The following is a 63597-nucleotide window of genomic DNA, read 5'->3' as shown; positions in this document are numbered from 1 at the left end:
ATTTTTTACATCACAGAAACCTGACATTTTTGACAGGGGTGTGTAGACGTTTTATATCCACTGTATATGTCAATAGTAACCACACACACTATATTCCACATATAAATATTCACATTATCCTAATTGTGTTGCGCTGCTCACAGATACAAAGTGCATGTGCATAAAAATAAACAATAAATACTTAAATGTATAGACATATAAAAGTTAATATATGTGCTCATAAAGTGCCAAATCTGCAGTCCATAGCCAGAAGAGAAATCATGTACAAAAGTGGCAGCCCAAATAGTCCCACAGATAGACAGAGTCTTCACCGCTTTTGTATACTAACAGTCACAAACTGCTTTCCAGATCCTCAGACCTCATCTTGCACTTCTCATCTGGCCATGAACTGCGGATTTAGCACTTTATGAGCACAAATATGAACTTTTAGATGTTTATGCATTTGAGTCATTTATTTAATTATTGTCTATTTTTATGAATTTTGTATCTGTGAGCAGCACAACAAAATTAGGATAATTTGCAAATTTATATTTGTGCATAGACCTTTGCTTCCCAAAACCATAAACCATTCAAGTAACCAGCAGACACCAAAAAGAGGGAGAGAAAGGAAAAAAAATGTGTGGGGGTGGGGGGTGGACTTTCTGTCCCAGCTCCCCATGTTCTAATATGGTAGAAAGCTAAATCACAGGTAGTCTCAAAATGTTTGAGGTTTAGAAATCCGTCCAAGCTTCCCATTTAGTTATAATTTTAGGCTATTTCTTCTATAAACTTGCTGTCAGTTCCTCCATATGCATAATATAAATGAATTCAGACACCCATTCTTTAATACTAGGTGTAAGGAAATATATCTTTTTAACTGGCATCCATTTTGTATAATGCCTCCATTTCTAGATGTGTAAACAGTTAGTTTCGGTTTAGAGTTTTGTTTGTTATGTAGAATATTGTTTTACTGAAACAGTAACAGAATAGGGTTATTACAGTGTGTGCTTTTAAGTGTTAAACATCTGAACTGTTAAGAGGTTTTGTCGGTATTACAGCCTCTCTGGTTCAGAGAATAAGTGCTGATACTGTAATAATTAGTGCTTACTTAACAGCTGGCTTGCCTCAAGATGGGTATAGTCCACGGTAAGGGACCTCTGCCCAACATTCCTAAGCCTCAACGTAAAGTGTTAAGTGATATTGCTAAGAGAAAAAAAAAAAAAGATAAAAAATCCTGAATTTTCTAGGCTGACTTGTAAAGAATATGTGATCAGGGTATAGTTATGGGATGATTATTATGTGGTTTCCTTTCATAGAGAATATTGCCAAGTAGTCCCTGGGTATGAAAGCAGTAGTCCTTTTCCTAGACATGGGTCTAATGATAAGTTTCATATGGACATGAAAAGGGGACTGTGTTTGGGAGATAAGGAAGATTTCCCGTGTTTTTCAGGAGACTCTAAATGGGATAAAGTCCAGATCCCAGAAAAAATCCAACTGCCTGCATAAATTATGAGCCACACAAGGCAGACATTGCTCACAGCAGGACATGAAATTAATAATTGACGGAATTTTGGGATATGACATGGACTCAGGGTTTGACTCAGACAAATGTGTGGGAGGAGGTGACAGCTGAGATGGAGCGAATATAGAAGAGTAGAAAATCTTTAGCAACTGCTGTATCTTGTAAGAAAGGAACAAAAGATAGAGTGAGAGAGCATGTGAAAAGATTTAGAAAAGTCTGGAAGGAAGAGGCTGGGATGGATATGGCTAGTGCAGAAATGTGCACTATATATATTCAGACCTGAAATTTTGCTGTTAATAAGACAGCTTATTTCAAACTGGACAGAGATGGATACAGGTACGTTTGAAAAATAAGTGATGGAGAAAGACACCACTGGATGTTTTGAGGTCTCCAAATCTACCAACAAAGCACATTTTCAGGGGTTACGGCATAGTAACAATCCTAGAGAAAGAGATAGCAACAGAAATTGTGGAAGAGGAGGATAGCACCCATTGTTTCAGATGTGCCCTCATTGATTACCTCCTTTTCACACAATACACAGTGTTATACTGTGATCGATTTAAGTAATGCTTTTTGCTCTTTTCCCGTCCCAGTTGACAAAGAGACACAACTACTGTTAAGTTTGACTCTGGCCAACAAACAGTTAACCTGGGCCAGATTGCCCTAAGACTATGTGGATTCTCCGGCTGTATATTCCATGGTCCTCTGAGAATCCTTAAAGGGTTGCGCACCTCACTATGGTTCCACGTTGTTCCAGTACGTGGATAACTTATTACTTTGTTCACCCAACAGGGAGGCTTGTAGGCAGGACAGTATATCTGTTAGATTTTTTAGGACCAGCATTTACCTCCATGGTCACACAACAGGTAAGCAAACTGATGAGCATTGACTGGAAGTTCCACATACCCTACCACCCTCAGAGTTCTGCTCAGGTAGAACAGGCAAATAGGTGGGACATTTAAGGGATGAGAGGTGTACCTGCCAGCTGTTCTGGCTGAGATGAGGATGACACCTAATAAAGTCAACACATTTTTACCTTTTGAATTTTTTATGGGCAGGCCATTCCCCACCCCCTGGACAAGAGGCCCTTTGGTAGTTATGCCAGGTGATTTAGAATGAATCCAAGAAAGATATGTCCAGGTATTGACTAGGGTGTCGAATGGTGTACACAGTGATGTCTCTCTCTAAGTTCCCTTTTCCACAGATGATCCAACCCACCCATACAAGCCAGGAGATCGGGTAGTGGTTAAGGAGCTTCATAGACACAAGACCATAGATCGACCATATGGGGAACCCACCATAGTGATGGCTGTGACGAGAACTGCTATTCTGACTGCTGATTCCAACATCTGGATACATGCTTCTAAAGAGGAAGAGTAAAGATGGTCCCCGAACCACCAAGGAACCAGGAGCAACAGATAGAACAAAAAAAGGAGACAGACCTATCAACACCCTCCAATTTTCAGGATGCTGTTTCATCCAGAGATGGCCTGGAAGAAATTCCTTTTGATTGGTTGTCTCTCAGTGATAACTTTTTTAGTGGCTTACTGAGCTAGCCACTGCTACTATCGCCCAGAAGAATGGCCACCAATTTGTGGCCACAACAGTGAGACTGTGAATGACACTGAACTAATAAAAAAGAGCAGAAAAGATCATTGACTAAAAGTATGTCACTGTTGAAATTTAAGTACAGGTATGCCAAGCTGTCAATATTCGAGAGCTGATGGGTTGGCTCCACCCTTAAACCATGCACGTTTCTTTGTATGCTGCACCAGAAAATGTGACATCAATGTGACATCAATGTTTACTGGTAATCTGAGTATTATCCTTACAAATGTTACTACAAGGCCTAAATTTGAAGTGAATGGTGTTTTCATTTAGGCAACAAATCAAAGGAAGGAAAAAACTTAATGTTACTGGGAAGGTGCCTGAGGATGGTAATTTTGTACAAGTAAATATCACTAAGAATAGATGAAAAAAAAATTCATAGAAAACATAACTGGAGGTGATTTTTTGAATGTTGAATTTGAATGTTTTTTGAATATTGCATTGAGGAAACAGGAGTTTATCAAAATAGAACAAATAGGTTCAGCATTGACCGGGCTGTGTGAGATTACTATGAAGTCAATGAGAATCACAGAGCCCAGGTAAATGCTTTACAAGCTCAATTCATAGCCAAGGATGGCTGGAACACTTTTAAAGGGTTGGGAAGTTTTGGATGGTTTAAGAAAGTAGGCAAGCTGATTTTATGTCTTTTACTAATATTTGTGTTCTATGTTGTTGCTAAACTTTGCATTTGTAAGTTTTTAACTGGATGCATATTGGAAACAACAACTGTGAAATTTGGTGTGTTGTCACTTTGTGACAAAAGAGAGGAACGGTAATGAAATATCTCTTTTTAACTGGCATCCATTTTGTATAATTCCTCCATTTCTAGATGTGTAAACAGTTAGTTTCAGTTTAGCATTTTATTATGTAACTTCTCTCGTTTCCTAAGAGAATAGTTTCTATTTCACCGATTCACCTTATATGGTAGCCCAAGGGGCTGACTGACCATTTGGGAACTCGGGCACTGTCTGAGGTCAGTACGGGGCCCCATGAGATGCCCCTGGTACTTTTCATAGGCTTTTTTGGGTGTGGTTTGAGTGTGGGCGAGGACACGGGGGCCCCATGATCCCCTAATGCCCAGGGGCAACATGAGTTGTCAGTCTGTCCCTGGGTATCCCTCAATCATTTGTAGTTTATGTCCTTCATGTAACTATACTGATAAGAGTGGAATGTTTAATTGGTTATCCTGAATTAAGCAATGCCTATTGAGTTCTGTAAAACAGTTCTTGTTTTGCATTAAACTTGCAGAGATACAGCCTTTACACTTCGGTGGCTGGAGCTTTTTTTCTCCTGGATCCAGAGGTTAAGATAATTGAGGACAAGTTTGGGCTACAGACAGAAATTGATCCTATCACTAGGTATGACATTAGAGTTCCAAAGTCTGGGTATATTAGCCCTGGCTGCAGCTAAAATAGAACAAGTTAATCCTTTTTTGGCCATCTGTGGTGATTCTGGAAAAATAGAAAATAAGACCAATTCCAGTAGTTCAGGTAATCTGTTGCCTGTAATATGCTCAGTTAGTTGAAATATATCCTTCCAGAATGATCTCAAATATGAACATGACCACCAGCATTGTCCCAAGTTCTTTGTTGCAGGACCAACAATTAGAAAGGTAATTAGGTAGCATATTTTGTATTTTGTCAGGGCATCAATATTTATTTATTACAGGTACTTATATAGTGCCGTTCATTTACGCAACGCTTTACATATATATTGTACATTCACATCAGTCCCTAACCCTCAAGGGGCGTACAATCTATGATCCCTAACTTACATTCCTACATACACATACTAGGGCCAATTTTAGACAGGATCCAATTAACCTACCAGCATGTCTTTGGAGTGTGGGAGGAAACCCACGCAGTCACAGGGGGAACATGCAAACTCCAGGCAGGTGGTGCTGTGGCTGGGATTTGAACCAATGACCCTAGTACTGCCAGGCGGAAGTGCTAACCATTTAGCCACTGTGCTGCCCAATATCATCTTGATAAGATTTTGTGATTCCTCTCTTGTATCTGAACTGAGAGGCTTGATTTACAGGGTGCGGCAACATAACTTCCTTTTTTCAAAACACAATAAAACCCATTTTATGAATCAGAATTGTTTTTATTGTCTTTAATAATGTAGGTACATATCTAAAGTTCTGTTTTACACAGTTTTGAAAATCATATCAGGTAGGCGACGCCCCCCATTGTCCATACACTGAATAAGCCGATTTCTGGCGTTTTTCATGACCCTTACCAGCATAGCAGTGGGTATGTTGGCAATTTCTGCGTGGATGTTGGCCTTCAGGTCTTGTAGGGTCCTTGGACGGTTTACATAAACGCGGGATTTCAAAAAACCCCACAAAAAAAAGTTGCAAGTGGCCAAATTGGGGGAGCGGTCTGGCCACTCCAAATCGCCCCTTATTGAGATGAGGCGCTCCGGGAAGTGTTCCCTTAAAACAGTCATTGATGCTCTTGAAGTGTGAGCCGTTGCTCCGTCCTGTTGGAACCAAATGTCTAAGTCCAATTCATGAAGTCGTGGAAAAACAAATTCCTCCAACATGTTCACATACCGGTCTGAATTCACTGTCACTGTGACCTCATTTTCTTCAAAGAACCAGGGACCAATAATCCCAGCTGAGGCAATTGCACACCACACTGACTTTAGATGAATGCAAAGGCCTTTGATGCAATTCTCGCGGATTGGTGTCGGCCCAGTAGCGCATGTTCTGTTTGTTGACGCATCCAGTCAAGTGAAAATGGGCTTCAAAACTGTAAAAAACAATTGCGTCCTCAGGGACGATTTTGAGTACTGCCTCACATGCGTTCCTCCGAGAATTGAAGTCGTGTTCGGAGAGTTCCTGCACAATCGCCAACTTGTACGGATGGTAATGAAGGTCATCGTGAAGAATTTGCCTCACTGAACGATCTGAAAGTCCAAGGGCAGACGCATGTTTACGCGCAGAACGCTGCGGGGATCGCAAGATTGAAGCTCTCACTGCTTCGATGTTCTCAGGTGATCTGATGGGTCGAGGGACTCCAGCTCTTCGTCTTGTCGTACTCGTGGTTTGTCTGAACATAGTGACCCATGTAACAATTGATTTCCAGTCCGGAAAACTTTAGAACTACGCCTGTCGCCTGAGACCACTCCCGCCCCGCTATGGCCGCTACAGCCTGAATGGCACGCATTTCAAAAAAGGAAGTTATGTTGCTGCACCCTGTATATGTTAAAAAAAAATGACTCCTCCCAGTCTTCTAATAAAAGTGGGTGGCCTAACTCTCGCTTCCAATTCCAGATAAACAATGGATTATGAGAGAAGACATGTTGAAGATGTATGTCATAAATAGTAGATATTGTTCATGGACAGTCATTTTTCAGGAGGCACAAAACCTCTACAGGAGTCTCTTTGTATTACTTACTCATGCCCCCTGTGCACTCTGTGTTACTTACTCCTAAGACCTGGGTTCTGTGCATTACTTATTGGGTTCCGGTGCAGTTTTGATGCAGTTTGCTACATTCCAGTACGGTTCTGTGCAGAAAAAAATGTAGCATGTTCTATTTTTTTTTTTCTGCACCAGAAACTGACTACACTGGCGTGAACACTGCCATTAGAATACATGGAAAACATTGTGCATGCATTTTTGAAGCAGACAAAAATGCAATGGACTGCATCTGGTGTGAACTAGCCCTTAAACTTACAAAGATAGGGTCTTATATCTCCCTGATATTCTCTCCTCTCTCCCTCAGCAGCCTCTGAACTTCAGCACTCTGAAGTTTCTGTCAGCCTTCCTCTCTATAAATAAGCCAAGACATGCAGCCAAGGCTGGAAATGTACAGATTTGAAGAAAGTGACATAGTTCTTGAGAGTAAGGAGAGGGGGAGAGTTTCTAATAAGAAAGTGAATACTCTAGCCTTCAACACAATGGCAGCCTCCAGCAAGAAAACACAGGAACAATGCTGGAGGTAATTTACAGCGCACACTAATTTTGGTAGTATAATTACTCATGTGGAATGTATATGCGTTTGTTAAAGAACATTAATTGTTAGCAAACTGTTATGAGTAATATTCTGCTTTAAGTCCTGTAAACTGTAAGGTCGGGCTTCCATGGATCAAATTTATTTTTTCTAGCACATCCCACAGATGCTTGATTGGATTGAGATCTGGAGAATTTGGAGGCCAAGTCAATACCTTGAACTTGATGTTGTGTTCTTCAGCTCATTCTTGAATTCATCAGACCAAAACACTAACCCTGGCACTGACCTAGATCGAACCTTGATCTAGGTATTTTTATTATTATGTTTATTTATTGTATTTATGTATCTCTCTCCATCATTCCGAGAGAGAAAACAGGGAGGGGGGCGGTCAAAGTGACTGATTACTATGGTATCCAATCAGAGTCTTTCACAATGATCATGTGACCCAGAATCGGGAGTTCCGGATCCTGATTGTTAGAATGGGACCTGGGGTTTTCACTGACACCCCGCACGGCTTGCTCCCAGCACAAAGACCCCACAGAAAAAAGCCAGTGGGGCCACTAATTTGCATCCACTCACTGTGAAGGGGTTACTTGAACAAGCTGTAGTTAGACGCTGATTGGCTACCATGCACAACTGCACCAGATTTTGAGTGCTCCAGTTTTAGTAAATCCCCCCATTGTGTGTTCTGACATCTTTCTATCAGAACCAGCATGAACTTTGTCGGCAATGTGAGCTCCATTAGCTCTTCTATTGGCTCAGACAACACAGGGCACCCTCCACCCCATGTATATCATTGAGCCTTACCCGTCCATGACCCTGTCACGGGTTCTCCTCCCTTGGACCACGTTTGGTCAGTCCTGACCACTGCAGATGGGAACATCCCGCAACAGCTGTAGTTTGTGTTGCCCTTGAGCTGGAGGGAAGGAGAGGAGGGGAAACTGCAGGAAAGGGGAAGGTGCTGTGGCAGGAGAGGGCACATACCCTGAGGCTCCCCTGCAGTAGTTGAAGCCAGAGAGAGGGGGAGGAGGAGTGCTCTGCAGGGAAAGGGTGCTGGGGATTGGTGGGGGAGGGTCCAGTGAGAAGGGGGGGGGGGTCTTTTTGGGACATTCATTCCATCTGCAGCACAGGAAACTAACAGGCTCACATCCTTACACTTGCCTGCTTTCCATCCATCAACTTCAGGGACAACATGTTCACTTGTTGTGTAATAGATCCCACCCACTTTCCGATGTCACTGTAACAAGATAACCAGTGTTACTCCTTTCCCTGTCAGGGGTCATAATGTTATGGCTGTATGTCTACATTTCCACTCCCAGGTGGCGGCCGCTCCCAGCACCACACCTCGCCCAGCCACACCACCCTCCCGATTTCCAGCCTGACGGGTTTCCTTCACACACCCAGCTCCGCCCCCTGTATTCTCCTCCGGATGACGTCAGCAGCTGGGCGGCTCCCTCTTTTCTTCCGGGCTGGAGTAGTCGTCTTCGCGTCCTCCACAGGGAATAGTTGTTGTCGGCTCCATCTTGACAACAGCAGCGGCGGAGGTAGAAGAAGTAGAAGTAGCGGCTCCCCTCTGTCTCTTCAGGATTGCCGTGCGGCCGCCAGTGTCTGTGACTTGCTGTGAGGTGAGGCCTGCTGGGGGGAAGTATCCCAGTCCCGGGAAAGTTTGTGAGTCGGTGGGGGAGGTGTCAGCCCTGCCTTGTGTACAGGGGGCTGGCTGTCCCCGCAGTGTGCGGAGGGAGGATGGTGCAGGGTGTGTCGGTGGAGTCGGTGTTCCCCGTACACTCCTCACGTCACCTCACCCCACCCAGCGCCAGCACTCGGCCTGTGAGCCCCTTGTCTGTGTGACCTCTTCTCCTCCCTGACCCCCATGTATGCACCCCCCTCCCCCCATCTTGACCCCCATCTATGTACCGTGTGTAGGTCCCCGTTCTGACCCCCATCTATGTACCCTGTGTGCGCCCCCCGTCCTGACCCCCATCTATGTACTGTGTACACCCCCCGACCCCCCTCTATGTACCGTGTGTAGGTCCCCCTGTCCTGACCCCCTCTATGTACCGTGTGTAGGTCCCCCTGTCCTGACCCCCATCTATGTACTGTGTGTACGCCCCCCCGTCCTGACCCCCATCTATGTACTGTGTGTACGCCCCCCCCGTCCTGACCCCCATCTATGTACTGTGTGTACGCCCCCCCCGTCCTGACCCCCATCTATGTACTGTGTGTACGCCCCCCCCCGTCTTGACCCCCATCTATGTACTGTGTGTACGCCCCCCCCCGTCCTGACCCCCATCTACGTACTGTGTGTACGCCCCTCCCATCCTGACCCCCATCTACGTACTGTGTGTACGCCCCTCCCCCCCCGTCCTGACCCCCATCTACGTACTGTGTGTACGCCCCTCCCCCCCGTCCTGACCCCCATCTACGTACTGTGTGTACGCCCCTCCCCCCCGTCCTGACCCCCATCTACGCACTGTGTGTACGCCCCCCCCCCCCCCCCGTCCTGACCCCCATCCACGTACTGTGTGTACGCCCCCCCCCCCCGTCCTGACCCCCATCTACGTACTGTGTGTACGCCCCCCCCGTCCTGACCCCCATCTATTTACTGTGTGTACGCCCCCCCCCCGTCCTGATCCCCATCTATGTACTGTGTGTACGCACCCCCCCCCCCCGATCCCCATCTATGTACGGTGTGTACGCACCCCCCCCCATCCTGACCTCCATCTCTGTGCCGTGTATATTATTATTATACAGTATTTATAAAGCGCCAATAGTTCACTCAGCGCTGTACATTACAAAGGGGGACAGAACATGTGACAGAACAATACCAATACAATGCAAAACATGAGGGGATCGAGGGCCCTGCTCTTTCGAGCTTACAATCTAGGAGGGAGGGGATGGTGGCACAGGAGGAAATAGCTGTGGGGGATGGAGTGGTAGGAAGAGTGGAGGAGGTCGGCAAGTTAGCAGGGGGTGGGGTAGGCTTCCCTGAAGAGATGGGTTTTCAGGGTGCGCCTAAAGGAGAGGAGAGTAGGTGATAATCTGATGGGTTGGGGCAGGGAGTTCCAGAGGATGGGTGACACCCTGGAGAAGTCCTGGAGGCGGGCATGGGAGGAGGAGACCAGGGAACTAGAGAGAAGGAGGTCTTGTGTGGAGTGTGTGTGCTGGGCGGTACTTGGATATTAGGTCAGTGATGTAGTTCGGGGCAGTATGGTGGACGGCTTTGTACGTCAGTGTTAGGATTTTGAATTTGATCCGTTGCGCAATCGGAAGCCAGTGGAGGGATTGGCAGAGGGGGGTGGCGGAAACGGAGCGGTTGGAAAGGTGAATGAGTCTGGCTGCCGTATTCAGGATTGACTGAAGCGGGGATAGCCTGTGGCTGGGCAGACGAGTGAGGAGGGAGTTGCAGTAGTCGAGTCGTGATATGATGAGGGAGTGGATGAGCTGTTTAGTGGTTTCTGGGGTTAGGAACATGCGGATTTTGTATACACTCCTCCTCTTCCTGGCCCCCATCTGTGTGTCATGTATACACTCCTCGTCCTTGCCTCTCTCTATACCCCCAATCTATGTACCATGTATATACTCCTCGCCCTGACCCTCATCTATGTACCATGTATACCTCCTCATCCTGACCTCTCTTGCCCAGACCCCCCCCCCCCCCCCCCCCCATCTGCGTGCCATGTATACACTCTTCCTTGTCCTGACCCCCATCTGCGTGCCATGTATACACTCTTCCTCGTCCTGACCCCCATCTGCGTGCCATGTATACGCTCTTCCTCGTCCTGACCCCCATCTGCGTGCCATGTATACGCTCTTCCTCGTCCTGACCCCCATCTGCGTGCCATGTATACGCTCTTCGTCGTCCTGACCCCCATCTGCGTGCCATGTATACGCTCTTCGTCGTCCTGACCCCCATCTGCGTGCCATGTATACGCTCTTCCTCTTCCTGACCCCCATCTGCGTGCCATGTATACGCTCTTCCTCGTCCTGACCCCCATCTGCGTGCCATGTATACGCTCTTCCTCGTCCTGACCCCATCTGCGTGCCATGTATACGCTCTTCCTCATCCTGACCCCATCTGCGTGCCATGTATACGCTCCTCCTCGTCCTGACCCCCATCTGCGTGCCATGTATACGCTCTTCCTCGTCCTGACCCCCATCTGCGTGCCATGTATACGCTCCTCCTCGTCCTGACCCCCATCTGCGTGCCATGTATACGCTCTTCCTTGTCCTGGCCCCCATCTGCGTGCCATGTATACTCTCTTCCTCGTCCTGACCCCCATCTGCGTGCCATGTATACGCTCCTCCTCGTCCTGACCCCCATCTGCGTGCCATGTCCCTTCTATGTACTGTGTGTATGCCCCCCTTATCCCCATCTATGTACTGTGTGTACGCAGGGGGGATTTTGGTCTACTCTTCTTTACAGGTGTCTTGGCTATCGCTTGGCAACTCTAAGTTTCAGCTCCCTCCATACATTTTCAATAGGATTAAAGTCTGGAAATTGGCTAGGCCACTCCATGACCTTCATGTGCTTCTTCTTGAGCCACTCCTTTGTTGCCTTGGTGGTATGTTTTTTTGGTCATTCTCATGCTGGAACACCCATCCACGACCCATCTTCAGTGGTCTGGCTGAGGGAAGAAGGTTCTCATCCAAGATTTTACAATGTGGCAAAGTACTCGGCCTGTACCTTTAACAGAGGAACAGCCCCACGTGCTTGACTGTAGGCATGGTGTTCTTGGGGTCATAGCATTTTTCTTTGTCCAAACACAGCGAGTCGACTTAATGTCAAAGAGCTGAATTTTGGTCTCATCTGACCACAGCACTTTCTCCCAATCCTTCTCTGAATCATTTAGATGTTCATTGGCAAACTTCAGATGGGCCTGTATACAGTGGGGTAAAAAAAATATTTAGTCAACCACTAATTGTGCAAGTTCTCCCACTTAAAAAGATGAGAGGTCTGTAATTGGCATCATAGGTAGACCTCAACTATGAGAGACAAAATGAGAAAAAAAATCCAGACAATCACATTGGCTGATTTGGAAAGAATTTATTTGCAAATTATGGTGGAAAATAAGTATTTGGTCAATATGAAAAGTTCATCTCAATACTTTGTTATATATCCTTTGTTGGCAATGACAGAGGTCAAACGTTTCCTGTAAGTCTTCACAAGGTTGGCACACACTGTTGATGGTATGTTGGCCCATTCCTCCATGCAGATCTCCTCTAGAGCAGTGATGTTTTGGGGCTGTCGCTGGGCAACACGGACTTTCAACTCCCTCCAAAGGTTTTCTATGGGGTTGAGATCTGGAGACTGGCTAGGCCACTCCAGGACCTTGAAATGCTTCTTACGAAGCCACTCCTTCGTTGCCCGGGTGGTATGTTTGGGATCATTGTCATGTTGGAAGACCCAGCCACGTTTCATCCTCAATGCCCTTGCTGATGCAAGGAGGTTTGCACTCAAAATCTCACGATACATGGCCCCATTCATTGTGTCCTGTACATGAATCAGTCGTTCTGGTCCCTTTGCGGAGAAACAGCCACAAAGCATGATGTTGCCACCCCCATGCTTCACAGTAGGTATGGTGTTCTTTGGATGCAACTCAGCATTCTCTCTCCTCCAAACACGACGAGTTGTGTTTCTACCAAACAGTTCTGTTTTGGTTTCATGTGACCATATGACATTCTCCCAATCCTCTTCTGGATCATCCAAATGCTCTCTAGCAAACTTCAGACGGGCCCGGACATGTACTGGCTTAAGCAGGGGGACACGTCTGGCACTGCAGGATCTGAGTCCCTGGCGGCGTAGTGTGTTACTGATGATAGCCTTTGTTACGTTGGTCCCAGCTCTCTGCAGGTCATTCACTAGGTCCCCCCGTGTGATCATTTTGACCCCACGGGGTGAGATCTTGCGTGGAGCCCCAGATCGAGGGAGATTATCAGAGGTCTTGTATGTCTTCCATTTTCTAATTATTGCTCCCACAGTTGATTTGTTCACACCAAGCTGCTTGCCTATTGCAGATTCAGTCTTCCCAGCCTGGTGCAGATCTACAATTTTGTTTCTGGTGTCCTTCGACAGCTCTTTGGTCTTCACCATAGTGGAGTTTGGAGTGTGACTGAAGTTGTGGACAGGTGTCTTTTATACTGATAAGTTCAAACAGGTGCAATACAGGTAATGAGTGCAGGACAGAGGAGCCTCTTAAAGAAGAAGGTACAGGTCTGTGAGAGCCAGAAATCTTGCTTGTTTGTAGGTGACCAAATACTTATTTTCCACCATAATTTGCAAATAAATTCTTTCCAAATCAGCCAATGCGATTGTCTGGATTTGTTTTCTCATTTTGTCTCTCATAGTTGAGGTCTACCTATGATGCCAATTACAGGCCTCTCTCATCTTTTTAAGTGGGAGAACTAGCACAATTGGTGGCTGACTAAATACTTTTCTGCCCCACTGTATATGGTTTCTTCAGGAGGGGGGGACATTGCAGATGCTGAAGGATTTCAATCCATGGCAGCGTATTGTGTTACCTATGGTTTGTTTGGTGACTGTGGTCCCAACTGCCTTGAGATCATTCACAAGCTCCTCTGTAGTTCTGGGCTGATCTCTCTTTTCTCATGATTATCTTTACCTCATCAGGCGAAAACTTGTATGGAGCTCCAGACCGAGGGCTATTGATGGTTATTTTGTATTTCTTTTATTTGCAAATAATCACTCCATCTCTCCTTCTCAGCAAGCTTCTTGCTGATGGTCTTGTAGCCAATTCCAGCCTTGTGCAGGACTACAGTCTTGTCCCCGACATCCTTTTGACAGCTCTTTTGGTCTTGCCCATGGTGGTGAAGTTGAATGGATGAAAGAGATTCTGTGGACAGGTGTCATTTATACACGAGTTGTCAGTAGGAGCACCTTGTTAAATTGACAGAACTAATCTGTGTACCACATGAGCACATAGCCAGTCTGTGGGAGCCAGAATTATTGTTGGTTGGTAGAAGAACAAATACTTATTTTACTCACTGAACTGCAACTCATTTTACAACATTTTTTTCATGTATACCTCCTCATTCTGACCTCTCCTCCCCGGACCCTCCATCTATGTACTATGTATACACACCTCGTCCTGACCTCCACCCACCTTCCATCTATGTACCATGGATATCTGTATACTATGTATCCATGTATATACTCCTCGTCCTGATATCTCCTTCCCGGACCACCCGCCCCTTCATCTATGTAACATGGATACACTCCTTGTTCTGACCTATCCTCCCTGGACCCCCATTTGTGTACCATGTATATACCCCTTGTCCTGACCTTTCCTCCCCGGACCACCCCCCTTTATCTATGTGCCATGGATACACCTTGTCCTGACCTCTCCTCCCCGGACCCCCCCCCCCATCTATGTACCATGGATCCACTCCTTGTACTGACCTCTCCTCCCCGGACCCCCCCATCTATGTACCATGTATATTGCTGAGTGTCTGTGGAAGGGGCAGCAGGTTTTGTGAACGTTGTGGGAAAGCCTGCATTCCCGCCACACACTGGTGGGAATGAAGCCTTAAAGTGGTATTAAATCCTGAAACCAAAAATGTAATAGTGCAGCTTACAATCAGATGTGGCTGCATTCAATATTTAATTTATTTTTTTAGCTTTTTCCCCTCTGTTTTCATCTGGTGATCTGGCCAGTAACACACCACTGGTATTAGTGAGACACCACTTTGGATGAGGGAGCACAGGATGCACCTTTGGACAGCAGCATTGTCAGTCTGGGGGGAGATTAGTGTTAGATTGACTAGCAGATTCTGATATTCCAGCTCACACTTTAGGATAAAGATTTTACATGAATAAAAGCTGATCATTGTTTGCACCCCTGTCAATGGTAAATAGTCTGTCTCATCTCTGTAACTGCATCATCTGCAGAAACGTTTGTTCTGTTGAAAATCAACAGATATACTGACCAGATCATCAGGTTAAAAATAAAGGAAAGAAAGCATAAAAAGAAAACAAATGGCAGCCATCACGTCTAAGAAATGGCTGCATTTAATATTTGTTTGTGGGATTAATAATGCTTTATGGCTAGGTTCACATTTTGTGTGGTACAGGAACAAGAGAAAAATTGTATAGCCATTTTGCAGGCACACAACGATGACATAATTTATTTTTATTTCATTATAAAGGGATTCATTGCATCCAGTACACAGTACATGAACAGAATCTACAAAGGAATGTCAGAGTGACAATAACAGTTTGTCATTGTCAGTGGTGTCATGTCACAATAATTTGACGACACAGTCGATACCTTTTCAGGTGCACAGAATCTGTGCTGAGGTTTTACACAACACATAGAAAACAATAATTGTGTACCGAGTGATGTTGCCCTGATTTTGTGTTAAGTGAAGTATGGGGTTCTTAAATATATAAAATAACATACATATATTCACCTAGGTGGATGCAGCATTGGTCCCCTAAGAACTGTGTGATCAAAGACTGCTGATCACTTGGTTTTCAATATTCATTGAGCAGAGAGCGGTGACTGTCAGTCTCTGGTTCTGTGTTCTGCCCCTCCAGCACTCGTTGGAATGCTGGGCCGTGGTTTACTGAGAGGCTGAGCCGGCTGCAGGTTCAGGCATCTGGGTGGATCCTGACTGTAAGGTAGGGATTGAACTAGAGCCTGGACCAGCTGAAAGTCCGTCAACGGTGGGTTTCAGTCTGCTGTCTGTTGAAAGTGGGCCACAGCAGTGCAGAACTAACTGCACTTCTGTGATTCATAGGAGAAGCATAGCCAAAAAAGCTTTGGTTTCTCGATTAAGTTCATAAATAGAAAATCTCAGACTTTCTGGGGGGATAACCTGGGACTAGGAAAAGGAAAGCTGGGAAACGAATAGGATAGGAAGTAAAGGAACTTAACTCGGGGGGGGGGGGGGGGTGTACAGCCAGTGGGATATGTGAAATGGGGGGAGAAGGGATATGGGGGCCTGGGAAGGAGTACAATCCATCCCCAAATCTTCGTAGTCAAGCAGCCAGCAGGCTGAAATGCACTTCAGCTGTACGCACATTAACGCTGGTACTCCGGTACATGGCTGTATACCTACAGGGGACGTATTCCCCCTAACGCGGGGTTTCTGCATTCACGGCATACACCCCTGTACACATGTAATGTTCAGATGTCTGTACAGCCAAGTGTATTTTAGCTTGTCATTGATTTTCATGATCATGTATTTGTTTTAAATTTGAATCCATAAATGCTGCACCACCATGTTGCAATCGCTTGCATCACTTGAATGGGTCATGTTTGGCAGAACCACTGCCTGCTGAATGCAACAGGCAGGACTGCACGGTTGCAGCGTGTGTACACCCCTGTCTGCTGTCTTTGCAGCTTATGGTGGGAGGGTGGTTGGGGGTGCAGTAAAATTGAGGCTCAACTGCAATTATAAATATGCAAAGGCAGATTTAGGGCTCCTTTATATGTACAGTAATGTTCTAAACCCCCATCCCCCCCTGCCATCCATGTGTCCTGGGCTTACCTGTCCCTCCTAGGTGCCCCAAACCTGCACGGTGGGTGTTAGGGTGTAGAGTGGCGGTAAATCGGCAAATATTCATCTATCAAACTACCATGTGAAGAATGATGTGTGGGTTTTTTGTTATTCAATTTTGAAGGGTTTATTTTAAATTTCTGTAGTGGCTTCTCTGTGTTTTAAAGTGTCAGCAGTCTGCACCTGATTGTGTGTTTAAATGAACACAGGTTAATTGGGGTGAGCGAAAGAATACCTTTTTAGTGAGGAATGTAGGCCTGACCTGAATGGTTTTGTGTATTGTTTTGGTACTAGAAAAATACATATGGTAAATTACCTTTTTATACTGTCGCTTAAATGCAAATGTCACCTTTTGCAAATAAATGCATATCCTTTTTTTTTTTTTTTTTTTTTTTTCTTTCTTTTTACATTGCGGCCTGCAAAGCATTGCACTTGCATTCAGCTGATCACGGGTGCAATGCTAGGATCTTGCAGACTTTACTGAATGGCAGGAAAAACCAATGAACTACGAGAGTGCTCACCAGCTCTTTTGCAGCTCAATGAGAAGTACAAGCCATTGGCTGATGAGGCCAGCGGTAGTTGTAGTTCATTCACAGAACTCTATGAATGACACGGCCTTGTGGACGGAGCCACACATGGCCACGCTGTATTTGAATTGTGACAGCAGGTGCAGGGAGAAGATTCCTGCCCACTGTCACAGGGAGTGGGGGATCAGGAGAAGAGCAGGCAGGAGCTGTTACATGTTCCACCTGTTTTTTAGGGTTTAGTAACATGTTTCAAAGGTGAACTTATCCTTTAATGTCAAATCAAAACGCAAAAATGGTTTTAGTCACTAATGTGTGAGTTGTTACTGTGCAGTCACTGCCCACACCCTCCAAACTCACTGCAACTTCTGATTCCATTGTGTTTACATAGCCCGGGGCTTGGGCTTTACATAGATTACATGTTTCTAAAAGCTTAAAACAGCCTGTATGTATCTGACAAGGTCTGTTCAAACTCTGCCATGGCAAAGAAAAGCATTGTACATTATAAAACTAAATTCCAAGACACTGCATATTTTGTTTTATTTTTTCATTTGTACATCTGATTTACCCAGTCAATTTATTTACTTTGCTTGTTGAGCAACGTTTTACCTTTGTAAATGCAAATCATTTGCTGAGTCTTGCTTTTAATTTGTTTGCCAGTTGGACAGGCAGTTAGTGGCAGAAATGCTTTTCAAACAGAAGTTCCCAAGATCAAATATTTTCTTGAAATGTGTTCTATCTTATGGCTGTAGTTCAAGATGGGTCTCTGTCACATTAACTCCCAACAAAATTTTTTTTTTTTTTTTTTTTTTTGTAGTGTGCTACAGATTTGACAGCTTTAGTAGCTACACATGCAGTTGCTTCTGCACACTAGTGATTGTAGCTGAATAGAAAAGAATTTTAGCCAGGTCCAGCTGCTTTCTTTTTACTGGAGAACATAAGGAAACCCAATGGGTGGTAGTGTGACGTGGCCCTAAAAGTCAGGCAAGGGAGGCCTGTCCTGTACAAAGTATGGTGGCTGCCATGTTCCCTGCTCCTGTTTTGCCTCCAAGCTTCTCGAGCACCTTGTTCACAACCTTATGAACTGCTACCTCACCGACAACAACCTTCTTGATCCCCGACAGTCTGGCTTCCGCCCCCAACATTCCACTGAAACTGTCCTACTAGAACTCACTAACGACCTACTAACACCAATGGCCATTACTCCATACTCATACTCATTGACCTTTCCGCTGCCTTTGACACAGTCGACCACCCGCTCCTCCTCAGTAAACTCCACTCCATCGGCCTCCGTGACTCTGCTCTCTCCTGGTTCTCCTCTTACCATTCTCAGCGCACTTTCAGTGTCACATACTACTCCTCCTCCGCTCCTCTCCCTCTTTCTGTTGGGGTACCCCAAGGTTCTGTCCTTGAACCTCTCCTTTTCTCTCTCTACACCTCCTCCCTGGGCCAACTGATTACCTCCCTTGGCTTCCAATACTACCTCTATGCTGATGACACCCAGATCTATCTCTCCACTCCCCAGCTCACCCACTCAATCTCCTCACGTATCTCAATCTACTAATCGACATATCAGCATGGATGTCCCACCACTACCTTAAACTCAATCTTTCCAAAACTGCGCTTGTAATATTCCCCCCCCGATCCCCCACTCACAACTTTACTATTTAGATCAACAGCACAACCATTGGTCCTTCCCCTCATGCCAGGGTGCTAGGTGTAATCCTAGACTCTGACCTCTCCTTTGGGCCCTACATCCAATCACTGGCTAAATCCTGCCACCTCAACCTCCGGAACATTTCCAAAATCCGCCCCTTTCTGACCAATGACACCACAAAACAACTTATCCATGCCCTGGTTTTATCCCGTCTTGATTACTGCAACTCCCTCCTCACTGGTCTACCGTTACACAGGCTATCCCCCTTCAGTCTATTATGAGTGCTGCTGCTAGATTCATACACCTTACCAACCAATCAGTGAATGCTGCCCCTCTCTGCCAGTCCCTTCACTGGCTTCCACTAACCCAACGTATAAAATTCAAAATACTAACCACAGCTTACAAAGCCATTCACAACACTGCCCCTAGCTATATCACCAACCTCATCCACAGATACCGCCCACTCCGCTCCTCCCAAGACATCTTCCTCTCTAGCTCCCTCATCACCACCTCCCACGCTCGCCTCCAGGACTTCTCCATTGCCTCTCTCATCCTCTGGAACTACCTACCATAGTATGTCAGGTCAGCCCCCACCCTGTCTGCCTTTAGGTGATCTTTGAAAACTCACTTATTCAGGGAAGCCTACCCCACCTAAGAATTGTACTTGAATCGCCTCCACCAGATCATCCCCTGCAGCTATCGCCTTTTGTATCACCTCCCCCTTCCTTTAGATTGTAAGCTCCACGAGCAGGGCCCTCTTATTCCTTCTGTACTGAAGTGTATTGTAATTGTACTGTCCCCTTATATTGTAAAGCACTGCGCAAACTGGCGCTATATAAATCCTGTATAATAATAATATTGAAGCCAGAGTGTTTCAGAGCACAATCTTAGAAAAAGTAAACTACCAGCAACTTCAAAGCTCCTTATCTGAATGCCTGCTGTGATATTGAGGGTAAATTGAGCGCCAGAACATTGGCGATTCCAGATTGATTAGCAGTGGATTTTTGTATTTCCCTCACATGAGGTCTCCTCCTTTTTTAGATCAGTTACACCATTACTGGAACTACAGATGCAATTGATCTATTTACATCTACCTCAACTTTTTAGGAAAATAAAAATTGATAGACTACAAAAAAAATGGCTAAGAGTAATATTTTTGTATATTACCACCCAGATGTACAAAAGTCATGACTATTACAGAATACATGTCATATCAGAGATATGTATAGGAGTATATATATGAATGCTATGTACTGTATAGCTCAACCTGCAATGGAATAAAAATTCTATTCTGCCTTCAGTGAGAAGGAAGGTCAAGAATTGGCTTGGTTGACTCCTATAGAAACTCCTCACCAACTCTAGGATTGCCAGGCTCTACATTGCACAACCATTGTGACCAAAGTGAACAGCTTAGGATGACATAAATGAGTACACCCCAACAGATTTGTCAGAAAACCTTTACTTTTCTTTCAGAATCAACATTTTCTGTGGGACGCTATACTACAAAATACTGCCACAAATGCGGGTCATTGATTGCAAACAAGATTTGTTAATTTACACACACACACTATTTTTCCTATTTGTAGCAGCATGCATTTGACACAATCTGTATTGGGTTAAGGGTGCACACATGGATGGCTTCCTTTCATGCTATCCATTGTATACAATTGTGTTGTTAGCTGTGATTGGTCACAGCGATCACATGGTACAGGCAGGGCCAATCGCAGCCCATCTGTACCATGTGATGAGCTTTGGCCAATCACAGCTAATCACAACAAAAGACTCTGAATCTGTTTCATTAAGTAAAAATGGTTTCTTACATCAGTGAAATTCATTGGTTATAAGCTGTGTGTGTGTGTACAAAAAAAAAAAAAAATTCCTACTCTCTTCCACAGAGTAGTACAGTGTTACTATGGTCAGTGTGTTTAAAAACAAATATATATATTTTATTTACATACTGTCACCAGTCAGTGTCCCTGATCACCGCCGCACCAGTTATATGATAACACCATACTGGACTGGTGACCATATGTGGGGGAAAAAATTTGGCAATTTCTTCAGTTTCCAAAAAATTGCAACAAATTACAACTTCATAAAACTCGCCATGCCTCTTACTAAGTACTTTGGATTGTCTATTTTCCAAAAAGTGGTTATCTTGGGGATACTTCTACTATTTTGGTGTTTTTGGGGCCTTAAGAAATGAGAGGTAATCAGTATAGCAGGATTGATTTTTTTTTTTTCTTCAGATAGAGGTGTGTGTGTGTGTGTCCCCTAGTTTGTGAACTCTATATTTTTCCTACAGACTAAATAATATACAGTGATTTGGGTTATTTTCACCAAACAAATGTAGAATAGTTTGACCTTGCTGACATTTTGCTTATGCAAATCCTTCAGGTGAAGGAGTCTATGGCAGGTATAGCTTCTCTTACACAATGCAAAGATGTAGCACCTCCTATATCACAGACATTCCCTGTCTCCCTGGAAACATCTTATTTTGTACCAGATTTTTAGAGCAGCATTTCCCAACCTTCTCAAGTGCATGAAGTGCTCCTTATCAGCCATTGATGTCATTGATTGTTAGGATGCTGGAGATTGGCCCTCATGGCGCCAAAGCTGTAATCCTGCACAATAAAAACCTGTGGCTTTGTCTAACACAGACTGTTTTTGATTTATATTCTGGCTTGTTAACAATTTTTGGGCAATTTTTAGGTATTTTGCCATGGCACCCTGACCTGAAAAAAGGCTTTTCTCGAGAAATAATTCAGTCAAGTAATTTGTATAAAAGGTCGGAGATTCTGCAGCCACTGTAAGGCCTCGTGTATACAGGTATCTGGCTTTTTGTCTTTCAGCCTGTAGAAGCAACTCTGTCACCCCATGTGTACATGCACAGTTGGGTGTTTACAGGCATATTAGAAAAGGAACGTTTACAGGACCAAAAAAAAACCTCAAGCATTTTTAGAGGAGCTTTTGGGCAGCGTAAATGCTTAATGCACATAAACATGTCAGTTAAGCACGTTTTGTTGTTTTCAATTGTAAATTGATTATAGTGAAAAATTAGCAGAAATGCATGTGCAGTATGCTCCATTATGTGCTTTTTTTTTTTTTTCTCTGCCAGAGGTTCTGGCATTCAGGTACCTAGTAAGCGTGAGGCCTTATAGTGAGAAACAATGCAGTTTTTTTTTTTTTTTTTTTTTTTTTTTTTTTTTTCGGGGGGGGGGGGGGGGTGCTTTATTGTATAGTAAATCTTTCACTAAGATTTAGACATTTGTCATTGATACCGTACAACCAAAATAACAATACCCAGTAACAACTTGCGCTAGGATCAATGTAAATGTTAAAATAGCAGCTGACAAGAATGTAGGCAACAAACAAATGTATAACAAGATGCAGTGCTAATTTCCATACAAAAATATACCACAAGACAACCTCTTACTGGAAAGCAACAACCACAGATCAAGTGGTCAAACAGCACATGTGAAATATATTGATGGTTGGGGATCCCAACAGATCTCTTCACTGGATTTTTTCCACTGCAACTTCCTCTGTGGTATAAATATAGTATTAAGCCAAGAGGATAATCAAATACTCCCAGATAAATATATGAAAAGAAAAGCAGAACCACTTCATTGTGTAGTAATTAATAAAATCAGGAATTTAATGAAAGTAGCACACTTACAGTGAATGAAGTTCAGCATATAAAATCAGATGTTTCCAACCAGCAAGATGGCCACGTCATACGCCATAGCTCTATCCAATGCGTTTCATCATAGACATTGTCAGGGGCGTGGTCAACAACATTCATTGCGCATTAAATACCCAGCGGGCGGAAGAGCAATCTCGCTGAAACCATTGTGCTCCAGTGACCAGAAACCGAGTACTCTATGCTAAACCGGATGTAAAGACACCCCTAAGCAGAACCAATATGTATCAGAAGCTAGAAACCATAAATTGGAGAAACAAACCGGGCAAAAAGAATAGCTCCAGCCATCAAAAGAAATATAATATAAACAATTGGAAAACACCTTTTAGAATAAAAGTATTGATATCACAATAAAAAGGTATATGAAATTTATATGAATAAAAGAGGTTATATAAATAAAAAAAAGATTAAAACATATTACATCAAATGTAATATAACACATTCCATAGAAAAAATAAGTGTGTGTGTGTGTGTGTGTGTGTGTGTATATGTATATATATATATATCTCGAAAAATTAGAATATCGTGCAAAAGTTCATTTATTTCAGTAATGCAACTTTAAAGGTGAAACTAATATATGAGATAGACTCATTACATGCAAAGCATGATGGTTCAAGCCGTGATTTGTCATAATTGTGATGATTATGGCTTACAGCTCATGAATACCCCAAATCCACAATCTCAGAAAATTAGAATATTACATGCAATCAATAAAACAAGGATTGTACATAGAAAAATATCGGACCTCTGAAAAGTATAAGCATGCATATGTACTCAGTACTTGGTTTGGGCCCCTTTTGCAGCAATTACTGCCTCAATGCGGCGTGGCATGGAAGCTATCAGCCTGTGGCACTGCTGAGGTGTTATGGAAGACCAGGATGCTTCAATAGCGGCCTTCATCTCTTCTGCATTGTTCTGTCTCATGTCTCTCATCTTTCTCTTGGCAATGCCCCATAGATTCTCTATGGGGTTCAGGTCAGGCGAGTTTGCTGGCCAATCAAGCACAGTAATCCCACGGTCATTGAACCAGGTTTTGGTGCTTTTGGCAGTGTGGGCAGGTGCCAAGTCCTGCTGGAAAATGAAGTCAGCATCCCCATAAAGCTCATCTGTGGAAGGAAGCATGAAGTGCTCCAAAATCTCCTGGTAGACGGCTGCCTTGACCCTGGACTTAATGAAGCACAACCAACACCAGCAGATGACATGGCTCACCAAATCAACACATACTGTGGAAACTTCACACTGGATTTCGAGCATCTTGCAGTGTGTGCCTCTCCATTCTTCCTCCATACTCTGGGTCCTTGGTTTCCAAATGAGATGGAAAAGAGGACTTTGGACCACTGAGCAACAGACTAGGTCTGTTTTTCTTTAGCCTAGGTAAGACGCTTCTGACATTGTTTGTTGTTCAGGAGGAATACGACATTTGAAGCCCATGTCCAGGATCCGTCTGTGTGTGGTGGCTCTTGATGCACTGACTCAAGCCTCAATCCACTCTTTGTGAAAGTCCCCAACACTTTTGAATGGCCTTTTCCTGACAATCCTCTCCAGGCTGTGATCATCCCTGCTGCTTGTGCACCTTTTTCTTCCACACTTTTCCCTTCCACATAACTTTCTATTAATGTACTTTGATACAGCACTTTGGGAACTTCCAGCGTCTTTTGCAATTACCTTCTGAGGCTTTCCCTCCTTATGGAGGGTGTCAATGATGGTTTTCTGCACAACTGTCAGGTCAGCAGTCTTTCCCATGATTGTGATTCTTACTGAACCAGACTGAAACAATTTAAAGGCTCAGGAACCCTTTGCAGGTGTTATGGCTTAATTAGCTGATTAGAGTGGGACACTTTGAGCCGAGAATATTGCACCTTTTCACAATATTCTAATTTTCTGAGATTGTGGATTTGGGGTTTTCATGAGCTGTAAGCCATAATCATCACAATTATGACAAATCACGGCTTGAACTATCTTGCTTTGCATGTAATGAATCTATCTCATATATTCGTTTCACCTTTTAAGTTGCATTACTGAAATAAATGAACTTTTGCACGATATTCAAATTTTACGAGTTTCGTGTGTGTATGTATATATGTGTGTATGTGTGTGTATATATATATATATACGTGTGTGTATATATATATGTGTGTGTGTGTGTATATATATATATATATATATATATATATATATATATATATATATATATTCATTCATGACTTTCCTAATTAAACTTAATTGTTGACAATAGAATAGCATTAACATCTACTACTAAAATGTTCCAACTTTTACTAATATAAAAGCACCTGGTGATTGACAGCTGAGGCTGCGAATAGTGGCGTGAGTAGGACGCACGCACACCCCCTACCCAGAGATGCAAAATCACGTGTATTTATGTGATTTTGCGCACCCCTGTAGCAGTATTTCTGCTATAGGGCAGCCAGAAAGCGGTTAATTATGTTATTATTAAAAAGGTTATACATGAACGTCATGGTTGAAAAACACATTACATCAAATCCAAATATAATAAAACACATTCCATAGATTCGTGTATTTATAACTTTCATGTATTAAAGCAGAGCTCCAGTCCCCAGAAGAAATTTTTTTATTTTTTTTATTTTTAAAAAGCAGACCCAGGATTGCCTTTTAATTAACATTAACAATTGGATACAGTTATTACTGTAGTTATAGCCTTGTAGTTTCTTTTAAATATGTTAAACTTTACCTGGATCTCAGAAGCAGGCAGGCGCCATGATGGCTGTGGGCATCTGAAGCCCGCAAGTCTTCCTGGAGTTGGTGGTGCTGCCTATTCCAGCATGCACCACTCGATCTCGCGCCTGCACATTACTGACACTGCTCGGTGCTATACTACAGGTTGCCATAACAATAGCGGGGACAGCGGAAGTTCCCCACACGGAACTCCGGTAAAATGGTGCCAAACTCCTCCCAATCGCGGCATATCCTGTTTTTCGAAGTATAGTCAGTCACTAGGAACCCAAAGGACTCCTGGGATACAGGACCCGATATCCCAGGACACTTTGCGATTCGCCTTAACACGTCATCGCTTAGGGGACCGGAACTGCAGTCCTGAAACTTGATTCAAAGGTATTTCTAGTACGAAAAAAAAAAGTTTATCTAAATTGTGCTTTACAACACAGGTACAATGTAAATAGAGGCACTTTAAAAAATGGGTGGAACTCCACTTTAACCTTTTTAATAACATTATTAAACTTACTCGTAGACAGTAAAATAGCACTGACAGCTGCCAATAAAACGTTCAACTGCTGCTAATAAAAGCATTTACATTCCATTCAATGTTTAAACCAAAAGGGCATATGTTTTTAAAGTATAAATTCACCGCATCTCTAACTTGGAAATTTCTTTCCCAAAGCACCAATTCGGGCCTACATCCCCCATAGATGACATCCTCCTCCCACTTGGCCATAAACAAATTGGCCATACTGGGCCTGAATTTTCGCAAAATCCTGATGGCACACATATGACTATAGATCGGTTTACTCCCAATTGGCGTGATAGCCATACCAGATGGGAAATTTCCAAGGTAGAGACCCAGTGAATTTATGCTTTAAAAACATGTGCCCTTTTGGTTTAAACATTGAATGGAATGCTTTTATTAGTAGCAGTTGAACATTTTATTGGCAGCTGTCCGTGCTATTCTATTGTCTCCAGTTAAGTTTAATATTAAAAAGGTTAATGCATGAAAGTCATGAATACATGTATCTGGAATGTTTTATATTCTATTGTTTTTCAACCACAAGATGGCACTAATTTCTATATTTATAACCTCCTTTATTCATATAAATTTCATAGACCTTTAATTGTGATATCATTACTTTTATTCTTGTGTTTTCCAATCATTTATATTTGTTTTGATGGCTGGCGTTTTTCTCCTCTTTTGCCCTTTTTTTTGTTTCTCCAATTTATGGTTATAGCTTCTGATACATAGTATCAGAAGATACTAGATTGTAAGCTCCAAGGATCAGGCCCTCCTTTCCCTCTTGTATTGAACTGTATTGTTGCTGTATTGTCTCCCGTTATATTGTAAAGCGCTGAACCAATTGTTGGTGCTATATAAATCCTGTATAATAGTGGTTCCCGCTTCGGGGTGTTGTTTCTACATCCGGTTTAGCACAGAGTATTTGGTTTCCGGTCATTGGAGCACGGGTGGTTTCAGTGCGATTGTGCTTCCGCCTGGCGGGTATTTAATGTGCGATGAACATCGTTGGCCATGCCCCTGACCAGTTTTTTTTTTTTTTACTAAACGCGTTGGAGGGAGCTACGGCATATGACATCATCGCATCACGGATCGCAGCCATCTTCTTGGTTGGAAACCTCTTCTGATTTTATATGCTGAACTTCATTCACTGTTTGTACGTGTGCTACTTTCACTAAATTCCTGACTTCATTAATTACACAATGAAGTGGTTCTGCTTTTCTTTATGGGAGTATTTGATCATCCTCTTGCCTTAATACTATATACCGTGGAGCAAGTTGCAGTGTAAAAGAATCCAGTGAAGAGATCTTTTGGGATCCCCAGCCATCAATATATTTTTCATGTTCTGTTTTGGCTGTTTGACCGTTTCATCTGTGGTCATTGCTTTCCGGTAAGAGGCTGTGTGTGCTGACGGTGGAGGATTCCCTTTTTCTTCTGTGGTACTTTTGTCTCTTTGGACACAGGTTTCATATGATTTCCAGCTGCACTTTATGGACTTATCTTGACAACTGCACCTTCTATTATTTGCACTTTATATTTTAGATTTGTGGTATATTTTTTGTATGGTAATTAGCACTGCATCTTGTTATCATACAACCAAAATGCCAGTATGATTTGTTACCTATACTGAAGTGCTTTTGCATCATAGTTGCGCTCTGTGTTTGTTTTCTGAACAAGTTGGCCACTACCACCACTACTACTTCTAGAGCGTGTTGTTCGTAAACCGAATCACTGCTCTGCATTTGGTCTGAAGAACTGGCCTGTTGACTAAGGCCTCATGTATGCAAGAACTCCCCTAGATGTTAAGCTCTGCTGGCAGCAGAAAAATGCTAAATGCAGCAAAAATGCGTGGAAACTCGATACTGTGTTTTAGCTGCATTTAGCGCTTGGTCTTCTATTCATTTGATTGGCCAGAGTATTTTCCATTGACATGGATAAACGCCCAAGCGTTTTACATGCTTTTTTTTTGACCAAAACGTTTCTGTGCTAAACACAATTCTTCTGCGTTCAGGAGGGGAATGTTTACCTGCCCCTAAACTCTGTTGAAAGCCTGTGTGTAAACATTTTAAAATTCTATTGCCTTTGTGTCTTTTAGTTATTTTATATTACATGAAAGTATTTATACTGTGTTTTTTAACAGTAGTAACATACAATAGGGATTTGTGTTTTGGGTTTTTTTTTTAATAACTTTATTATTTTGTAGGTACATACTAAGTGCAGACAGAACATACAGCACTTTTCATAGGTCATTAAGTGACTGTTGTGACTAACAGCTGTAGATTTGGTTGTAATTTCCCTTTGCAAAGAAAGGGTTAGTCACAAAAAAAAGACATTTTTGCTTGCACATGATTGGATGATGGAAGTCAGCAGAGCTCCAATTCATTGAAGCTCTGGGGAAAATGTAGTATTCATGACTGAAAAAACCCCAAAAAGAACAGATAAATTAAATATATAACAGCTGGTTTCCGACTCTTCCAGGAACTGGAAGGCTGTGCACAGGAGGTTGGTAAACAATGGCAATTATTAGATGGCTGTTGGAAACTAGATCTACTACATGTACTTAAAGACAGAAAGTGAGAGGGAGGAGTGAGAACACAAGAGGTAAGACAGGTGTGAGAGGAGGTACTCCACCAACCAGGCCTGGTGCCAAGTTTAGAGGTGTGTTTAATTGTAAGCCATCATAGAAAAATGATATTTCAGACGGGTGATAGGCAGGTTTCATGAACGGCAAAGATATTTAGGAAAGGGTTTTTTTTTCTGTTCTCATGACATTGTCATGGGGACTGAAATCTTGATAAAATTCAAAACTTTTTATTGGCACAATAAGAGGAATTGAATAGAATAAAATGTTTGTTTTTATTAAGTAATGTTTTTTTAAGCATTTTTCAAACCATAAATACAAAATAAAGAAATAGAACACAATGGGGTTTGTTTACTGAAGCATGCAAAATTAGGTGCACTTCTGCACAGAAACCAATCCGCTTCCAGGTTTTATTGCCAAAGCTTAATTGAACAAGCTGAGGTTAGAAGCTGATTGGCTGCCATGCACAGGTGCACCAGATTCTGAGGGAACCAGTTTTAGTAAATTGACACCAATCTGTTCCTCATACAAGGCAGTAATAATCCCCACTGTCAACCACGTGCAGTAACATAATTCAGGTTATATAAATCTCAATCTACAACTGATATACCATATTGAGCAGAGTTTTTAGGATGGAAAATGCATTTTTCCACTTGACATGTCCACAGTACATATTAGTTTTGGTAAATTAATAACACCATCAATGAGACGGGCTTGAAAGTATGGAAGTGACTGAAGCTATTGCAGTGGCAGACAACCATGGGGACCACTTTTTTTTTTTTTTTTTTTTTTTTTTTTTTTATATATCTTTGGACAACCACTGTTTTGATAAGTTAGTTTTTCTCTTAGATGGCATTAACAGCATTGTGAGATTTTAAAAAGGAAGAAGGGTTATGTGACAGCCTTCCTTGTGCAATTAACTTGTGAGCAGGAAACAATAACTATATCTGTAATAATATGGACATTGGAGGTTCCCCATCCTTGGGGGTGATGCTCGAGAGATATATTTTCAGATCAAAAGATAGCTAAACTAAAAAATGACTGACTTGAGACACATCCATGCCTTGATGTCCCCTCTAGGGAAAGAAAGTGGAAGTGCTAATGATTTTAGTAACTTCTGGTTTCAGATCCTCCATTTCCTAGTTGGGGGAACATCTAACCGAACAGATCTGTGCTCGGTTAGATACTGTAAAGGGCAGGGGAGACATTGGGGTCTGTTAGGCCCCTTATGTCTCCATAAAGAGTAAATGTCATCTCCCCAATGCTATCACATGGGTGTTTTGTTAATCATTTGTGATAGCATAAATAAATAAATAAGTTAACCACTTGACCTCTCAAAGGTTTTACCCCTTCATGACCAAGCTATTTTTTGCAATTCAGCACTGTGCTACTTTAACTGGCATTTGTGTGGTCATGCAACACTATGATCAAATTTTTATATAATTTCCTTTTCACACAAATATAGCTTTCTTTTGGTGTTGTTTGATTACCATTGGATTTTTATTTATTTTTTGTGTGCTATAAACTAAAAAAGGCACATTATGAAAATAAATATGTTCTACTTTCACTGATTACACCTATGCAATAAAATCAATGTCTTCATAAATTTAGGCCAAAATGTATTCTTCTGCATGTCCAATAAGTGATTATTTGGTTTGTGTGAAAGTTGTAGGGTCTACAAACTATGGTATATGTACTGTATTTGAAAATGTAACATGTCTAATGTACCAATGGCTGATCTCATTTCTTGAGCCAGGACATGAGGTATTTATAAGTGTAATGGTGAGTTTTTTGAAGTTGTAGGTTTTTTTTTGTCACAATTATTTGGAAAATGAAGTACTATTTCTTTTATTTTATTTATTTTTTTCATTTTACATACTGTCATCAGTGCAGTACAGCATCATCTTATGACTGGTATAGTGAGGATCTTTTTTCTTAATTACATTTTTAAAAACCTTTTTTCCTAAACTATTTTTTGTTTTTATATTTTTAACATACTTTCATCAGGGTGAGTCAGTGTCACCATAGTGACACTGCTATGCTGAGGGGGGGGGGGGGGGTGATTTTGTCAATATTGGGACACTATTACATTTTAAAAAGGAACTGCCTTTTTGGAGCAGTTCTATTTGCTGGATTCCACGTCAGAACTTAACAAAACCTCCTAAAGCCTTGTGCACATGAGCCAAACCAGCCAACTTTCACTCTGTGCGTACAGCTGTCTGTTCTACAGAAGAAAAAAAAACAAACAAAATTGATGCATAAAACAAAGTCCAAAATAAATTCCAAAAATATGTGCAAAATCACTCTTGAATGGTGGTCAGGTTTGTTTACAAAGAAGACCCTCAGCAACCCCGGAGGGCAAATGCTTACCTTCTAGGTTGCCTCTGCTCTACAATGGTCAAATAAGCAGATGTCAAGCACCAGTACCCAGAGGCTACAAGGTCCAAATAAACCAGATTCAGCTCATATACTAGACAAAGCCCAGCTCAACCTCTGCCTCAATCCGTTTTTTCTTTTCTGTTTTTATATATATATATATATATATATATATATATATATTTTTTTATTAATAAGCAGGTTTATACTTGCCTCCTCTTCTCTGGTTCCCTGCTGGTGCTCCTTGCTTCTCCTGTTTTTGGAGAGCCACTATAGGAAGCCACTTCCTATCTTGGCACAACTGCATGCTCGATCCTGAGCCATGCCACAGACAGCAAAGCTTGGCTCCAAGCCCCCCCCCCTTTTTCTCCTGCTTCCTCGTCACAGAATTTGACAGCAGCAGGAGCCAATGGCTATTGCTGCTCTTAGCAAAGCCTGTTAGAGTGGGAGAAGGGGAGAGCTGCTGCAGATGGGCACAGCACTGGATTAAGGGCTTACGTATAATGGGGGAACTACTACATAAGCATTTTTACCATAATGCAAGGAATGCAATGAAGTAAAATGTTTAGGCTTTACAACCACTCTAGGTCTCCATGGATGATATCAAAATGAAAAGTGAACACTGCGCTTAGGCTAAACCAATATAAAGGCAGCCACCACAAACAGTTCTGATACCACAGATGAAAATATTATATAAATAAAGTGCAGAGCTGGATACGTAATCGGGAGGGCTAAAAGAAGAAATGACAGACCTTAGTGCTCACTGTAAACACTAAAACACTTTTATTAAAAAAACAATGTACTCACACATACACGTCAAATAAAAGCACCTTCCGAGATCTTCAAAGTGTTGCCGAAAGGCAGTGCTGTCTGGGATGAGAAAGCTTATAGTGGTAGTAAAGTGAAATTCTCAAAAACCGCTGACAGGCAGGGTTTTTATGACAGAAGAGACCCTAGAGGTCTCTTCTGTCATAAATGTCCCCCTCTGCCTGTCAGCGGATAATGTGATCTGAGCCACACATGCACAGCTCAGACCACGTTTATGGCCTGCTCTGAATACCGTGGCAATGTGACTCCTGTGCACCTCAGCCCGGCCAATCAAGCGTCCAAGAATTTGAAACCCAGAAGGAAGACCAGGTGAAGATGGAAGCCGCTGGGGACCAAGGAGAGTCATATCAGTGCAGTGCTAGAGGGCTCCGTTTGTAGGCAAGTCTGTCGTAATGTACCAGTATGCAGTGCATATTGGTACATTATGACTTCAACCTACTGCTGGACCTATTTTTTTTTTTTTTTTTTCCCTTTGTTACATAAACTTTAATATCGCAGTAGTAAACTCAAACCCCTCTTGCTCAGTTTGTCTATTCAGGAATGCTGTAACTCTGTACAGTGTCCCTGATGTATGCATTTTTGGATTTTTTAGTTTTTGATTGTGTTCTGTATATAAATTATTATTTTTGTCTTTTTTTTTTTTTTTTTTTTTTGTGTGTGGTTCACTGCAATATATTTGTATAGCTACAAATTTATGATATCAATAGTTTATATTGAGCACCGCACAATTTTGGATGATATCACATTTTTATTAGCACATACATTTGGATCGTAGGTGGATAATGCAGCACGTTTATTATCAATTTATATATTTTTGGCGCATGCAGCTTATATCTTTTATTAGGGCTGTTGCACAACTTGTACAATTTTTTTTTTTTCTGCCCCATGGGTTCATGCTGTTTTGTAGTCTGATTTTTGGTGTACTAGGTAAGTGGTGATAGGGGAACACTTTTTATAGCTTAGAGAAGGCTGAAGGTGTCTTTAGTTGTAACAGAAACCTTTGGTGCATAGAAAATGCCGGATAAACATGTTGAGTGATGTGTATATTTTGCATTATACACACTGTAGATCATTAAAACAGCTGTGTATGGCAATTAAATGAACTTGCTGATATTTAGTTTCTCTATGTACAAATGTACCATATTTATATATATATTTTTTTTCTTATTTGTACTACAGAATGGCATACCCATATCAGCAGCCATCCGGGTTCCCTGGTTACCCAGGCTATCCAGTAAGTCTTTTCAAAATGTGTTTGCTATTACTTCTAGTGCTGTAAACTGCATAATTTTTACTTACACTTTAGTTATTGCATCACTTGAAATTTCAACATAAACGTCACCTCTGTCTTCTGACATGTAACTAGCATACAAGTGTGTGCATATATGGAAGCATGTACTGTGTAACATTTCTACTAGTGACAAGGAATAGATGTGTCCTTAGGCTGAGTGTATCAAAGTATTACCTATTCTAAACGTATGGAGAAAATGGTTTAACTGTATATGAAGCAATAAGAAAAGATCAAGCTATGCAACAAACTGTTTTGTAGAATATAGTCTCCTGTGTGAGCATAAGACTGGAAAATATGTCACACTGTAAGACAGTGGTTCACTAAAGGCAAATAGTCTGGGCACTTGCAAGTGCAGTTGCTCTAGATCCCAAGTGGATCATGCAATGTAAATTAAAAAAAACAGCATTTTTGCTTGCTCATGTTTGGATGATAGAAATCAGCATAGCTTTCCCTCATTTCAGCCACTTACCTGTCCCTCGGTCCCACGGTGTGTCCCCTACAGCCCATTTCACTGGCCGTCCTGTATTCCAGGAGGCCGGCATCTTCAGTGTGGGCACTCGGCTGTGATAGCTTGCGGCTTCACAGCCGGGTACCCACTGCGCATGCGCGAGTAGCTGTCACATGTCCCAAAAGACTACAGGGAGGGAGGACACCTTCTGTTTGCGATCGCCTAGGTGATCAGACTGGAAGTGGGTACCTGTCAAATTCGGGTGACCCGCTCCCCCCCGCCCCCCAAAGGTGCCAATCCTTTAAGGACTGCTCCCCATTTAAGCGGAACTTCCCCTTTTGGGTGGAGCTCCTCTTTAAAGGCTAAAAGTTATATACTCACAAACAATAAAAGCATTAAGACCATAGCAAGTTTCCAACAGAACGACCAGCACTGATAACGCCGCTCCTGAAAGACCAAGCGTTTCAAGGGTGTCCCTTTTTCATCAGAGCCAAAAGTCTGCTAGACACTATGTTTTATATATTAACTGGGTATCAAAGGTTAAGCCCATGGCCCCGCCTTCAACTAGTGAAGGGGCTGGGTTGTGGCCAATAATAATTCTAAGCCAACATAGTATGGCATGATATCGTTTGAGCCATCGGCTGCCTGGGTCTCTGCCTCCTCATTGACTGAGACAGCAAACGGGAGCCATTGGCTCCTGCTGATGTCAATCACAGCTAGTCAGTCAATGAGGAGAGAGGAAGGGCGGGACCAAGCTGCCGCTCCATGTGTGAATGGACACATGGAGCAGCGGGTGCCCCCATAGCAAGCTGCTTGTTGTGGGGGCATCTGACAGAAAGGAGGAGCCAAGAGAGCCTGTGGGGGACCAGAGAAGAGGAGGATCCACACTGCTCTGTGCAAAACCACTGCACACAGCAGGTAAGTATAGACATGTTTGTTGTTTTATGGAAAAAAAGATGAACCTTTTAGAGTCACTTTAAATAGTGTCTCGGTTAATGCACAAGGCTGGTGCGTGCCCTCTCTTGTTCTTTCGTGCAGTGTTCATGGATTCCCCAGTCCGGTAACAAGAGGGCAGCAAGGCCAAGTGGTTTCAGAAAACCTTGACCTGGGTTATGTGCTGGAGATGCCTAGAGAAATTTTTCCCAAAAGGATTGGTGCCATACCTTAGCGCAGAAGCATTATTGTATTAAGCTTGTGTTTTATATGCTTTTGGAGGGCATTTCTGAACTGTAATGGTCTTGCAGACACATGTGAATCCTTCCACTGGAATACATTGGATTCCTGGCTCAGCTGAAGTTAAAATGCTGTGTGAATCATGTTCTGAGCAAATATGATAAAGAGTTCCTCATGCATTAAGCTTTATTTCCTTACTATACTCCCACAATGATTGCCAAATCAGCCCCACTCCCTCCCTCATGTACAAATAAGTGGACAGCTAACCTCAGTGTCACCCTTGAGAAAGAGGATTGGGACAAAATCTGGGCCACAACAAAGTCTTGCTCATTAAATGTTGCAGCCATTGAAACAAACAAAAAAGTTCTGTCTTGTTATACCCGGTCCTGGCTAGGAGAAAAAAACGTTTGTCCTCAGATACCCATCCTCCTGGGAAAACACCTTCCCGTCTAGTGGACCTGCCATTTGGGCTGAAGTCTCACATGATGTCCAGTCTCCTTGGCTTCAGTATACAGACTGACCCATCTGTGGCACTCCTAAAAATTAAAACCCAAAAAACAACCTGTGTGATATCCCTAACTTTTATTTCTCGTTACAATACAATGCCACTTACAACTCTTTACAGCTGCAAAACAGACAATAACCAAGGCCTGGAGAACCCTTAAGCTGGCCATAGATGGATTGAGATTTGGCCGGTCCTGCAGGGATCAGACAAATTTTAATCCATCTATGGCTGTTCCTATTCAACTGCAGCACTGATCAGTGTATTCCAATAGTGGAGGAGTCTGAATACAATACCACAGCAGCGCCCACTGGTTGCTTGAAAAAAAAAAAACTGATCTATGTATGCCCAGCTTAAGTTTCTTCTTTCCTTCTTTAAAAAAAAAAATGGTGTGGGGGTCCACCCCCCAAAATCCATACCAGATCCTTATCCAAGCATGCAACCCGGCAGGTCAGGAGAGGGGGGGGGGGGGGGATGAGTGAGCACCACCATGTTGATGAGGGACAAGGGCCTCTTCCCCACAATCCTGGCCGGTGGTTGTGAGGGGCTGCAGGCAGGGGGCTTATCGGAATCTGGAAGCCCCCTTTAACAAGGGGGCCCCCAGACCCGGCTTCCCCCTATGTGAATGAGTATGGGGTACATGGTCCCACTACTGATTCACGAAAAGCGTAGTGTGAAAAAATACAGGACACTGTCTTTAACAAGTCCTTTATTAAAAGAATGTCCCCCGCAGTAGAACCAACGTCAATCACGATGCCCACCACCGCCCCGAAAAAAGAATTAAAAAAAAAAAAAAGAAAAGTTCCGACGATGGCTCCCTCCGTCTGCCTGCTCCGGTGGTTTGACAGTTCTTAACTATGTAAGGAGCGGGGCCACCTGGGGACATTACCCATGTGATCCCACCCCATGTGACATCAATGTCCTGTCTCTTTTTACACTACACTTTTTTTTGTGAATCAGTAGCGGGACCATGTACCCTATACTCATATACATGGGGGGGGGGGGTCTGGGGAGTTCCCCTCAAAATCCGTACCAGACTCGAAGGGCTTAGTATGGATGGGAGGGGGGACCCCACACCGTTTTATTTATTTTTTTTTAATTGCCAGCAATTCTTTTACTTTAAACTGTCAGTGGGGAACCCCACTGACGGCTGAAACATTAGCACATGGTTGTCACTATGAAAACACCGCATGACTTGATAAAATAAGTCATGCGGTATTTTTGTAGCGTTTACTTTTTTCTGACCTCCGGAACGGATTAATTGGTTTTCAATGCATTCCTGTGGGAAACTGCGTTTCGGTTTATGAATTTTTCGCGATACGAAAAGTATATTAAATTTGTGAACAGAGGTATGCCTGTACGTGTTTCTTCTATGGAGTTTGGTATCAAAAGCAGAACTACTACTCTCTTTACTGATGAAACTACACTCAGTAACAATAATACAATGAACAAGAAAATGCTGTGTGTAGCTCATAGCTGACTTGAGAGACTTGCTTCTGAGACCATGGCCTCTTGTCCCCCACTTCCGTTTTTCCCATTATTGTTACATTGTATTGTTGACGTTAAATCAGTATTAAATCCAAAAGCAAACCTTTATTATATTGCAGCTTACCAGTTATTAGATATGGTGGCTGTATTGGTTTTCTTTTTTCTGTTTTCATCTGGTGATCCAGCCAGTAAATCCTGTTATTTTTCAAAAGAACAATCTCTTGCAGATTTATTGGTTATAGGGATGAGGCAAACCATTTAACACTGGCAGGGATGTTTACAATGATCAGCCTTTATTTACAGTACTGTTCAAAATTTTGAGGCTCATTCACATCTGGCGATTTGGATCACGGGCTGAATTGCTGAGATTCCGCCACGATTCCAATTTGCGTTGCAATAGTGGCAAACCAGTATACAGCTTGAGTCAATGTCTCCTTCCATCACAAGATGATTGCACAAATGCTTTCAAACTTTGTGGGTAACTGAATTACTAAAGCCACTGTTCTATAATCTGTACATTGTGCCCTTATGGTTCCAACTCTGAGTCATCTGCATGTCAGACATTTCTTACTGATGTCTGATATGAAACTTGTGAAAGGGCTGGACATCTGTTGTCAGCACAGAACCTGTATAACAATGGAGAGAAGTGGGTAATATTTTCATGTTCTACAGAATTTAGACACCAGGCTGTCCTTTATCTACTCAAGTTTGTTGCTGAACTACCAATTTTGTTTAAACCAAATAGTTAATTCCTGGGATAGTTGTGTGATATATACTGTGATGTGTTGTTTTCAACTTGATTCCGGTTGATAATTTGCTGTATGATCTAGCTTCTAGTAAGACTCGTGTGATCTGTTTTGTAGACTGCTGACCCTGCATATGCTCCTGGTGGCCAGCAAGGATTTCCTGGTGGGCAATATCCACCAGCTGGTGGAGGCGCATACCCACCAGCAGCTGGAGGTGGATACCCACAGCCTGGTGGATACCCTGCTGCTGGTGGCTATCCTGGTGGGATGCCTTCCTATCCTCCTCAAGGTATATTTGTTATATATACTGTATATGGGTTTGTGGTTAAAAAACAAAAATGTATTCTATGTAATTATTATTTTTTTTTCCCCATTTCACTTGCTTCTGCTCTACTGCAAGTGAACCTATTGCAAGTCTGGGCTATCTGGCCATGTTGAATTGTGCATAAGATATGCAGAGTTTAGCCTCAACAACTGCATGATCAAATGGATCAGTAGACCTAGATATCTAGGCAGCCTAAATTATTCAAGTTTTCTACTACCCCTTCTGCCACCTGGCTGTTTAATACTTGTTCCTCGGCCAAATCATTGACCAGTATGGATACTTGGGAGGCAGGAGAGAATTTTGGCTGCCTGTTTTTTGGAATTGCTTTCTGGCATGTGGTTTTCACTGAAGGCAACCACATTTGTGTGATTCTTTTTTTTCATGTGCCCAGCTTAACTTGCCCTGGTTTGTGATCTGTTAATTGCAATGGGTTTTCTAGTAATTGTGTCCTATTCTTTTTGTGGTATGTATGCATATGCTTAGTACGTTGGTTGTACCCCATTATCCCTGTAAAAAAAGAGTACACAGATTGGTTTTTCCTGTGTAAAAAGTAAACTGTCAGAGTGTGCTATTATTTGTGCTCTTTTCCTTATTTTACCCATGATATTTTAACCTGATCTACTTCTCTCTCCCTACCCAATCCCCCCCATCTTTAGGTCCTGGATATGGAGCCCCAGGTCAAGGTGCAGGATATGGAGCTCCTCCCGGTGCGCCTGGTTATGGACCACCAGGTGGAGCCCCTGGCTATGGTGGACCTGGTTTCGGTGCCCCACCTGGCGGATTTGGAGCGCCAGCAGGAGGACAGTATGGGGCTGGAGGATACAGTGCTCCACCAGGTGGTGTCCCTGCAGCCGGTGGGTATGGTGCACCACCTGGTGGGGCTCCAGGATATGGAGGATACCAGCAACCTGCTGCTCAGAGCTATGGGGGAGGCGCACCAGGTAAGGGGACTAGTATATCAAATATTATAGACAGGACCAGTAGAAATTTTTTTTTTTCTTTTTCAAATACCTCTACTTCCCTGACGATTAGTTAGTGTTACTGAATGCACAGCAGTAAAATCCTTTTTTCTCAGATTTTTTCCCCTTCTTCCAGTGTCCCACTCTTATCTCCTGATAAGATATATCTTGTGGAGTCACTCTAGCAATACACACCAAACTGAGCATGTGCAGAGGTGTGGTTTTTTTTGTTTTTTTTTTGTTTTGTTTTTTGTTTGTTTTTTTTTGAGCGAGTGCATGTGATCAGCACAAAGCCAATCAGCACTGCCCAGACAGGTCAGGGTTCTGCATCCTCTTAGAGCAGAATGAAAACTCCTACAAGCTTTAACATTTGCTTTGCTGCACACCGATAGAAGTTACAAGATTGCTCTAACTGCTGATAAGAAGAGGTATTTAGCAGTTTATATTTACTAAAATAATTACTCTTCTATGTTCTGTGTACTGTGGGAGACCAGATATAGTGAATGAAGGGTCCTGGGTTTAGTAACACTTTAAATCCCCCAAATTGCATATAGATTTTCTGACAGTAGAGACCCTGGAGAATAAAATGGTGGTAGGTCACAGTCTTGTGTTGGATGTACACTGAGCTGCACAGCAATTTTAGTGCACACAAACACATATTACCCAGTTTTGGTGAAAAGTGTGGTAGTGAATAGAATAGATCCCAAACATGCAAAGTCTTAAAATTGCGAGCACCAGTGAAACTGACAAACTTCAGTGCCCAAAATCGCCAAAGGTGTATAGTGACAGGTCTATTGGACCCCTAATGTCTCCCCAGCACTCCACTGAAACTAATAGAGCACAGATCGCACTCCGCTATCTTCTTCACAGCAGCCAGGACAGCAAAAACCAGAAGTTGCACCCAGGATCTTACTAGCTAGAAGAGGTCAGCGAACAGACATTTGCTGGGTCTGCCTCCCCCCTACTTGACAACACCTACTATATGGGTCCCAGGCCAGCTGGAGGGATAGTGGAGACTGGGATACATGGGGGGGCTGATGCAAATTCCAGTGGCCCATGGAAACGACAGTTGGCTTGTGACATTTATATGATGTTTTTTCTAGAGCAGCAGGGAAGAGTTATAAGACCCCCTGCTGCGCCGCCAACAGTTGACATATGTCAATGGTAGTGAAAGGGTTAAGACTATTTTTGTGTTTTTTTTTTTTTTGTTTTGTGGTTTTTGTTTTTTTTCCAAATCCCTTCCTTTTAACCACTTGCCCTCCAGAGGATTTACTCCCCTTCATGACCAGGCCATTTATACCTAAATGAAATTCATGTCCTTTTTTTCACACAAATAGAACTTTCTTTTGGTGGTATTTGATTGCCTCTGCGGTTTTTATTTTTTGCGCCATAAACAAGAGACTGACAATTTTTAAAAAATCCCTTATTTTTGACTTTTTGCTATAAAACATATCCAGTAAAAATTTTTAAAAAAATCTAATTTCTTAAATTTAGGCCATAATGTATTCTGTTACCTGTCTTTGCTAAAAAAAAATCCCAATACATGTAAATTAGTTTACGTGAAAGTTATAGCGTCTACAAATGGCGGGGTGTGTGTAATATATACTGTAATTTTTAAAAAAAATTTTATACTAGTAATGGTGGCGATTAGCAACTTATAGTGGGACTGCGGCAGACATTCTGACACTAACTGACACTGACTAACTGCAACTTACATCCCTAGTGACACTAATACAGTGATCAGTGCTAGGAAAAAAAAGCACTGACACTGTACTAATGACACTGGGCAGGAAGGGGTTAACATCTGGGGCGATCAAAGGGTTAACTGTGTGCTGTTTTAATGTGTGTGCTTTACTGTGTAAGCACGCTGCTTTTTATTGCTCTGCTGTGCAGAGCAAAACAAAGCAGCATGCTGGAGCTGACAGGGGAGAGATCTGTATTGCTTACATACAGACCTCTCCTCTGTCAGTGTTCATCGGCGATCGCCAGGTGCCAGCGGGAAATCTCCGGCTGGGACCTGCTGATTGACAGTCGTAGCTGCTAGTGGCAGCACGGATAGGGCAGGGTGCGTGCCCTGCCTGAAAATGCAAAGTGTGTGTGTGTGTGTGTGATTTTGCGCAGCCTCGTAGCAGTAATTGTGCTATAGGGTGGCGGGAATGCAGTAGTAATCCACTGCTGAAAAAGGGGGGGGAATTCCCCCGCTGGGTAAAGTCATAATGTACAAGTATGCACTGCATACTAGCACATTATGACAGTCTTACCTGTGAAACGTATCTTTCCAGCGGCACCCCATGTCTTCTGACAGTGAATCCATCTTCACCCAGTCTTCCTACTGGGTTCTCTGGCTTCGTTGACGTCACTCCCGCCATGTATGCAGTACACACTGTTTACACATGGGCTCTGAAGGAACAGCACAGGTATGCCTTTCCTTCAAAGTGCATGTGCTGGTGATGTCGCTGGCAGCTACTCAGGTAAATATCTCCTAAACCGTGCATGTTTTAGGAGATATTTATGATGCCTACATGTAAGCCTTATTATAGGTTTACCTGTAGGTACAAAGCACAAAAGGGAGTTTATGCCCACTTTAAGATTTTCTGCAGTGGCGAAGATCCCTTGTTTTGTCACTATCAAAACTTTTTCCCAAAGCACACAGTAGGTCCTTGCTTACCCATCTGAGGCATTTTAAGAGATGGTGGATAAAGAATCAATGGTCCATTGCATTGGAAATCTGAGATTCTCTGGATGAGATTCAATGAGACTGGTGTCCTCTTGCACTCTGATATGTAAACACAAGGTTATTGATGCAGCTCTGCATAGAAACCAAAACTGCATGGTGCAAAATCTGATGCAGCTCTGCATAGAAACCAAAGCTGCATGGTGCAAAATCAGGTGCAGCTCTGCATAGAAACCAAAACTGCATGGTGCAAAATCTGGTGCAGCTGTGCATAGAAACCAAAACTGCATGGTGCAAAATCTGGTGCAGCTGTGCATAGAAACCAAAACTGCATGGTGCAAAATCTGGTGCAGCTCTGCATAGAAACCAATCGGCTTCCAGGTTTTAAAGTCAAAGCTTAATTAAACAAGCTGAAGTTAGAAGCGGACTGGCTTGCTATACTATACTTGCGTATTTGACTTACTGATTACTATGCACAGCTGTACCAGATTCTGAGTGCTCCAGTTTTAGTAAATCTTCCCTAATATTGTTTGCTTATTTACAGGTGTTCTGATTAGCCTCCACTGTAGACTAAACTAAACCTCTCCAGTTCTAGTGGTAAATGCTGGGTTTTAGCAGGAAAGAAAATGATTTTCCAGGTTTTCTTTTAGGGACATCACTGTATATATTGTATCCTAATTTTCTTTACTTTGAATTTGTGTGATCAGGGGGATATCCAACAGGACCTGCACCTGGACATCAGCCAGCAGGACCCGCACCTGGACATCAGCCTGCAGTAAGTGTATTTACTGTCCTGTCTCTGCAGAGTAGCATGTCCTTCCATAACAGCACTACCTAAACCAAGCCGCACATTACATCTGACTGTACAATCTCCTTTGGATCTACCATTAATTATGTAGTGCGAGGTTCCTGCTTGATTGGATACATATTAATTAGTTTATGTAGATCCTCATATTGTATTACATAATTTTGGTAAAACTAAAGTTGATTATACAAAAATTGTGCAACAGGATTATGTGTGTGGTGAGCTAAATTCCACCTTTTTGGGACCATGCTTCACATTACACCCATATTTAGGCCCAGAGACCCACGATTGGAGAGAGTCCTATCTGCCATCACTGCACAGGATTTGGTAGATCTTAATGGCGCACGCGTGCGGTGATGTCACTGCATCTGTAGTGCATTACTTCCTCCAGCACCATAACTGAAGGTCCTTGCCTCATTACAGACCTGGGGCTGGAGGAAGAGGTGCAATGCGATGCAGATTCCAATGCAAAAACTGTTATTTTTGACCAGTTGGGCATTTTTTTTTTATATTTGGAAAAGAAACATTGTATGTGTTGGCTGTGCAGTAATGACACAGTATTACTTATAATATGGAATATACTGTATAATAACTGGTTTCCAAATCCCAGTTCATAATTTAGTGGATTGCTACTTGAAATGAATACAACAGAAAACAAATTGTGAACGAGCTTCAAAGAGCAGCAAATGAGAAATTGTCAAGCATATTTCAGTTTTTTTGTTATACATGACCACTATAGAAATCAGTATTGCTTGTGTGATCTTCTGTTTCCACAGAAGGGGGAGGGGGAGACTAATGGAGGAGTAAAGACAAATGATAACAGACAACTGATTATATTGTTTTGTGAAACCTAGATCTATAGCTCCATAATAGAACTGTAACAAGGGTAATATACATATCTATTGCTTTAAAAAAAAATGTGACTATTATATTGTAGGTCAGCATGCAGTATCAGGTATGTTATGCATTGATGTGAACTGCTCTGTGCACATAAAAATATTGCATGTTTTTTTATTTTATTCTATAACAAGTTTTATTAAAGTGGAGCGCCAGGCAAAATGTTAAATGCACAGCATATATGTGAACAGCCTTGCTTGCCAAAAGATTAGCAATTCCGTTTAGTCAGTCTTGTGATTTAGGCACCCCACCAGATAGCAAAACCAGCTACAGCACTCCCATAGACCTTTCTACAGGCCACAGTGTAGTTGGGATCCAAGTACTAGACTGTCTGTATTGTCCATCTGTGACTGAGTAAGGCAGGAGCATTACCAGCAGCACATTTGTCAGGAGGTTTTCAGGGTTAGGTGGACAGCACTGTGCAGTGAAGCAGACCCTGACTTTTTTAAAATGCTTCCCCTCTCTCTCCTACTATGAACTCTGCTGTGCAGGGCATTACCTACGTACAGATATCAAATCAGATGCAGGTACATCATCAACTTAAAAATAATTTTAGGTTTTCACCTGAACTAAAATGTTACAAATTTTGCACTGTCTGCAGTAGCTGGCACCTCCTGAGGGCACGTGGCCAGGTCAACTTTTAATTTAAACACCCCAAATGCACTGATATGCAAATACTTTCTGAGATGGGTTAGGAGCCTGGCCCCTGCCCCTTCTGTTTTCCTAGTCTCATTATTCTCCCATTATTAGTGGCTTACATGGTCGGTAGTAAAGCTCAGAAGTTGGTAGGGGGCAGAGTCAGGCTTTCAACACATTTTTATTGGAAGTATCATCTCTGTCAGATTAGCAGGCTTTCTGGTCACCAGAGGTACTTGGACCAAAAAGATAGCTGCCAAGCAGGCAACTGGAATTGCCTGCTATGTGCTGATGGTGCAAGATACGGTATAAATGTTCAGCCACTGCTGGGATTTCCACATCTATTGCACACCATATTGTTAGAGGATCATGTCGCTATTCAGAGCAGGAAGCTAGTTGAGCTGCTTTGTGTGTCGCCACTCCAGCATGCACATTGGTATAACAAAGACTGTGCAAGTGTTCTGACGCTCCTAATCCATTCTGCTCCTGTAAACGCTTCCCTAGCTTGTTCCTGAAACATGTAAGAATGACAATGTGCAATACAGGAGAACCCAGCTTGCACACAATGTAGGTGCATCCACTCTTAGCCTGACTTCTTTTCCTTGGGGATAGAGGTTTTGAGTAATCAAGCCAGCAATTTTAAAACTGGAAATTGTGACATGAATTTTAAAATAAATTCATAATTTAGTCATATAGTATTTTCCTTTTGCCTGGAGCTCTGCTCCCCTGTAGCACACAATTTTATTTTGCTACCCAGGATAGTAAAAGCGTACTTGTATTGTGCTACCTAAACAACTCCTTTACTAAAATATGTGGCTTTGTGTAAAACTAGTATATATTGCCATCCTAACAAATGTCTGTTCATACTGAATATATTTTAATTCTTTTTTTGCTGCCCTAATTCTGCCTTATGTTGCCTTTACCATATACCTGCTTACACTGCGATGCTTTATCCTGTGTTACCCTGGCATAAAGCTTGTTGGAGCAAGGTGATTGCATGAGTGTGTGCTGTGTTCGCTAAGGTGTATTACACAGATCTCCAATATCATTCTATGCATGCTCAACAGACATCACCCATAAACATTTCTTGACATTTTGAAGGGGGAGTGTTATTCTGTAAACCTGATGTGGTGCATTTATTTTTTTAACTGCCCGCCTACCAGGGCAATTTTAACATACCTGTTAAAAAAAAAAAAAAGGATTTTTTTTTTTTTTTTTTTTTCTAAAAATTACTTGGAATCTCCAAACATGACATATTTTATTGTCTGAAAGCAGAGGCCCTGGAAAATAAAATGATAGCTTTTGGAATTTTTTTTCACACAATATTTGTGCAGCCATTTTATCAGAGTGCTGTAAAAGTTATTGGGTGCCTGTAAAGCTGCTTGGATTGCTTTTACTGGACAGTAACAGTAATAGGATCATATTCATAGTTTATGCTATCAATAGAGTACTAATTGCAAAGATTTCACAGAGTGCTGGCAATCCCTAAAATGGAGCTTGTTGTTGGACACTATAGGACTCTCTTACTAGTTCAGAAGATGAAAGGAAAGTAAACTGATGAGTGAAAATGGAGAAGTACTGTGTAGTGCATGCATAGCCACAATATTATTATTATTATTTTTTTTTTTAAGTTTGTAAGGATGGGTTAAACCCCCTATTAAGTAATTTTTGCTGTGTTCCTTAAGGGTCATTTCCTTTCACTTCCAGTGAATAACAGGCGTTTTAGGAGGCACTACGTCCACCACCACCTCCTGACGTGTGTGTGTTTATTCATTGTGTTATTTTTTTTATTGCTGAATGGCAATCGCGAGACTGCTGCAACAGAGAGCCCAGCGCATGGCTCCATTGAAATCACTTTCAGCCAGAGTTAAAAATGTTGCATGTGTTAGGATTCAGGTTGGCAGCAATGGAGCAGTAAAACCACGGATTTTACAGCCCTTGGCATCTGTATGAAGTGAGGAGAACTCCCATGATAGTTGTCAAACTAGAACAGGTGTCCTTGTTGATTATGTTCTCTGGTCTCCTGTTCTAGGTACAACTGTAAACTTGTAGCATTTAACATTTTTCCATCACTGTTAAAGTTTTCTCCTGTAACCAGTAGCCTGAATCTACACAGTGGGAACACAGATGGGAATAAAAACCTGACTGGGGTTCTAGCCTGCGTACTCAATCCAAAACTAAAACAAACCATTTCACCTTTTTATATATGCTCTAAAATTGACCAAAAGTTTTTTAGGTTCCCTTTTTGCAACACTGCTGTTCTGTTTGAGGGTGATGATGATATTAGACCAACACGTCATGGCCTAGTAGCATTTGTCTGCTCATAACACCTTTCATTTAATCCTGAGCAGTAGATGTGTAAAGGCTTCATGTGGTAGGTGAAATGGGGATAACTGGGTTGTCTGCTGTTTTGTGGATATTTCTTTAAAGCTGAACTCCAGGCAAACCACTAAATACGTGGTGGAAATGCATATATGGCATTGGTTTTACCTGTTAAATATTTTTTTTCAGTCCATCCATTCATGGTATTTCTGTAGTTCATACAGCGAGCAGAGTAAATTTGGTGACCTGACACTTCTTTGGTGCAGTGAAGCTGTTCAGCCTGGTCACCTACCTGCCCCAGCCTGTGATTGTACGGAGAAGAGGGCAGCAACAGACTTAGACTGGGTTCACAAATGTGCGGGGCCAGTTTGTGTGATTTGTTGAGTCCAGTGTGATTTTCGTTCAGCAGTTCACGTGTGAATTTTTTAAAGTGTACGACACTGGAAACTGCACCTGAACCGGACTGAAAATCATACCTGACTCTTTTTAAAATCGCACTGTGGCCGGCCTGCACATATGTGAACCGGCTCCATAGAAAGCTGGTTTGGTTTGTATGTCATTCAAATCAGATTTGGTTCAAAACGCATACAATTTGCATATGTGAACCGGGCTAAGGAGAGGATTCCTCTAGTCTGTTCTAGTGACAGCATGGTACTTGGCAAATGATGTGCTGCAGCAAACAGAGATTCTTTTAGTGCTGGTGCTCCCTCTTCCAGTCAGTATAGATTTCTTATCTAGATATCATCTTTTATGTTAACTTAAAATAAAAAGAAAAGGCCTTTGAAGGTCGACACCACAAACTGAATGCAAATGTCAGGGGCTGCAAAAGTATTCTACTCTCTTCAATAAGATTGTCTCAAGTTAAGAAGTGTCCCAATGGAACCCAGTATAATACAGAAAGTGGAGTAACCCCAGAGCCGAGTGGGCATAGTTTAGAGTCTCTGCACAATTTTTGTTTATTGCTTGGCAAAGTTCTTCACCAGTATAGCAAGACCTACATAGCAAACAGTAATGTCTGGTACACACATATCCAAAAAAAAAAAAAAAAGGCAGATCTCCACACTAATTCGCAGTGTTAGTGCAGCAAACTCCACCGCTGTGCCTTTGACAGGGGTACTCCCCCCAATGCCAGAACACAATGATCAGCAATTGCCTGCGAGTGCTGATCAAATCCTGGTTTTCTAGCGCGTCTCTTCGACAAAGGCTGGTCGTCAGACTGGCTTCTGTTGGAAAGGACGCTGTGCATACACAGCCACTTTCTATTGAACCGGCCGATATTCGGCCTGTGTACCCAGCCTAACCTGTGTCCATTTTTTTTTTCCCTTGTGTTATTCAAGGGATGTCCACTGCACAATGACTTTTCATAACCCAAAATAATTGACACAAGTATACAGAATAAAATGGAGTTGCTTGAAAAACAGTCCTAAGAGAGCTATGCTTAGGAGTTTTTGCTTTTTTTAATGTTATTTGTGTGAATCCATTATAGCATAAAACTATATGGAAGTGTTCTCATTTAACGTTTCACAGTAAGGGCCCTTTCACACCCAACACAGTAGGATGCAGGTAACTGAATTTTGGAATGCACTCCAACTGCATACCCAGTTATAATCCTATAGGCATAGTTCACATCAGTGCAGTGTAGCGCAGTTTAAAAATAGAGAGCATTTTTAGGCACAAAAAAAAAATATTTTACTGAATATTAAACCTGTCCCTCCCCATTCCACTTCCTGGATCGGTGTATGTGGGGATTGTGGAAAGCCAGTGTAGAGCCATAATGGCATACAGGTGAGTCATAGATGTAGAGTACTTCATCACAATGGTTCTGGAGTACCCTGTGCACTATGACTCCAGACATAAGCATTATAAGGACAACAGAAGAAAAAAGCAGATCTAGGAGAAAATTACAGCAAGGATTTACCCGGAGTATGAAGAAACAGACAGAAATGAGAACACTGGTAAGTTGATTACGGCATGTGTTTATCAGGATAGCCATATCAGTCATAAAGTCTTCAAGAACAGAGTGCAGTGATCACATGGACTCCCCTTCTGCCTGTACCAATGATGGCACATGCTTCTCTACAAACTATGAAGAAATAGGGACCTCAAAGGAAATAGAAGTAAGCCAAGCCTAAAATGCATGATAAATGCAGTGCAAAACGCATGCAAATGCGCATCAAACACACAGCAAGCGCGCGTAAAGTGCAATTCAAATGCATGTAGTCAAAAATGTGCAGTTATTTGCCGTTTCTGGTGTGAATGGGCCCTTAATGTCTGAGTCTCCTGACTCCCATATTTTCACTCGTCTGTTTGTTCTTGTAAGGGATTTCAATTGTTGTTCATTGTTTTGCAGCCTTTTGCAGCAGCCATGACTGCGACCCAGGGCACCATCAAAGCTGCAGCAAATTTTGATGCACTGGCAGATGCGGAAAAGCTGAGAAAAGCCATGAAGGGGTTTGGTATGCATCTTTAATTTTTTTTTTTTTTTTTTTTAAATAAAAATTGGTTGCTGCTGTACTAGAATTTGAACCCTGGTGATTTAGTGGTTGGACAGCTGGAGACCTGAACTTCTGTGCATACAATATGGCAGCTCCTAGCAGCTGATCAAAGTACTGATTTTGTTTTGTTTTTTTGCAGGAACCGATGAGCAAGCAATAATTGATGTTGTTGCTAATCGTTCCGCTGACCAGAGACAGAAAATTAAGGCTGCATTTAAAACTGCTTATGGCAAGGTAAGTTTTATTGCATCAATGTGTACTGACAAGCACACATACCAATGAATGAAGAAAAAAACACAATTTTTCTGTGTGTGTGTGTGTACATACACACAAGAAAAAATTGTGTTTTTTTTCTTCATTCATATATATATATATATATATATATATATATATATATATATATATATATATATAAAATGTGTGTATGTGATGTGATCCTAACCCGGTGTCTGGCATTCTCTAAATGTGGGCAAGTGGGCTACTTTCATTAGGTAAATGTAGCGTTTTTTTTTCATCAGTTTGAGATGCTTTTCAGATCATTCTGAATTACTTGGTTATATTTTTGATATGCTGTTAGCTGTTTTTGTGTTCCCATAGACTGATGCAAAGACTGTCAACCTGGCCTTAAGAATTTTGTAAGCTTGGTGCATTCAGTACCGAATCTTACACGTTGCTGAAAATATGTAATGGCATAATGTGAGCAAGACCTTTTGATGTACTGCTAAATGACAGGGCGCAAACTACAAGCTTTTTTTATACAGCTGTGTGTAGTGCTTCCACACACACCTCACCCCGTAGAAGCTTGTACACACACCCTAGCAACCAGACCCTGATATCACTGTCATTAATCTGTTAAGAGTCCAGTCACTGCCATCTACTTAAAGTGGAGTTCCACCCAAGTGGAAGCTAGTCTTATCTGCCTCCTCTCGCCCTCTCCGCTGCCACATTTGGCACCTTTTGGGTTGGTTGGTTTTGACAGGTAACCACTCCCACTTCCGGCTCAGTTTGTCGTGGTGGAACATGTAACACGTTTCCGATCCTGCAGCTGCCACCCGCTGCCCCCTGTCCCTATGAAAGAAGTACTGGGAGAAGTTCCCCATACTAGCTGCCACTTTTTAAAATCATCGCCCACACGTCCACTTCATTCATTCACAGTGCTGTGTGATTGAATGGACTACAGCCTTGTTGGCTTTCAGCTTGTAGTCCTCAATGGACTACAACGGTGCTGTGAGCGCCGAGGTAATTCATTGATTCTTTCTGTCAGAAGTATCAGCTTGTTTGTCTGGGATGACAGTCTGCAGGAGACTTGCATGGCATCAGTGAACTGCTGATTGCTGGTGCAATGCTTTAGAGGCTCCTAACACAAAAAATAATAAATGCACATTTTTGTTACCGGCAGAAAAATGTGCATTTATTATTTTTTCTGTAAAGGTGAACTTATCCTTTTAAAGGCAAGGTCCTATATACAGGTTTCCACTAAGGAAAAAAGAGCAGAGGGACCCTTGGAAAAATTTTTTTTTTTTTTTCCCCCCCCATTGGTAGTTTCATTTTGCTAACCTGGTTTGGGTCCAATAAAGTCGACTTTTTTTGCAGCCAAGAGTCCTGCTTGGGGTGTTAAACTGGCACTTAGTAGAATTCAGCGCTATATTGCTGCAAGGAAAGTAGGCAGATGTGTATTATGTAATCTAAGTGGTGCATGATATTAAAGCGCACACAACCTTCTGTTTAGGTACTGTGGACCTTAACAGTTACAGTCCCAATAAAAGGCCTTTTCAAAATGACAATCCAAGCAAGTTTTTTTAAACTTACAAGTTTATAAACTGTGTCTTATTTGTATTTACAGGAACCGTTTAAATTATTTTAAACTTTTTTTTTTTCAATTATTTAAAGGATTTGATTAAAGATCTGAAGTCTGAATTAAGTGGAAATGTTGAAGAACTCATCCTTGCGCTGTTTATGCCTCCAACATACTATGATGCTTGGAGTTTGCATCATGCCATGAAGGTATTTCAGTGTTTTAATAAGACTGCAGCATTGAATGTAGGTTCATGAATAGTTGAATTCAGTGGTGGTTGGGGGGATGATGAAATGGTGCATAGCAAACATTGACAGGCTTAGCCAGGGTGTGTTTGAAAGAAGCTAAAAACATAAGGGACAAAGGGGTTCATTTTTTTCCCCCTTTAATATTATGAACTGATAAATTTGCATGTAGAGGAATTGATGGTGTTTGCAATCCAAAATCAAACTATTTATACTCCTTTTTTTCCCCCTCCTTCTATGCAGCCATAAGATGGCTCCATTTCCTATATCCAGAACTGACATTGTATAGTATAGAACTATCCCAAACTCTATAATAAACATTTTTGGTTTTTGTGTGGGGGAAACTACATGCAAGCAGCTTAATACACCAGTCAGTTATGACACTTCTGCCATCTTCCAAACACACATTGTAATTCTGGAGACTTTTTTTTCTTCCCTCCCCCCTCTCCAAGATGCACTTTAACATAATGCCTTAATGTTCTTAATTTTTCCTCTAGGGTGCAGGAACAAAGGAGAAGGTGTTGATTGAGATCCTGTGCTCCAGGACCAATGCTGAAATAAGAAACATAGTAGCAACCTACAAGTCAGAGTTTGGACGGGACATTGAAAAGGATATCCGATCTGACACCTCTGGCCACTTTGAAAGACTGCTTGTGTCTATGTGCCAGGTTAGCTGATTGCTTGTTGTCACAAATTATTTAGAGCATTAAGTGTTACAGTAGAGCTTATTTTAAAGCAGTGATTTAATGTGGCATTCTACGCAAACCACTAAATACACAGTTGAAATACATACTGTATATGGAGATGATGTACTTGCAAACAAGTATTTCTTATTAACACATCAGAGGACACAGGGTATCTTCATATCACACTTTCCTGGCATGAAAAATTTGTCTGGCGGACTTTCTCCACTATCAGTGACTGACTTCAAGGGAGTGGGCTCTTCACCCATAAGTGTTTGAAGAACTCTGTAGAAGGTAGGGAACAATGGATGTGGATCTTCTGGCATCCAGGTTCAGTGCAAAGCTGAACAGATTCATATGCAGGATCAGGAACCTCCAAGCATTCATGGCGGATGCTGTCTTTCTACCTTGTCTACTTTGCAGGATTCAAGTGGAAGGTATCCTGGTGATTCTGATCACCCAAGCCTGGCCCAGGAAAATTTAGTACTCCAACAAACTTGTTAGTGGACGAGCCATGGACATTTCCGGATTGACCCAACCTCCTGTCCATTTTATACCCTTTGGCTTTAATGGCATGACTGTTGAAGCCAAGGCCCTAAGAGACGCATGTCACTGATTCTGTTTAGTCATTCTTAACCTGTTAAAGGCTAGAAAGGAGACTTTGAGGAAGATTTACCACAGGACCTGGAAGTCTTTGGTTTTTAACTGGTGTAAGGCTAATGGACTTTATCCTTGTATGTCATGGGACATATCCTGGCATTCTCCAATGGAGATGACCACGATTTGGCCTTGAGTACAATCAAAAGTCTGATTTTTGGCTATGGCAGTTCACATTGGGAGACTTAGTGCTTTGCATTTTTGGTGTGTGTTTGGACCCATCTGGGCTAATCCTTTAGTTCTGACATGGAACATATTTCTGGTTGCTATTCCTTTGGCTTGACAACAACATAAAATCCCAAGCGCAAAGTTCAAGAAGTCATACGTGACTAAATGGATAAAGTCTACAAATGGTCCCAGGCAGCTATGCAAAAAACACTTGGAGTGGTGACAGAACACAATATTTAGATAAAACCACACTCAGGACCTCTGGTAGACGTTTTATCACAATTAAGATTCCTTATTAGATTCACTGTGAGTTAGTCACAGTAATACCGCTCCATAGGCTTCAATAGTAATTCATAGTGTGAAGACAATTTTTAAAACCAAGGAGTAATGGGGCATAGACAATAGTCTCTTGCTGAATATTTGGGTCACCTCCCTGCCCACGGATCTCTGATTGGTGCATAAAGAAGCAGAACCCACAGATATTCCATTGCTCACCCTGTTCTCTCCTGTTGGTGCCTACTTTCCAAAATGGGGACATTTTTGGGGACACTAAAAAAAAAAATGGACAAAGGTAGGAAAACAATTTTAAGTCGTCCCCACCCCCTTTTTTTTCTATATAGTAAAAACCCAGTGATTACTAAATGCCTCCAAAAATAGCTTGGTCCATCTCAAAAACCGACAAAAATGTTATTTGGATATTGTTGGGTGGCAGAGTATTTGTCAAACTAACATGGCACTGGAAACTGAAAAATAGCCTGGTAAGGAGGGGGCATATACAGGTAGGTACTCAAGTGGTTAAATGTGACTTAAATTCTATGAACTATTCACATCACTTTTAAATGTAGACTGTCATGTAAAAATTAAGTTGTTCTGTGATAACTTCCATAGCTGCAGCGACATTTAAACCATGATACATAAAGTACTATTGATTTCCTATCTGATATACTCTTGAACTAGAGAGGGCCTCTTGGAATTCTGTCTATTGCATATTAACTATAGGACATTTTGTGGTAACCTAGTTTGTCTTTGAGGGTTGCTAAATGCTGAAAGTGCATCTGCTTTCCTCAGGGCAATCGGGATGAAAATACCAGTGTGAACATGCAGCAAGCTGAATCTGATGCCCAGCGCCTCTATCAGGCCGGTGAAGGAAAGTTGGGAACAGATGAGTCCGCCTTTAATTTGGTGCTGGCAAGTCGAAGCTATCCACAGCTGAAAGCGGTTGCCGAGGCTTATGCCAGGGTAAGGAGTGTAAAGTAATGGGTCCAGCCTTTAGAATTTGTGGCCACAGTCTAATTCTTCATATTTCTTTGTGTAGTCTTTATACTTTGACTTTTTAGCTATATGCCTTTTTTTTCTACTGCAATTATTTCACAATTACAGGAAAGTTGATCACCTTACAAGTTGTTTCATGTGTATGTATTAAGCTTTGTTGCTAAACAGTTGTGCTGTCTGCATCTCAGAATTCTATGGTCTTTTTTTATTGTGTTGTGTTTTTTCAAAGTTCATAGTGATTTTTGTATTATGTGAATACTAGGTAAAATGTCTACAGTTTGTCAATTACTCATTTCACATAGAATACAGATGTACAGTGCTCAGCATAAATGAGTACACATTTGGCAGAAAACCTTTACTTTCCTTTCAGAATCAACATTTTCTATGGGGACACTATACTACAAAATACTCCCACAAATGTGGGCCATTGATTGCAAGCAAGATTTGTTAATTTGCACTCACAAAAAAGTATTTTTTCCAACAAATTCATTCAAGACCGTGTTGCAAAAATGAATACACCCCAAGGAAAGTCTTAGGAGCAAAGCTAAATTTTAGACAACAAAATCCAAATTAACAAGAATTCAACTACAGGTGGGTCTAATTATTCATTAAACAGGTGTCTAGCACACAGTTGATTTACAAAAGGGCGTTACTTAACAAAGAAAACCCCTTCCCATTTCATACTGTCAGCAATCGCAGCACATGGAAGAGAAATGTCACAAGGCCTGAGAAAATTTTCTTTACACAAAAAAGGTGAAGGCCACAAGAAGATCAGCAAAGCTTTACTTATCACTCAGAATACTGTAGCAAAAGTTATACAAAAATTTAGCAAAGATCTCATAGAGATGTCCAGGCCGCCCACGGTTAACACCTTGACAGGAGCATCTGATGAGAAGGTTTGAAGAAAATCACCATGCAAGTTCACTGCAGTTATCTAAAGAAGTAGAAAGCCAAACTGGGGTGATTGTTTCCAGTGATACAACACAGTGTACAGTGCAGAGAAATGGCATGCATAGGTGTTGTTTATGAAAGAAGCCTCTTCTAAAGCCCATGCACAAAAAAGCCCGCCAAGAATTTTCCAGGGCCCATGCTGAAAAAGACAACTACTGGGACTCTGTACTCTGGAGTGATGGGACCAAGATAAATGTTTTTAGAACTGATGGCTTCAAAACTGTATGGCGTCGCAAAGGTGAGGAGTACAAAGAAAATTGCTTGGTGCCTACAGTGAAATGTGGTGTACTGCTGGTGTCTGGGAGCTGCATTTCACTGATGGTATCATGAATTCACAGATAGAGAAGATCCATCACTTCGTGCCCTTGGTCGTCATGCACTTTTTCCAACATGATAATGATCCAAAAAACACATCTAAGGCCACTTTTTTATTTCTGAAGAACAGGGTGAAAGTGATTCAGTGGTCAAGTATGTCTCCTGAGCAGAATCCAATTGAACACCTATGGGGAATTCTAAAGAGAAAAGTTGAGCATCACTCTCCATCCAATATCCAGGCTCTAAACGAGATCCTTCTTGAAGAATGGAAAAAGATAGATGTTGCAATATGTAGCCAACTTGTTCATTCCATTCCATGTTTACTTTTGTTGTGGGGTGTATTCATTTTTGCATCAACTAATTTGAGTAAAGCTGAAGATTTTGTAATCTGTTATAATAACCTTACTTTCATATAATGAGCTAAACAAATGTTCTATAAAACGTATGTCAATTTTGGAAATTGTTCTTGTGTTCATTGAGATTGATTAAATCTTACTTTTTCAAAAAGGGGTGTACTCAATTATGCTGAACACTGTATGTTAAATTCTTGCCATTGCTAGTCCCTGCTGTGACCTGGAAGAGGCATAATACCATATTACTGAGCTGTGTAAAGCCAATCTATTTTGCTTGCTGTTTGCACCAAGTTATAAAAATTAAAGCTATGGGTAACTGATGTATAGAGGCAATGTGGAAAAGATAAAATACAGTGAAGGAAATAAGTATTTGATCCCCTGCTGATTTTGAATGTTTGCCCACTCACAAAGAAATGATTGGTCTAAAAATCGAATGGTAGGTTTATTGTAACACAGAGACAGAATAGCAACAAAAAATTCAAAAGAAATGCATGTCTAACAAATTATGCTCTGATTTGTATGGTCATGAGGGAAATAGGTATTTGATCCTCAGACGTTTCCTGTAGTTGGCCACCAGGTTTGCACACATCGCAGGAGGGATTTTGGCCCACTCCTCTTAGCAGATCCTCTCCAAGTCATTAAGGTTTGGTGGCTGACATTTGGCAACTCAAACTTTTCAGGTATCTCACAGATTTTCAATCGGATTAAGGTCTGGAGACTGGCTAGGCCACTCCAGGACCTTAATGTGCTTCTTCTTGAGCCACTCCTTTGTTGCCTTGGCCGTGTGTTTTGGGTCATTGTCATGCTGGAACACCCATCCACGACACATTTTCAATGCCCTGGATGAGGGAAGAAGGTTCTCACCCAAGATTTGATGGTACATTGCCCCATCCATCGTCCCTTTGATGCGGTGCAGTTGTCCTGTCCTCTTAGCAGAAAAACACCCCCAAAGCAGAATGTTTCCACCACCATGTTTGACAGTTGGGATGGTGTTCTTGGGGTCATAGGCAGTCTTTTACCAATTGTTTTCTTGGCGACTGTGGTCCCAGCTGCCTGGAGATCATTGACAAGATCCTCACGTGTTGTTCTGGGATGATTCCTCACTGTTCTCATGGTCATTGACACTCCACGAGGTGAGATCTTGCATGGTGCACCAGACCTAGGGAGACTGACAGTTGTTTTGTGTTTCTTCCATTTGCGAATGATTGCACCAACTGTTGTCACCTTCTCACCAAGCTGCTTGGCGATAGTTTTGTAGCCCAGCCTTGTGTAGGTCTACAATCTTGTCCCTGACATCCTTGGACAGTTCTTTGGTCTTTGCCATGGTGGAGAGTTTGGAATCTGATTGTTTGATTGCTTCTGTGGACAGGTGTCCTTTATACAGGTAACAAAATGAGATTAGCAGCACTCCCTTTAAGAGACTGCTTCTAATCTCAGCTTGTTACCTGTATGAAAGACACCTGGTAGCCAGAAATCCTGCTGAATGATAGGGGATCAAATTTTACTAATTGCCCTCATGAACATGCAAATCAGTGCATAATATGTTAAACATGCATTTCTTTTGAATGTTTTGTTGCTATTCTGTCTGGGTTACAATACATCTACCATATGATTTTTAGACTGATCCTTTCTTTGTGAGTGGGCAAACATTCAAAATCAGCACGGGATCAAATACTTATTTCCGTCACTGTATACTTAATATACTCTGCAGCAGCTACCAAGACATTATCTTGTATTAAAAGGGACTGTGCTCTGTGTAGAGGCAAAATTGTCAGTCTGAAGGCTGTGGATGATGATACACCAGTTCACCAAAAGGATAGGAAAGAAAATATAGGAAAGAATGCTGAGAAGAGAAACTAAATTGAAACCAAGGACATTACATACTAGGAAGGATTATCTGTAGTTAAATTAGGTAATCAAACCACCTTTGCTAATATCAGGTGTGAAATAACTACATATAAATTGCCCACATGAGAAGATTTAATGGCAAACCACTAGTTTTAAAGTGAAACTAAAAGTGGGCGCATACACTCTCCAAATACCATGAACCAAATAAAAAATGAAAGCTATTGCACCTTTCCTCCAAGCAAAATTACTGCCTGTGCAGAACCATAATGCCATTCACATATTACCAAAAGTGAAATACAAATATAGTGAGCCCTATGTACACCTGCACCATATCGGTGCGTTGCAATATTGTTGTAGCTGCCCCTTTTAAGAGCAAGTGCTTTTTTGTAGATGCCCCTTTAAGAGCACCTAGTGGTGCTCCTAGTTAATGGTATGGTTTTGCACAGGTAGTAATTTTAGCCTTGGAGGAAAGGCGCCATATCTCTTTGTTATCACTAGTTGTAAAGAGAGCCTGCATTGAGAATATGGAGGCTGCAGTAGTTAGTCATTTGGACAGGATTTTTAGAACAGAGGTTAATACTTTCAGATGTACTGTCCTGGACCATGTAAGCACAGTGGCTAAGTGGTTAGCACTTCCACCTGGCAGTACTAGGGTCATTGGTTTGAATCCCAACCATGGCACCACCTGCGTAGAGTTTACATTTTCCCTGTGCCTGCGTGGGTTTACTCCGGGTACTCTGGTTTCCTTCCACACTGCAAAGACGTGCTGGTTAATTGGATCCTGTCTAAATTGGCATTAGTATGTATGAATGTGAGTTAGGGACTGTAGATTGTGCACCCCTTGAGGGTTAGGGACTGATGTGAATGCGTAAATTGATGGCACTATATAAGTACCTGTAATAAATAAATAAAAAATAAGCAGACAGAAGTTGTGTTGCCACTGAATGAATACTGAAGCCTGGACTGCCAGGCAAGTGGTCATTTGGAAGGTAAGGATGAATGCCACCCCATCCTCTCTCTTGGTACAAGTTGAATGTAAGCTCAGTTTACAAGAGCACCCCTTGCAATTATCTTCTACTAGAACTGCCTCTTAACAGATTTTAAAAATAAAGACCTAGAAGTATTGTCCCTTAAAGAACAAAGTATAAAGGGTCAGCTACATGTATAAAAATACTGTGCGGAAAGTTCAGGAATTTATCAGATTGCAACTAGAGATCAGGAAAGAATTCCATGTGTTAAATCAACCTTGTCTGGCCTATCCGTAATCCCCAATGCCAGCTTTTTGCAAGAGAAGTATACTTACCTCTGGTGACCTACAGCTCCTGTCAGTTGGATGCATTTGCCATTTCTGGGAGTGTTAGATTCCCACAATTCGCTATAGTTCTCCGACTTGACTACTACACTCAGCAGTTACTTTGAACTGTAGCATTTAACACTGCCAGGGCTGTTGGATGCTTGTGTCCTCCCATCACACATGTTCAAAGACTTCATGGCTGTAGCACAGAGGGGAGACACTGACACTGTGTGGAAGCAATCAATGGCAGCGCTGCCACCTAAATGCTTCTACCCGAGAGGAGAGAGCTGCTGCTTGCATGCAGGGCTGAAGGTAAAAACAAAACTACCTGCTTATTTCATTCCTGAACAATGTTAGTAAACACAAAGTTAGACCTACATTTTTTTATTATATTAAAAAGGGCAAATTACAGATTCAAGTTTATGCACCTTTTCTCCATCGTAAGACTATTTGTTTTTAAGTGTAGTGGTTGTACATGCTTAAGGTTTTTTACCTGAATGCCTGCTATGTACTTTCAGTGGTGAGTTTTAGCAACAGGGACAGGAACACAGCCTCAGCTCTGGACTGATAACCTCCTAAGGAATCCCCAGACACACTGGTCCAACCTGAATAGCAGAGTTCTGTATGAACTGGAACACAGATGGGTAGCTGCAAATTTTGATCTTTGGTTTAGATACCCTTTAAACCCTGGAGAGGGAATACATATCCAAACCTGCTAGGATTTTTGTTTCTAATAGTTTTTTTTTCTCCAATCTGAAAAAAAATATTTTGTGACACCATTAATAAATGTCCTCCTTGGTCATTTATAGATTTCAAAGCGGGACTTGCTAAGCGTCATCGGCCGTGAATTTTCTGGCTACATAGAAGATGGACTAAAGGCAATCTGTAAGTATGAGCTCTAGTCTGTCTGAAAATGACACAATAAAGGCAATGACGTGTTTTCACAGTGGTAGATATCCCACACATTGTAATAATGGTACAGGCCAGTGTAAGCAGAGCACTTTACCTAGTGCTCAAATTATCGCCGTTCTGGTTTATATAGCATGGTCAAGGTGAATTGATCCTATGAGTAATATGCTGATTTCTTCTTACAGTACTGTGTGCTATGAACCGTCCAGCCTATTTTGCAGAAAGACTTTACAAGGCCATGAAGGGAGCTGGTACAGATGATTCCACTTTGATTCGAATTGTGGTTACTCGAAGCGAGGTATACTTTTCTTCTTCCATACAGAGGAATGCTCTTTATTTTGACGATTTATAAAAGTTTAAATGCCTAACTAGGAAGGAAATAACCTGCACTTAAGTACTGTGTATAAATGCTTAGTGATACATAAATGTTAAATAGAATGTCATGATTGGGCTTATAATTTAAGACTGAAGAGTCATAGCTGTACTTTAATTGTTTGAGCCCAAGGCTGACTTTTCTGTAATGCACCTTGCATCATTCTGAAAATCTCCTGTACCCACTAAAGCATTTCTACATTGCAACACTGCTGAGTCTAACCGCTTTCCCGCCACCCTATAGCAGAAATGCTGCTACAGGGCGGCAGGGGTGCGCAACATTGTTTATGTACATATAAGTGATTTTGCATTTCCGGGTAGGGGGTGCGAGCCACGCACACGCCTTACCTTTGCTGCCCTTCGTGGCCTCGGCTGTCAATCACCGACACTCGGTGATTGCAGAGTATTACCTATGGGGTAGAGAACTGTATGTAAACAATACAGTTATATCCCTCGTCACCTCTTGCACACTGCTTTTGTATGGCTCTGCATAGCAGAGTGGAAAGCACACACAGCCTCACAGTAAACTGTGCAGTTAGCCCCTTCCTGCCCAGTGCCATTAGTACAGTGTTCGTGCTTATTAGCACTGATCACTGTATTGGTGTCAGTGACACCAAGTCAGTCCCCCCCCGTCAGAATGCCCATCGCAGTCCCGCTATAAGTTGCTAATCGCTGCCATTACTAGTTAACATATTCAATCTATAGTTATATAATGGATATGGGCTGAAAGTGCACACTCTCAGGTTTAATTTGAGGGTATGTACATCCAAATTGGAGGAAGGGTTTAGGAATTACAGCTCTGATCAGTAGCCATCCCTTTTTTTTTTTTTTTTTTTTTTTTTTTTAGCAAAGACATGTAGCAGAATACATTTTGCTCTAAATTTATGCCGAAATTTGATTTATTAAAATTTTTTTATTAGACATGTTTAACCATTAGCCGCCCGGCCAATGGCCGTTTGGCGGCTTCAAATGTGCTGCTGTATTCCGGGTGCACGCCATTTGGCGTGCTCCCGCACATGCGCAGTTTGCGCTAATGCTGAGCGGCGCAGCAGCGCGATCTGTCACCGGCCGCGTACCTTGGACACGGCCGATGACAGATCTGAGTACCGGCCCCCCGTTGCAGGTACCATGTGACCTGCTGTGACCAATCACAGCAGGTCACATGACAGTTGTATACAATGGATGGCTTCATTCCATCCATTGTATACTAGTGCCTAGCTGTGAATGGTCATAGCTAATCACATGCACATGTCATGTGATTAGCTGTGACCAAATCACAGCTAAGCACAAAAAAAAAGCTGAATGAATCGATTTCATTCAGGTAAATGCTTGCTTATAGCAAAGTAATTATTTGCTATAAGCAAATTGTGTGTTAAAAAAAAAAAAAAATACTGATCACTTCCCCAAAGTAGTACAATGTTACTATGGTAACACTGTACTACTTTGGTCATAGTAAAATATGAAAAAAAATTTAAAAAATGTAATAAAAAATTAAAAATAATAAAAAAAATATATTTTTTTTTCATACTGTCACCAGTCAGTATCCCTGTTCACTGCCATGCCAGTTATATGATGACGCTGTACTGCACTGGTGACAGTATGTAAAAAAAAAATAAATAGTGAAAATAGATTTTTAAATTTTTTCATTTTCCGAAAAATTATGACAAAAAAAATACAACTTCAAAAAACTCGCCATGCCTCTTATGAAATACGTCGGACTGTCTACTTTGCAAAAAGGGGTCATTTGGGGATATCTGTACTATTCTGACATTCTTGGACCTCTAGAAATTAGATTGGCTGTCAGTACTTCAGGACTGATCAATATTCAGATCTATACCATAGTTTGTGAACTCTATAACTTTCCTACAAACTAAATAATACATCCTAATTTGGGTTATTTTCACCAAAGACATGTAGCAGAATACATCTCGGCCTAAATTTATGAAGAACAATTATTTATTTGTAAACTTTTATAACAGAAACAAAGAAAAACGTGTTTTGTTTTTTTCCCAAAATTTTTGGTCTTTTTTTGTTTAGCAAAAAATAAAAACCCCAGCGGTGATTAAATACCACCAAAAGAAAGTTCTAGTTGTGTGAAGAAAATGATAACATTTTAGTTTGGGTACAATGTTGTATGACCGCGCAATTGTCATTCAAAGTGTGAGAGCGCTGAAACCTGAAAAATGGCCTGGGCAGGAAGGTGTAAAATTGCACGGTATTGAAATGGTTAATAGCAAAAAGTCAAAAATATTGTGTTTTTCTCAAAATTGTCAGTCTTTTTTTGTTTTATAGCGCAAAAAAATAAAACCGCAGACACTCAAATACCACCGAAAGAGAGCTCTATTTTTGGAGGGAAAAAGGACATAGATTTAATTTGGGTGCAGCGTTGCATGACTGCGCAATTGTCAGTTAAAGTAAAGCAGCACCGTAATGCAAAAAATGGCCTGGTCAGGAAAGGGGGTAAATCCTCTGGAGGGCAAGTGATTAATAACAGTGTAGGGTATTTTTTTTATTTTGTCTCTTGCAATGTGTTGGCAGTCCTTTAGAATGAATGAGTTCCATTTGATGCAATGCAGCAAATTCGAAAGATGTGAAGGGTTCCTAACACTTTAGCTATCCTTTCACACTGGAATAGGCCTGTCTAACATTTGCTGCCCTGTCAGAAGTTAAACTTGTTATGCAGTCTCTCAATGATGTTCCTGCCATGGTCATGATACTGTGTGATAGCAGTGCTGGTCAGATGGGTAAACATGGATATCATTGAGGGTTTGAGTACACAGTAGATTCTTGGTCATATAACTGTCAAATTTTTAGGTAGAAATCCTACTGTAAAGCCCAGCGCCCAACCACTGGTGTAGCACTAGGGGTAAGAATGGCCCGTCTGTCTCATTCTGTTTTACACTTCCTCAGGCAGCATATACTGGAACTTATCCTCTCCATTCTCCTTCTGTAACCACTTAAAGCTGCTTCTCTTCTCCCTCCTGCTGGCCTTTGACGGTTGCAGGAGGAAAATGTTCATTATGCTATTCAAGATGGATTCAAAATTCTGAACCACTTCATTGTGGGCCGCCACATGTTACCAAATTAAGTGGCCCTCGCTCTTCAAAAGGTTGAGCTCCCCTGCTGAACCCAAGCTTTACCTTGAGGCTAAACAAGTCCTCTTTGTACAAATACATGGCAGTTTTGTGCAAATCCTGCATGTGGTACACACACCTACCTAAAACCTGCAGTGGTTGCTAAATAAAAGCTTTTGGGAAGGTGATAAAAACAATGGTTTAAAGCGGTGTCCCCTTTTTCCTGCTCCTTTTGTGCTGTATATGGGCAGGCAATCTTCAGATGTACTCCATACTCAGATCCCCAGTGCACTCCAGGCTTAGAGCATCATATTTATCCAGTTACATTACCTGAAAGCTCCTAATGACACTCCCTCTTTCTGTCCTTTAAAAAAAAAAAAACAACATTTGTTCTTTGTGTTTTATTTACATTTACTAACCTAGTTTTCACAATTTCAGATTGATCTTGTACAGATCAAACAAGGTTTTGCACAGATGTACCAAAAGAGTCTTTCTTCCATGATCCAGGGTGATACAAGTGGAGACTACAGACGTCTGCTGCTAGCAATTACTGGCCAGTAGGATCCATACTATGAAAGCAGGATGAGTGGAATCCTTTATGTATGAAAGTTAAAGAAATATCTTGTCTACTACTGGATCTGAAAAGTGTCAATATGTAGAGCAATTGGGTCGTTGTGGCCCTTTGTGGTATATTTAAAAAAAAAAAAAAAAAAATTGCCTTATCCAAAAATCTGTTGTTTTTTTTTTTTGTTTGTTTTTTTTTTTCCACAGAATTTTTAGAATGACAAAATCTGTCTCTTCAATAAATAGAGCGCATTGCCTTTTCAAGCCATACTGACCAATATGGCCAGATTGTCCCATGTATCTTATGTCCCTTTGGGAAAACCATTGTACTTCATTATAACAGTGATGACCTAGGTGTGTAGCTGTACCCTTATTCACTGCAATGTTAAATGCACATATAGCATGAATAAATATATATTTTCTAATGAGACTTTCTTGTACTCCGTTGTATTATCATTTGATGTGTAGATAAACTTGTAACATTTGGTGGGAGAGTTGATGCTTTCAAGTAAACTACACATTTCCATACTGACATGGGGTCTAACCTACTGCTAGTGGTAACACTGATGATCAGTGTAGCCCCAGCAGTGCCACATGTCGGTGTCCATCAGTGCCTTGTGTCAGTGCTCGTCAATGCCACATATCAGTGCCCATCTGAGCTGCCTATCAGTGCCGCCTAACAGTGCTGCCTATCAATGCCTTCTCATCAGTGCAGCCTATCAGTGCCCACCACTGCAACCTCATTAGCGCATATCAGTGAAGGAGAAAAAGAACTTATTTACAAAATGTTTTAACAAAAACTAAGAAACTTTTTTTCCCCCAAAATTTTCAGTGGTTTTTGGTTTGTTTTAGCAACAAATAA

The 63597-nt window shown here is 41.8% G+C and overlaps 1 protein-coding gene across 2 annotated transcripts; it reads left to right on the top strand.

Moving 5' to 3' along the window:
* The first annotated feature begins 8506 nt into the window (after positions 1-8506).
* Positions 8507-63165, top strand: ANXA7 (annexin A7). Of its 2 annotated transcripts, XM_089656205.1 has the most exons (14): positions 8507-8694; positions 32654-32708; positions 37240-37411; positions 38104-38388; positions 41788-41855; positions 42823-42840; positions 48091-48196; positions 48375-48469; positions 50126-50239; positions 50773-50943; positions 52852-53022; positions 58626-58701; positions 58911-59023; positions 62610-63165. In XM_089656205.1, the coding sequence occupies exons 2-14, from the start codon at positions 32655-32657 to the stop codon at positions 62730-62732; spliced, it is 1566 nt and encodes a 521-aa protein (XP_089512331.1). In that variant the 5' UTR covers positions 8507-8694; position 32654; the 3' UTR covers positions 62733-63165. The 2 variants fall into 2 exon arrangements, with proteins under 2 accessions (XP_089512331.1, XP_089512332.1); XM_089656206.1 differs by lacking the exon at positions 42823-42840.
* The last annotated feature ends 432 nt before the right edge of the window (positions 63166-63597 follow it).

This window comes from Staurois parvus, unplaced genomic scaffold (genome assembly GCF_062004578.1).
Source record: "Staurois parvus isolate SC_StPar_1 unplaced genomic scaffold, SC_StPar_1.0 ptg000894l, whole genome shotgun sequence".
NCBI classification, from domain to species: Eukaryota; Metazoa; Chordata; class Amphibia; order Anura; family Ranidae; genus Staurois; species Staurois parvus.
Note: the sequence above shows the minus strand (reverse complement) of the source record. Positions and strands in the feature narration are given on the sequence as shown.

Coding starts and splice junctions, on each gene's coding strand:
- ANXA7 (XM_089656205.1), top strand. CDS start 32,655: ATGGCATACCCATATCAGCAGCCATCCGGGTTCCCTGGTTACCCAGGC. Junction 50,240..50,772: donor GTTTGCATCATGCCATGAAG/GTATTTCAGTGT, acceptor TTTTTCCTCTAG/GGTGCAGGAACAAAGGAGAA. Junction 53,023..58,625: donor TTGCCGAGGCTTATGCCAGG/GTAAGGAGTGTA, acceptor GGTCATTTATAG/ATTTCAAAGCGGGACTTGCT.